Here is a 72,089-nt window from a genome sequence, read left to right as displayed (position 1 = left end):
AGGAGCCTAGAGCTCCAGCACAGCCAGTAGTACAGCCTGTAGCAGTTCCTCCACAAGGCCAGGGTGTTGGACAGGCTATTAGACAGGCAGCAGAGCTTGCGGTGAGACGGTCTACTAGAGACAGACGTCCACCTGACAGATTTCAGCCCTCTATGCATTATGTTTTGGTTACAGATGCAAGAGAGCCTTTCACTTATGATGAGGCTATGCGCAGGGGTGACAGTCACTCCTGGGAGAGGGCTATGCAGTCTGAGATAGACTGCCTACATAAGAATGAGACTTGGGATTTGGTTGCCTTGCCTAAGGGCAAGAAGGCTTTGCCATGCAAGTGGGTGTACAAGCTAAAAAGTACCCCTGGACACCCCAAGCCACCATACAAGGCTAGATTGGTAGCAAAGGGTTTTAAGCAGGAACATGGTGTGGACTTTGATGAGGTCTTCTCTCCTGTGGTTAAGATGACCACCCTGCGCTTAGTCTTGGCTTTGGTTGCACAGCTTGACTTAGATCTATATCAGATGGATGTCAAGACGGCTTTTCTACATGGGGACTTGCATGATGAGATCTATATGGATCAGCCTAAGGGCTTTGCAGAACCTGGCAGGGAGCACCTAGTGTGCAAGTTGAAGAAGAGCTTGTATGGCTTGAAGCAGGCACCTAGGGAATGGTATCATAAGTTTGATGCCTTTATGCAGTCACAGGGCTACAGCAGGAGTGCTATGGATCCGTGTCTTTACACGAAGAAAGCCCGTGATGGCAGTTTGCTTATCTTGGTACTCTATGTTGATGATATGCTGATAGCAGGGAAAGCTCATGATGAGCTAGATGCTCTTAAATCTCAGCTGAAGAAGAGCTTTGAGATGAAGGATTTGGGACAGGCCTCACATATACTTGGGATGCGCATTAAGCACGATAGGCATCAGGGGCTTTTGTATCTCTCACAGCAGGAGTACATTCATAAAGTCCTTGAGCGCTTCCGCATGCAGGACGTAAAGCCTATTGGCTGTCCATTACCTTCTTATGTGAAGATATTACAGGCCGATTGTCCGCAGACAGATGAGCAGAGGGCCAAGATGGCCAAGATCCCTTATGCTTCAGCCGTGGGCAGTTTGATGTATGCCATGATAGCCACTCGTCCAGATATTGCGCATGCAGTTGGTGTTGTGGTACGCTATATGGCTACACCTGGCAACAGACATTGGGATGCCGTGAAGGGTATCATGAGGTACCTGAAGGGCACAGCAGATATGCATATTTGCTATGGCAGCCAGGATACAGGGGTCGTGGGGTACACTGACTTCGATTATGCAGGACATGCAGATAGTAGGAAGTCCACTTCTGGCTATGTATTCATCTATGCTGGAGGGGCTGTCTCTTGGATGTCCAGGGTTCAGAAGTGTACGGCTTTGTCTACCACTGAGGCCGAGTATGTTGCAGCCACTGAGGCTTGCAAGGAGGCCATATGGTTAGGCCGTCTAGTTGCTGACCTTGGGATTGATGCTACACCTACACTGCATTCGGATTCTATGAGTGCCATTCAGTTGGCTAAGAATCCGGTCTTCCATGCGAAGACGAAACACATTGAGGTGAGGTATCACTTCATACGTGGTGTCGTGGAGGACAGGTCTGTTGACCTTGTCAAGATCTCCACTGACGAGAATCCTGCAGATCTGCTCACGAAGAGCCTCACTACTAAGTGCTTTGCCTTCCTCAAGAGGTTGATGGGCGTTGGATGAGATATCGCCTTTCCTCATCCCTTGTACCTATGTACATTTGTACTGTCTTTTCTTTTTTCTTTTCTCTCTCACTAGGGTAGATTCGCCTTTAAGTGGGAGGTTGTTGGGGGTAAAGGCGCCTCCGCCGTGCCGCCCCGTGTATTACTACACTGACAGTACCCGCCATTACACACTGCAGGTGGCGGGCACCCGTCACGTCACTTTATTCTTTATTCTTTTAGTGACAGTTTGAATAAAGGAAGGCCCGGTCACACATTGTGACTGTTGGAGTTCCCATTTCTTGTCTCTCTCTTTCTTGCTCTTGCTCTCCCGCCATAGCTCACGTGCAAGCTTCGATCCTTCTCACCTTTCAAATTTTGATTCCAAAAGTGACCATAAATTGTTCTCAAACTAATTAAAAATTGAGATGAAACTGATCAAAATTTGATCTCAAATATGAGGCAAAAGTTCATGCCAAACAGATCATGAAGTGATCCTAAAATGATGTAAAAGTATAGTCTTAGAGTTGCTGCAACAACCATACTAATTTGCATATATCCCACAATTATTGCACTAAGTAATGACCCCATGCCAAACATACTATCAACATAGTACCTCGGATGCATGCTGAATACATTCAAGATCCACTACATATGAGAGTTGTCCACAACTGGAGGAGTGAAAGTGCTACCTCCCCCTTGAGCATCAGGCAATGCTTTGGACCCCTACTATGATAAATCTAACTGAGTGTGAACTGAAGTCTGCTCTAACTGAAAGGCACCTACGTAAAGCTGCAACAATTGAGGATGGTCTGCCAAGTCATCCTCTTCCATCTATTTTGCATCCATTGGTGAATAATTTTGAAACTTCACCAAATATCTTCTAGAAGCTTTACCTCCAACCTTTCTTTTCTTATGTGCCAATATCTACTCAAGTACCAAAATCTCATCCAGCTCCTCAACCTTAGGTTGAATTTCAGCACACATATCCTTTTGCACATCACCATGAAAAGGCCTCAACAAACTAACATGAGAGGCATTGTGTATCTACTAATGTGGAGGTAATTTCAGCCAATATGCCAATCACTCGTCTTTTCCAACACCTGGAAGAACCCATAGTGTCTCATACTCAACATTGGATACAATCTCTATATTCATTTCATCTTTTTTAGCCTTGCCTTTTCAAAATGTAGTAATACATAATCACCCTCTATAAATTGCAAAGTACATCTATGGCAATCAATTGCCTTCTTTTGTTTTTCTTGATCTTTGAAAAGTGAATATTTTATCTTTGCATAGGCTACATCCAAGTTTTTCACATAATAATCTACCTCAAAGATCTTATCCTTAGTATGCAAGATAGGTGGTACCTTCTTGCCACCCTTAACCAGCTCAAATGGAGCTTTGCCATTGGAACTATGCACTGTATTGTTGTATGCAAACTCAGCTAATGGCAAATACTGGTCCCACTAATTCATGTGGCCCAAAACATAGCACCTCAAAAGATCCAACACTTAGACAATCCCTTCCAAAATAAGTTGGTCATCCTAGGGTATCAATCACTGATGATCGACTCTAGTATACCATGATACTTAAAGGTATGCTGTGAAGACAAGCGTGTCATATGATAAGCCTTTATTTTCTTCCTCATCGTAATGAAATGGAAATTTTTGCTAAACTTGCAAATGATAGTCCATATCCCATCATTCCATGTATGTTGTTAAGCGTTTTTTCGAAAAATGAAAACCCCTAGTGAAACTATAGATAGGATGGAGTTTTGTTAGCTTAATTGTATGTGTGGTTGTTTGTTTTGTTGTTTTGTAGTTAGATTTCCTGTGTTTGTCTAGCTTAGTATTTGTTTTTGTTATTTTGTTTGATTTTATGAGTGTGGAAACTTGATAGTCTTGGTCGAGTTTGGTATTTTTTTGGTCAGGTTGGAGTTAGAGTTAGTTGATGGCTACTATTGAACATTGTGGAACATGTATGTTTTCTTGTTGAGACTCTCACACATCACAGGGATTGTGGATTCACAAGCACTTCACATTGCACTATTTGATACACTGCACTCTGGGGTCATCTCTTGAATTTATCAAATACTTACATGCCATGGGTTGGGTTTATGCACGTTTTGCACCATCATTGAGCACTAGCACGGCATGAGGCATGTTGCAGTTATATATAGTAAATCTTAGTTGCATGCACACTAGAGAGAGCACCCTTTAATGAGCATGCATAGTTTCTTACACACACGAGAGTTGGGATATTCATCACCAAGTTAGGAAATTTTGGATGAGAGGAAAGGTGGTTGGATGAGTTTGAGGGTCGTGAAGGTAGCCGCCAATTGTGAGATGGGTGTTTTCTAAGTCAACATCTTGAGGACCATCATTTTTTTGAGTGATAGTGAGGTTTTGGGTGGGTAGAGTGGAGTACAATGATTTTCTTCTTGAGTATTGAGAGGTGAGGTTAAGGACTTAATTTAATCAAGGAATTGTGTTTGCATCTTGCATGATGCACGAGCACATGTAGATAGGCTATGCACAATTTCTTTAGTGCATCCATTTTATTTATTATGGAGCATTGTTTGTTTGTTTGCATTGCATACATCCAAATTTGCATCTTTTCTCAAATTGTGAATGATTGAGCATGGCGTATATTTTCAACAACATATTTCTTATCGGGACACATAGCATTGTGACAAAGCAATGAAATAATAGAAGTATCCAAAAGGATTAATGAAAGAATGTTTTTGAAAAACTTATGAAGGGGATTTCTATCAACTAGTGACATTGGAAGGTGTCATGGGTGGACATTCAAATTTTAGAAAGAATTTAAGTGAGTTAAAGCAATGGCTTGCTTTTAAAAAAATTGAAGATTGTAGTGTTGAGATTTATCCCAGATTTGCCACATGTGAGGTTCTTATTGGTAAAGATAACAGATTTGGGGAATAGAAACCAATATTATGAGCATTTCAAAGAGTGGTCAAAGAACTTTGTCAAGTGTGGAATTAAGAGGGAGTAATCTTGAGCATCTTGTTGCTATATCCCACTAGCCCCTAAGTTGAAGTACCATGATATGGGAAAATTGTAGTATTTCCAGTTAGAGATTGGCTAGTGAAACATATGAGAAACAAAAAATGGTGAATGGAGGGGTAGTCGCTCAGTATATATCAAATCTTTTTCTCAAAAAAGTGTTCAAGATATTCTAGCTTAAAAATTTTGTCATGGGCTAGCTACAATATATCAGGTTGTCATCTGACATGTGAATATTCAATTTATCTTGGACATTCTACGGGTGTCACAGAAGCTTGTAACATCATAAGTTTCATCACATGTTGTGCTTAAAAGACAAGAGAACTGATGAATCGTGTGGAAAAGCATGCAAAAGAAGCTCATTCAGGCAAGCATGAAACATTAACTTCTTCACCAAGGTGGCCAACATTATCATATCTTATGGATCAAGAAAGCACATACTATTGACAAGTCGAGGCATCATATCGGAAAGATACAAAACACAATATGGAATTCTAGAATCTTCTTGAATATTTTGTATTGAATGTCGCATGTATACTGTGGAAGGATTCATGGGGATGTTGTCAAAGGTCGACTCCAAGATGTATGTGTATGAGACTCAAAGAATTATTCTTCGATGCCAGTGGGGTGATGGGCAGATGCATCTATGTGGCAAGAGGTTATTACATGCTACAAAATGTGTCCCAAATTGTTGCAAAGCATATGAGTTCAAAGTTATGCGAAGACAAGCCAAAGAGACAAATCTAATCATGATGAGGCCGTCATCTTTTCACTCTCAGTCATCAAAAGGAGTAAATGGTGACGAACTTTTCAAAGCCTTAAAGCTTATGAATTATTTTCGTCAAAACATTTAAGCTTTTAAAGCTTGTTTGAAAAGCAAAAGGCCCTTCCCCCTTGGTATACAATTTCTTATCATGTGAGAGGAAGGTCCTATACGCACGGATATGGATTTTTTTGTGTGGAAGATCGTTGAATATTGTGGAAAATTTTGGATGCTGCAAAGTTGATGCTTGATGTACCAAATATTTAAGAGGTATGAAGAAATTCTTGTTTCAAATTCAAGATTTTAATGTTGGAATGTGTTGATGCTCTACTTCGAGCTTAATTTTAGACTCATTTGAGCTACAAGAGGCATTGTGTGTTGTTTGGTTTTGTGTGTGGCTTGTGTGGTGTTTGTGAAACTTAAAATTTTTTCGTGTTTGAGTTGTTCTTCAACAAAGTCGCTTACCCTAACTAGCACTCCTTAACATCTTGTTATCGGGTTATGAGTGAGGCTTGCTCTTGATCACCGCTCGCATAACAACGTGTCCTAGGAATCTAAAAAACAAAATCCATTGCAATGTTATGCTAGGGCCTATTTGGAATAGGCAAGGTTGCAACAAGCCTCACATCTTTTGCCTATCATGCTTTACCTTCTGACATACAATGCATGTCCTAACAAACCGCTCTATCATCATGCCTTAAAGCTAGCCTATAAAAGAAATGCTCCACTATCTTGACTGTGGCATCAATACCTCTGTGTCCTGCATAATACAGAGAAGTATTGACTTTCAGTGATAACTCTAGGCCTCAATTGATTTGTGACACACAACTGTCTATGCATCATTAGACATCCATCTTTAAGTGTAAAGTGCTCATACCTTTGGCCATTGCAAAGTTAATCATAAACATTAGCAAAGTCTAAATCACTAGCATATTGCTCTTTCATGGCATCCAGCTCAATGTGATAAAGCATGTTGACGGCTGCAATTTGTGGCTTATGTGACAGTGCACGAGCCAACATTCTTTTTACTATCAATATGTACAATCTAAAAATGAAACATAGAGAGAAAATTTGCCAATCTCATATGTTTCTCTGACGACTTTGTCTGCGTTAGAAAGTACTTCAAAGTCTTATGATCTATCTGCACTGTAAAATCAAGCCCCCAACAATTAATGTTTCCATGTAGATAGTGCATGAATTACAGCTAAGAGCTCTTTCTCATAGACTTGCAAATTCTTCTTTACACTGTGGAGAATTTAGCTCTCATAAGCCACAACATGTCCATCCTACGTAAGAATAACCCTATTAGTAGATCCTTAAACCCACGGCATGGATAAAAACAATGTTTAACATATAAGGGGATTTCAACATGCCCATCCTACATAAGAATAACCCTATTAGTAGATCCTTAAACCCATGGCATTAATTTAAAAAAACAATGTTTAACATACAAGGGGAGTTCAACAAAAGTACACGTAAATGTGAGGATTTTCGATCATTTGGAGGAAAGAGGAGGTAAGAAGGAGAAGAAAACAATCAAAATGATGAAAAAAAGATGCAAATACAAGGTTACATGTAGCTTGCAACAACCAACTCCATGCAAATACCATTAGCCGATATAATATGCCCCAAAAAGTGGATTTCATGCAAAAAAAATTCACTTTTCTTATCATCGATAACCAACGTACGCTTATGTAGTTCATTGAACACAATGTTCAAGTGTCTTCTATGCTCTACCTTATTCTTTGAATAGACAATCATGTCATCAAAGAAAGTGCCCACAAATCCTCTATGTGGCCTGAAGATGCAATCCATCATTCGATTAAAAGTGGCAGGAGCATTCATAAGCCCAAAAGGTATGACAAGATACTCATATAACCCAAAAGATGTCCTAAAAGTTATCTTAGGCACATTCTCTAGTCTAATGTGTATTTGATGATACCCACTTTTCAAATCTATACGATTGAATATAGTTACCCTCTACAATTAATATATCCATAACTTTATTGATCCGAGGAATTGAAAACCGATTCTTCATTGTGATCTTGTTCAAAGCTCAATAATCAATGTGCATAAACCATGAACCATCTTTTTTCTACACCAAAAGCACCGAAGAACAAAAAGGAGATGAGTAGGATGAATCAACCCTTTTTTTAATAGCTCATTATCCTAACTCATAATCTCCTCCAGTTGGGTTGCATTGACCCTATATGCTTATTAGATGGGCTACTTCTAGGGATAAGATTTATGCCATGATCTTCAAGCCCTTCAGACGATAGCTATCTTGGAAGTTACTAAGAGAAGCAATCAGCATGCATTCTTAGAAACAACATGCGATCCTTCTCTAACTTAGATATGTTCCCAACATTCTCAATGTCATCTTTATTCTTAGTAAAAACCAAGTATGCTGAAAGATGATTTTTCATTACTTTAGAAATGGCAATTGCAGATATAACAAGGACATATTTCCCTTTTAACTTTACATTAAGCGTGCCTTTCCCTTATGATGAATAGTGATTGCTTTTCCATGAGAATCAATCATTGCATGCATACATTGACATTATGGCATTCCAAGCAATACATCACAACCCTCAAGTGGAGTAATGAAGAACTCTTTGTTGTCCACATATCCATGTATATGCTACCAAAGCTTTCCAATGAGTGGTGTGACAAGCTCTACATGGCCTTTACATGCCATTCCAACTTCCTCCATGGGTCCATCTCATCCTCTTTGATTCCTAAATAGGTTGCCATGTCAATAGAGATGAAGTTGGCACATGCACCATTATCAAGAAAACCAATGCATGCTAATTCCTAAAATTGCCCCGTGCTCTACACAACTTAGTAGCATCATCATTGGGTTGATCATCAACAACATTGGGCACCAATCCCATTGATATTTTGGCCTTCTTTCCCTTGGAATCTCCCTGATTTTCTTATTTTCTAGCTTACTACCTATTGGGATAGTCCCTTGCAATGTGACCTTGTTGTTCACAAATGAAACATCTATTTGTAGCCATTAATTTCCTATATTGTGTCAATGTTTTTAAGCCATTTATCTATTTTTTTGGCCTCTTTTTAGGCCGATTTTCAAAAATTTCCCTTTTCTCAACCTTAAACATATTTTTATTTGGCTTCTCCTCACTCTCTAGGAAGCCCGAATCCTTCCCAACAGCACAGTATTTGCTATAGAAATTGTCTTTATGAGCTAAAATATGCTAAACACAGTGAATTTTATGCAAAAATCCTTGATTCCTTTGGGTAGCCCTCACAAACATATTTTTCCACTTGCTCATGAAAGGGTATGGGGCGATAAGAAGTGATAGGCAACAATGCATTCCAAAACTTCTTATTATATTGCTCCAAGTTCTTGCATTCCTTGGCATCCAATTTATTCCAAGCTAACATGATATCCACCTCAAAGGTACTTGTCAACCAATTTGATGCTACCCATGTTGATGATGCTCTACCTTGCATCAAAAGAGTGGATCACCACTACAATGCATTCCCCTTCAAGAAAGTAGCTACCTTTTAAATCTTCGAGGACTTGGTTAAATTTCCCCCTGAATAGGCTACATCAAACTGCTGAATGAAAGTCAAAGCTTTCAGCCTATCTTGTGCACCGCTAAAGGACTCAAACTTCACTACTTTTCCACCCTCATCATTATATTTTGTTGCCCTTTGGGTGTCAAGTTATCATACATTGGCTACTACAAAAAGGGTGCATTTGTTGAATGTACATCAAGACCAAGAGCATTTGCACAAGCAACACTCATTCCTTGAGCCGCCCTATTAATATTCAGGTGTGCATATGCATTACCAAACATGCTACTTCGTGCCCCAAGCATCAAGCCAAGTTTTGCACATTTCCAACCATACCTGAGTACTTTGGGCCTTGCACACTATGCATTGGCTGCTACATACCATAGGGATTTGTGCCATACATTCATGTATGTGGTCCCTATCCAACCATAGCATGAAAAATCGTGTTGCCACCAAAGTATCATGGCTACCCCATCATAGCACGCATGCTCAAGTTGTCCAAAATCCATTGGATTGGCACTTTCATGGTGGCCTTGAATTTGCATTCCTTGCCCCATATGTATCAATTGTTTTGTTTCATTAGCATCTTTGGGAGCTTTAAGTGAAGTCTTTGGCACTACCTTTGGTGCACATTGCTATCTTGAAGGTGTAGAAGATGACTTATTTTACTTGCCCTTCGTGTCCTTCTTCAAAGTATTCAAAAATCGGGTAAACTAAGGATCCTTTGCCAATTCAACAAAAAGATTTGTTTTTGTCCTCATCTAATTCTTGAACTAGTCATCAAATTCCTCTTCACTTTGTTGGTCATCAATCTCATAATGCCTCAAAGGCCCTATATCTTGCCCAACAACAACATTTTTAGCTTGTTTTTTGTGATATGAGACTTGTCCAAGATTAGGCATTGCATGTCCTTCTTTCCTATGTGAGTGTCCATACCGAGAGGCATCATCTCACTACTTGATTCCATCTCACTATATGAAGATATATTGTTGTAATTTCTTAGCTGAGAGCAAAAATCAACTTTAGCACAAAGCTTTGGCTTGCAATTAAGTGTCTCAAGCCCACTAAATCAAGGGATTGAGTGGTGTCTCAATAATGGAACCATGAAACCAACCTTCCTTCTTAGAGAGGGTGGCAATTCCCTGCTCAAGCACTTAATTATAACAATCAACAACACATAAACATAAATTGAAATGCACAATTTACCTTAATAATCTTGGACACTAGATACCCTTTGGCCCCAAAATCGACGCTTCTTCCAGTATTTCTTTAACTTCAATTGCCAATGGATTTATCATAAGCCGAGATTCCATGATCCCCTTGGCTAATCCAAAAGCCCCTTGTTGGTCCAACAATCAACAAACAAGTTGGGCCAAATGCCCCTTGAATTTCATTGAGGACTTGCTCTAAATTGGACAATGGATTGATAGGCATTTGAAATCCTTGACAATTCACAAATTTCAAGCATTGATTTTAGTGTGCATTGCCTTCTTTTGATGGCACGAGTCTTGAGGTGGATGCTAAACCCTGATTTTTGCAAAAGTTTAGGGTTTACATAGCAAATATCCCTCTACTATGCACCAAATGTGGCTAAGATCTACTCAAAGTGGCTGATATCTCCTAAGCATGGGTTGGAAAAGGTGAGAGAAAGCCAAAATGAGAGAGAAATCAGATTTTCTTCATGGAAAAATCCTAAAATTTGCATACTACTTGCTCTAACATGCATTTAATGCAATTCCCTATTGCCACACACCTCCACAATGCTCTCACCTGATCAACAATGCTATTGCCAGCCCATGGAAGGTGTCTCTTTGTTGTCCTTTCATGCTAAGCCCCCAGCTGGTTGTCTTCTGTAGCAAATTGCTATTCTCTAATTAGAATATGGACAAATAGCGTGCTCTCTCTCTCTAGGGGCTGTAATTTGATATGGTTGAGATCTAGCCCCCAAAAATGTTTTCTCAATTTGCATGGATATTTTTGCCAAATGGTAGCCTTCTAATATCCATTTTTCAGTATTATCCTATCCTGTTATTTAATTTATTTTCAATATGAAATAATCCTAAAAATTAATTTCGACCCTTTTGATCTTGCCTAATATTAAATGTGCCCATCCATAATTAAATTAGCTAGGCCATTTGCAACCTAGAGTGGTCTGTAACCTCTATTGACCCTTCGACTAGCATTAATTAATTAATTAATTAATGCTGGTTCCTTGTGTCAACACTAACACTTTTTGGCCAAACAATTGTCCTAGGGTCAAAACTAACACCAACTAACCACCAAAACGATCACAACTTTTGCCTTTGACACCCATTGCATCCTTGGGGTCCTTAGCTTGCTACCATATGAAATAATTGCCATGTGCATCACATGTGCTAAACAACATTGCACATTTGATTAATATCTTAATCAAGTGTTATCGGCAAGATAGAGCATCTCAAAATTTCACATCCCCATGACAATGTGCCTCTCTTCCTTCCTTTGAAGATGCCATGGTAAGATACTGTGGGATTACTGTTGGCTCCATTTGAGGAGATGAATTCATTGGGAGGCTTGATAGGCCCAATATAGGGAGCAAAAATGGTGGGGTTACCATATCTACCATTGTTCTCAAAAACATCCTAGTTGAAGATGGAGGGGAAAAAGTAGAATTCCTTTTATGGGTAGTAACAATCCTATTGGGGGTACAACTTCTTGATAAGGATTGTCATAAGGAGAGGACAATCTAGGTGGAGGAACGAGCCTTGATGCTTTTGGCACATATACATCACCTAAAGTTGATAGCCAAAAAGGAGAGAGTAAAGATTGGCTATGTTGTGTTTCAAACATAATCTCCTCACTTGGCGATGAGGTACTATTGTTGACCATTGGAGATGCAATGGGCGAGGGCTCCTCTAAGACAATTGATTTGTAGAGAATTGAAGAGGAAATGGCATATTTGAGACTGTTAGCTTGCATGTATGAAAATGACAATACTGCAAATGATGTCAACCATGCTTTCCCACTGCAGCCTTTGTATTTCTCCATGCATATCAAAAGCTATACTTATTAGGCATTCATTTGTTACACATGACCTAATTCTATCTACAAAATAATGTAGATAATCTATTTGCAAACCAAACAAATCTAGAAACTAAATTTTCTTTCGTAGTTGAGTCACCCAAATAATGGAAATAGTGCATGCATGTCTAAAAGTATTGCATCAAACATGTATAAAGAAAAAGATTCAAAAGAAAGTCTATAACTGAACAATGCTTACACTGAAAATGAATAATGCCAAAACTACATATCTTTCAAATCTCTACTATGTTGCAAAAAATTCACCAACATAGATAAAACTTTCGAGTAACATGAGGAAGTTGTCCTCATTGTGCATACCTTGTAGCTGATTTATGTCTATAGAGGTATAAGAGTGAAATCTTAACTTTGTAGCAAAATTGAGAGATGCAACTCATACATATGAAACTCTTAAGTTTTAATAGAATGAGTGTAAGCTTAAATGTAATGAGGACATATATGTTGTGCAAATGCTCATCAAAAGGGTCTTTCAATGCAGGTAAACACTTTCTATATATATTTATTTTGAAATTTGTTTATGTGAATGCCAATTTTATTTGCCTTACCTTTTGTTATAATACAAAATGTGATAAGAGCACATATGGATGGATGGGGAGAGATATGTATGGATCAACTTCTAGAAGATTGATAAACTCTCTATTCATGCACATATAAAGTGGCTTTTGCCATACTACAACAATGACAAGGCATGCAATTACCATTTGCATTGGAAATACACCAAAGGTGTTGTGAATATGTGAAAAACATAATAACAAAATGGAAGGCTTGAGTTTTTAAATGTTGAAACTTAGAACAAGCATGAAATTATTGTTTGCACCAATAAACTATTTGTAAAGACTTTGTATAGATTTTTAGTGGCAGGTTGTTGCATAGATAGACTTCACAAACTTTAATTAAGACCTATCAACTATGAATCAATGTTAGAGCAACATAAAAAAGAAGGATGGGAAGACTTGTGGAATGCTTTGAAGTCAGCACATGAAGACCTTGACAACCTTCATTTGATTGTGAGAGATACAAGGGGTTCAAAAAAAAAAAAGAGAGTACTTGTGATGGATGATGTTCGAATTTGCACACATGCAACAATAGGCAAAAAAAAGGAAATGAAGCAGGTATATACATGTCTAATACCCAAATAATCCCCAATATTTTAGATGTGTTTGTATAGGTCTCTAAATGCGCATGCAAAAATTTGCCCAAAGTATTTAGAGCAAAACATTGAATTTTCCAAAAGGTATACATCTTTGCTCACCAAACAAAGTCCAAAAAAATTATATGAGTGGCCAATTATGTAGTGAGCTTGCATGCACAACTCGAGTCCCTTGCAATACCAAAATTCCATTGTCAACATAGGAAGATATTTCTTCAATGATCAGGACACCTTGATCAAATGTGATGCAGGTGATTTGATTAGGATACTTGGATCAAAATCAGGATCGAAGCCCCCACTAAAACTGGGTCTTCTAAAACCCCGATTTGGCTCAAGGGGGTTTCTCAACACTACACCCTACAAACCACAAACCAGACAATAGGTGTCCATAAATCTTTGGGGGAAAACAGCTACATATATCCGGTAGCCACCATGACGGGCATCTTCAATGGCGACCGCGAGGAGGACGGACACATACAACGGATCCTATGGAGCCCCTCGCACATCCAGGAGCGCGTGAAAGAGCTCGGCTTCACCATATCTCGCGAGTTTGCTCTCACGAAGCCTCTTGCCGTCATCGGGGTAAGCACATGCACACTCGTGGGGATGTTCACAGAACAAGAGACTAGCTCACAGAACGTAGGGCAGACTTTGCAAGCGGCCAGCACATGCACAGGTGCGCGTGCGCCACTGTTCTGTATTCTATGATGGCTGCACTGTTGGTGATATAGGCACTTCTCATATGGATGTGTTGTTCTACAGATTTTGATCCTTTTGAATAGACTTTGCCATGAAATCCTTGTGCATTAATGAGCAAAGAAAAGAGCGTGTGACAATTTCAAGGAACCCAAGTAGAATAAAGAAACCATAATGCAAGAGGAGACATCTAGCGTGAGAGAGAGAGAGAGAGAGAGAGAGAGAGAGAGAGAGAGAGAGAGAGAGCCCAAACGGGTGTAATTCAGTTGGTTAACTTGCACACGTGGTGGCTAGATGGTCTCCAGTTCAATTCCTGCATTTGCACAGTCATTATAGGAATAAAAAAGAAGATTTGAACTGGGGTCAGCGGGTTTATAAAACAAGTTGCTTACCACGAGAGAGAGAGAGAGAGAGAGAGAGAGAGAGAGAGAGAGAGAGAGAGAGAGAGCCACTTGTTTTCATGGTTTTAGGTTGCCACTGGTGCATATATGTTCCTGGCTGATCTTGTAAGGGAAATTACTTTGCCAGTTACAGTAGAATTTATCCGAGTTCAATCATATGGCAGTAAGACAGAGTCTTGTGGAGTTGCTGTAATTGTTGATAATATCCAAATTGACATTACTGGCAAGCACGTCCTAGTGGTATGTTGCTTGGTTGCACAAATTCCAGATAATTTTTATCATATTTCAAGCATTGCTGTGGTAAGACACCCATGAAGTGTTTCACATATTCTGCTTTGAGTATTGTGTTACCAATGTTTTAGCTGTCTCATGCACCAAATTTTTTGTCAAACGTGCTATTATAAAGTAACCTCTTTACTGATTTACTTCCCTTTTGGAGCACTTGATTTTAATCAAATGTGCCGATTACAATATTTTCTTTGTGTTTCATCCAAGAAAGGGAATAGATGAAATAAATGGTTTTGTCGAGACTCAAATGATTATAAATAGGAAGGGACCATTTTGTAGCTTAGCATCTACCTTTGTAAGCGTTCCTTTTGGTTAGAATTGATGAATTATCTTTGGTAGACTTGTAAGATCTTTTGACCACACGATTTTAGGAGAATAAAGTTGAGGTTGTACTTTTTGTGGATTAAATCAGTGGGAGCTTCATGATGTTTTGTGCACTACATCACAATAATTGCAAGACAATCGAGGAGAGTTTTATTGGAATTTGCACCATGCAAGAAGGATTCTTGGGAGACTTAGTGATATGGAGTGTTGGCTTGAGGTATCACCTCCTTGACAAATATATCCGGTCTTTATATAAGTGATATGGATGATGGTGGTCTATGTATGTTTTGCTTTTAGAGTAATACAAGGATGGATCCTAACAATACCTAAGGAATTTTTGGGGAACCTACTTCATACTTTTCCCCAGTGTCTATTCCTCCCAAATTAAAGGATCTCGGAGGGTAGTTGGCATTGGGTTGGAGGTATTGCTGGATGAGTATGATTTGGTTGGAACATTTAGGTGGAGTCTTCATCTCTTACATCTATATAGGGTGGTTGATTGCTTTTCACAAAGCTCCAACAATCCAAAGGATGAAGTTAAGTGCTAAAAATCTTCTTCTTGATAATGCAATCTGTAGTGATGAATCACTTTGAGAAATTGTTAAAGTGATTTAACCAAATAGGCAGCCATGTAGTAGATTGACTAACTTTTAAGGTATTGTTGATACTAGAACCACTAATAGTACTTTAGTGGTAGACTTAGGGTTTGCCTTTTTATTATCTTAACCACAAATGAGCTTAACTTATGATATTTGAGCTTCCCAACTATCACTTTTAACTTGTTTCTTGACAAAGATACCATGTGCCAATTGGTGCTTTTTGGCACGTGGCATGTGCCAAATCAATGTAGAGCATATTTGTGCCAAATTGAAGTAGAGCACATTTTGCCAAAATGGTGCCATGGCTAACCAAATTCATTGGTAAATCTCATATTGCTATGGAAATCTCTAGGATATTGAAGGCCATTGGATAACAAATTGTTGTTTAGGTAAAGTAATGATGGTCTCGGTAATTTGAGTACCAAAGAAATAGTTATGGATATGTGTTGCCCCTTTTCAATCACAACAATCTATTGGAGATGTTAGAGTTGAGTCAAATTCATCTAAGATCTTAGTCAAAGCACATGCCAAATTGAAGCAATGTCTATTATATTTGTGGTGTAGGTCAAAAATTACAAGTAACCAAGGCATTTTGGCAACCTTTAGATGTAGATGACGACCCTATGTATAATGCAATCAACATTCCACAATGAAGGTCCCCAAATAGTGCAAAGTATTTTTTTGCATGATTGACAACACTAGTCTAGCCCTTTCTAGATTCGTGTTGTGTACATGCTACTTGCAACAACACCATTAAGATTTTGAGCCAACATTGTTTGTGTTTAGTGACCACTTCAAGGACATAGACCATGTAACTTTTAAGATCCTTAGGACACTTGCGCATAGGCATATCTTTAAACACAAATTTTCACTTGTATGAACCCTACAAATGGACCATAAGACATTGCTAATAGCTCATCTTTCAGCTCACACTTATTATGTGCTAAGTGCCCATCATCTTTCCTCAATGTGCCTAAAGCTATTGCACCGTTTTACATGCACACGTTTCCATTTTGGATTATTCTTGTGGCCTTGTCTCATTTGTCATGAGTAAAGACATTGGATGGAAATGGAGGTGGAATTGGTTTATAGCCAAAGTAGCCCGTCTGCTGGAAATTTCTATACAATTTTTAATAATTGACTTGGGAAAGGTGATGAGATTGCATTAGTGCAAAACATTTTAAATATTACACATTTAGATTCTCCTTTTTGTTTTTTGAAAACAAGAAATATTAGCCACTAAAATTATCGACATCTCTTAATAGGATCAGCAATGGAGGAGAGAGAAACAAGACAGTGACAATAAGTGAGCTGAAGTAAGATAGTAGAGTGTACTTGTTGAATTGAAAAAGAAAGAGTGAAAGTACAATACTAGTTTAGGTCATGGGTTGACCTACTCAGCCTTTCAGCAACTAACTAGAGTTAGGCTAATTTACTCCAGTTCCTAGTGTCACTATTTTAATGTCTAAAGACACTAGGTACATACACTACATTGATAGTTTAATAAGTGTCCACACCACAAAATACATTGGGCACTGTCCAATTCTAATATCCCTTGCATAGCCAATGTCATGAAGTACAAGGATGATCAATCACCAAAGGGAATTAAGTTCAAGGACTTTTGAAAATTCTCAAACTTCTCATGTGGTAATGCTTTGGTGAAAATGTTTGCTACATTTTCATGTGTGGATACATACATCAAGTTCTCTCTTGCATACCATCTCTCTTTGATATAATGGTAATGCACCTTAATGTATTTTGTGCGAGCATGAAACATAAAATTTTGTACCATTGTAATAGCACTTTGATTGTTAGAAATAATCGGTGTCGGCGGACCCTCCAATGGTAAATGTAGATCAATCAACAATCTCCTCAACCATACACATTCCACTGTTGTTGTGAAGGTTGCCTTGTACTTAGACCAACAATATCTTCTAGTAGACTGCCTAGTGTTTGCATCACCAACCCAATTTGAATCACTGTAGGCTTGTAAGTGCAAGTTTCCCCTTGGGAAATAATAATGCATATCATTGAGTACCTTGCAAATATTTGAAGATCCGCTTAATAACTTGCCAATGTATGGTATGTGAACTACGCATGTATCTATTCACTTGAGATATTGTATACTTAATGTTAGGACATGTGTTGCAAAGGTAAATAAGGTAGCCAACAACTAACAATTTGGCTGTAAATTGCAACATTGTGCATCTCTTCACAATCATGCATAGATAGCTTTAAGTGTGGCTCTATAGGAGTGCACATAGGTTTGTAATCTTGTGTATTAAACCTATGTAACAGCTTATCCACATACTGTGACTGTGATATGATGATACCATGCTGATTTTGGGTGAATTGAATCCCCAAAAAATAGTGTAGACAACCCATATCTGACATAGCAAATGCATGTTTTAATTCAGTCTTAAAATCTATAAATTTTCCCTCTATAGGTTCAATGAGCAACATGTCATCCACATGAAATGATAAGCAGTAAGTCCCCCCCTTTATTCTTAATGTTTAGAGAATGGGAGCAATCAGACTATTTTTGAACCCTTTGTTGGCAAAATAAGTATTAATTTTTGAGTACCATGCACAAGGAGTCTATTTAAGACCATAAAGAGCTTTGCATAGCTTGCATATCATGTGCTCTTTTCCCTTTAATCACAAACTTGGAGGTTGTGACACATAAACATCCTCATGCAAATCCCCATTCAAGAATGTTGTTTTAATATCCAATTGATGTGCTTTCCAACCATAATTTGTAGCCATTGTAATCACACATTTCATTGTACTCATACTGGATGTAGGAGCAAAAGTTTCCTTATAATCTATGTCCTTTTGCGTATAGCCTTTTGCTACCAATCGCACTTTGTACTTGTCAATTGTACCATCAGCCTTACACTTGAGTTTAGAAACCCATTTTGTGGCAATGGCCTTCTTGTTAGGTGGTAAATCCATAAGATCCCATGTAGAGTTAGTGGCAATAGAGTCTAACTCCTTGTGCATTGCATGCATCCAATGTACATCTTGTTGAGCTTCATCCAAGGGAGTAGGCTCATTATCATCCAACAGTGAGCTCATCAATACATGCTCATCACAATCGTCTACTTCCGTAACACCAGCCAAATGTGCCCCCCTGCATCATGTGTTGCATGTCTGGCAGCCCTTCTAGTGCATTGAGGTAAAGGAGCATCCATTTTACTCTCTTGGAGAGTTTGTAACAGCCATCTCGGAATTGTTTTGGTTGCATTTACAGCAACCATTTCATGCTGTGTTGCTTCCTCCACTGCATGTGGCAAACATCATCACTACCTTGCTGTTTAGGAGCATATGGTGTAGCAACAACTTGCTCGTCCTGCCATTTACAGCAAGCACAGACTCCAAAGAAAGTGGCAAAAATGAGCAAGAGTGGCAGTAGTTCCACACTCAAAAGTTGCAAGTGCTAGAATGATAGAATGAAAGTACAATAGGTCTTAAATAAGTTAGACCTATTTCTAATGCAACTAGAGTTCATTTAACTCTCAAATTAACTCTAGAACTTATTAATGTAGTTGTGTTCACACTACAAACCAACTAACTAAAACATTGGGCACTGCCCATGAAATTTGCCAATTTTAACACCCTTTGGCCCCCACGTAGTGCCAATGTGGTAGAAGTATAGGAAGATAAATCACCAAAGGGTAACAAGTTCAAGGACTTTTGAAAAACCTCAAAACTTCTTACAAGAAAGTGCTTTGGTAAAAATGTTTGCAACATTCTCGTGTGTAGGGACATACATCAAACTAATCCCTCCTACATAGCATCTCTCTCTGACATAATGGTAATGTATCTCAATGTGTTTCGTGCGAGCATGAAACATAGGATTTCGTGCGGTTGCAAAGCACTCTAATTGTTAGAAAGAATGAGTGTAGGATGTAGATCAGCCAGCAATCTACGTAGCCATACACATTCCGTTGTTGTGGTGAATGCTGCCTTGTACTCAGTCTCACAAGACGAGGTAGCCACTGTAGGTTGTTTCTTACTTAGCCATGATATGCATGAGTAGCCGAGAAAGAAATAATATCCACTAGTAGATTGCCTATTGTTTGCATCGTCAGTCCAATCTAAATCGTTATAAGCATGTAGACGCAAGTCTCTCATGTGGAAAATAATAATGCATGTGATTGAGTACCTTGCAAATATTTGAAGATCCACTTAACAGCTTGCCAACATATGGTCTGTGGACTGTGCATATATTTGCTCACCTGAGATACTGTATACTTGATGTCAGGATGTGTGTTGCAAAGGTAAATAAGATAGCCAACAACTTGGTTGTAAATTGGAACATTGTTTATCTCTTTACCATCATGTATAGATAGTTTTAAACTTGGCTCCATAGGAGTGAACATAGGTTTGTAATCTTGCATATTAAACCTATGTAATAACTTATCCACATACCGTGATTGTGATATGATGATACCATGCGAATTTTGGGTGAATTGAATTCCCAAATAATAGTGTAGATAGCCCATATTTAACATAGCAAATGCATATTTTAATTCAACCTTAAAATCTACAAACTTTCCCTTTGTAGGTCTTGTGAGCAGTATGTCATCTACATAAAGAATGATAATCAGCAAGTCCCCTCCTCTTCATTCTTAATGTATAGAGTAGGAGCAGCCAGACTATTTTTGAATCCTTTGCCGACCAAATAAGCATCAATTTTCGAGTACCATGTACGAGGAGCTTGTTTGAAACCATAAAGAACCTCATGTTACTTGCATACCATGTGGTTTTTCCCTTTAATCACAAACACCACGAGGATGTGAAATTTTATTGCTTTGCTTAGTATTTGATTAAAAGTTAATCAAATGTGCTAATGTAACTTACACATGCAAGTCAATTATTTCACAGTGTGGGACAAAGGACCTCGAGATATTAGTCAATGCCAAATGCAAAAGTTGTAATAAGCTATGTATGATAGATACTAGGTGGTATTCGTTGTCAGATTTTGGCCTAGACCAATTTCTTGGCCACTAATGTCAGCGGTGCCATTAGAGACTAGGCATTAATTAATTAATTAATTAATACCGGTCTAAGAGCTAATAATTGCGCAGGGATGCTTGGAAAACAAATTGGTCTAGCCATTTTAATTATTGGTTGGTGAAATTAATTTTTTGAGCACTAGAATAATTATTAAATTAAATTGTTAGAATTAATATTTTAAAAATTAATTTAATAAGCTGGATAATACTTGAAAATGGAATTAGAAGGTTGCTACTTGGCAAAACTTGCCCATGCAAGTGGAAAAAATGTTTTCAGGGGTTGATGGAAGTCTATTCCAATCATTGTGAGAGAGAAGACTATTAGAGAGTAAGGAGAGGTTGCTGATGTGATTTGTAGCCACCATGGATTAGTCCTATAGTATGTGATAACAATTTGGAGCCCTCTAGGAGTAGGTGACAGCAACCCAAGGTCCTTTTGGTGCAGATGATAGCATACAAGAGGGGGCAACAGTCTTTTTGGTGTTCCGAAGCTATAGGTGACAGCTTTCATGGTTGTTTGAGCAGGGCAACAATAGCTTTTCAGCGTTTCTCGCAACGAAACTTTGAATTTTCTCTCTTTGTAGCATTCTCTCTCATCCCCCAGCCATCTCTCAAGTTATCTTAGTATTTTCTAGCAGTTTGAGCCATAAGAGGAAGAAGTTTCAGTCAATCTCTGTTGTAAATCCTATTTTACAGCAAAAATTAGAGTCTGACAGCCACCTTGGGATGCGTGCTCAAAATTGATGGTCTAGGAATTGAATTCAAGGAGCTGAAATTGAGAAATTTCAAGGAGATTCAAGAGGATAGCTAGCCAATGTCAAATTTGGGACTAAATTTGTCTTTTAAGGAGCTTGGTGAAGGCCAATCTCCGAGCAAACTAAGGGGCAAATTGCTTTGGAGACTTGTTGGTTAGTTTTGACAGCAAGAGATTAGCAGAGGAGATCAGAGGATCTTAGTTGTACTCCATCCATTTGCAACAAAAGTTAAAGAAACATAGTATGGGGTGCTAGTTTTGGGGCTAATAAGTTGTCCAATATCCAAGATTGTTTGGTAAACTGTGCATTTCAGTTTTGTGAATTTGTTAATTGCTGTAATTAAGTGCTTAATTAGGTTATTTACAACCCTATCTGAGAAGGAAGGCATAAACATCCTCATGCAAATCCCCATTTAAGAATGTTGTCTTAATGTCCAACCGATGTACTTTCCAGCCATAATTTGCAGCCATAGCAATTACGCATCTGACTGTACTCATACGGTATGTAAGAGCAAAGGTTTCCTCATAATCTATGCCTTTCTTTTGTGCATAGCCTTTTACTACCAACTGTGCTTTGTACGTGTCAATAGTGTTATCAATCTTGCATTTGAGTTTAAAAAGTCATTTCTTGCCATTGGCCTTTTTACTAGGTAGTAAATCCACAAGATCTCATGTAGAGTTAGTGGAAATGGAGTCTAACTTCTCTTGCATGGCTTCATCCAATGTACAGATTCGTTCAAGGAAGTCGGCTCATCATCACCCAATAGTGAGCTCATAAACACATGCTCATCACAATCATGTACTTCTGTTATATCAGTTAAATGTACCCCTCTTGCATCATGTGTTGCATGCCTAGTAGCTTGTGTAGTATGCTAAGGTAATGGAGCATCCATTTTACTCTTATAGAGAGTTTGCAATAGCCATCTCGGGATTGTTTTTACTGCATTTACAGCACCCCTTTCATGCTGAACTGCTGCATCCACTACATGTGGCAGACGCCCATCAATGCCTTGTTGTTTAGGTTCATATGGAGCAACAACAGCTTGCTGTAATAGGTCTGTCCTGCCATTTACAGTAGGCTCGAACTTTAAAAAGGTGGTAAAAGGCCTTCAAAAACATCACCAATGTCATGTGTGACTGGCATTTAAAATTGGTAATGAGAAAATGCTGCATTTTCAGCAAATATGACATCCCTACTAACAAACACTTTCTTCATGTGTGGGCCATACATGCGATAGCCTTTGCTTTCCAAACTATAGCCAATAAAAATGCATTTTATAGCCTTATCATCAAGCTTCCCACGAAGCTCTTTTGAAACATGCACGCAAGCTATGCAACCAAACACTTCAAAGTAGTAAACTTTGGGTTTCTTGCCATGCCAAGCTTCAAACAGTGTGATTGTCTTCAGAGCCTTTGTGGGTGCACAATTCAATAGATGATTGGCATACTGAAGCCCTTTTAACCAAAATTTATGAGACATCACCTTGCTTTTCAACATACAACAAGTCATTTCCATGAGAGTGCTATTTTTCCTTTCAGTAACTCCATTTTGCTGAGGAGTCATTCTAATAGTGGCTTTATGCACAATGCCATGATCCAACAAATATGTCTCAAATGCACGAGGCATGTACACCCCCTCTCTCTTTGTGCAAAGTGTTTGCACTTTTAAACTAGTTTCAGCCTTGAGCTTTGCTGCAAGATGTTTAAAATGCATGAATACATTAGATTAGCCTTCAGGCCATACACCCACGTATACCTGGAGTAGTTATCAATAAATGTAACAAAGTAAGCATTCCCCTAACTGCATGTGTCCCGATGAAACCACAAACATGAGAGTGAATAAGCTATATTTTTCAGACAGCATGTATTGCGCCATCCTTTTTGAAGGCAAACGTGTGTATCTTGCCCAAAATATATCCCTTGCATGCATGAGGAGGTGGAATCTCCACTAGAGGCAATGCATCTATCATACGACACCTTTGAAGGGTCATTAAACTCCCAAAGCTCATATGTCTATAACGGGCATGCCAAAGCTCTGCATTCTGCATAGTGGGCGTAAGACTAGTGACTGCTAGAGTATCATGAGACTATCGGTCATAAGTGTCTAACAAGAATAAACCCTTGTACAGGGTACCGGATAGCACTGAGTGCATAGTCCATCTCTCTATCTTTGACAATACATTTGTCATCCTCAAAGAAAACATGAAAGCCATGCTTATTGAAAGCTGAAATAGACAACAAGTTTTTTGTAATGCCAAGCACAAATAATACATCTAGAAGCATGAAGTGTGAACCATCTGTAGTAGCAATATTGAGTGTTCCAATGCCACAAACATGATAGCTGTTGCTATTCACACGTGACACGCTTTTTAGCAAGGGTTGAATGCAAAGAAGTAAACAAGTACTTCTTGGGAGTGCTTTGAAGCACCACTGTCAAAATACCATGTTTGCTACATTTCAGCAGCATCAAATGTTGAATCAGCCATAGAAGAATCATAATTGTATGTGAGAAATGCATAATCCTCCTAGACCAAGTTGGGTGAAGCTTCACCATTTGCTGATTTGTCGGCTAATGCCTCTTGGACAGCCAAACCGGAGTCTTTTTTCTTCTCTTTGGCCAATTTCTTTCAGCACTCATCAATATAGTGACCAGGCTTCTTGCAATAATGGCATTTTCCCTTCTTGGTAGCAAGATGTCGGAGAAGACTCGAAGTAGCAAAAGCAATGATGTAGGGAGCAATGGAGGGAAGGAAATGTAGTCATCCCTACAATAAGTTACCAGGATTGGGGAATGGGAACGGAGGGAACGACATACATACATACATACATACATACATACATGTATGTGTGTGTGTGTATGACATACATACATACATACATACATATATACATACATACATACATAGATATGTATGTATGTATGTGTATATATATGTATGTAGAGAGAGAGAGAGAGAGAGAGAGAGAGAGAGAGAGAGAGAGAGAGAGAGAGAGAGAATCAACACTTTTAAGTCTTAGAATTTAGAGAGATATCAACCATAATTTGTGAAATTAGAGACATGATAATCAAGTTTCAACAATAATAAAGATTCAAAACATTATAATCGGCAATGGATTGCCGCATTCATGATTTAACATTGTAATCAACAATGTTGCATAAGTCTAACACGTGTGCATTGCAAAGACACAAAATATGCACTAAACTTTAAAGTCTAAAGATCTGAGTTACAAGAGCTCCAATTTCCAAGTCAATACTCGAAAGTTTCAAGAGGCTAGCCGCTAAGTGCTTTGATTCATGGAAGATAGCTCCACTGTGCTTGAATGCTCATCTTGCTGAACAACATCTTGGCCAATACCATCATCATCACCATCACCATCATCATTATCATTGTCATTTTTTTTCCAACATATAAACTAGGTCATTCGTCTTCATTGTACCAATACGATTTCTCTTCTTTGAGTGAATATGATTGAATGAGCTCCATAGTTGATCTAAATAAGAAGAGCTAATTGTTTGGCTAAGAATACAAATAGCCAAACTTTGTAACTTTGGAGCTTTTGCCTCGTAGTCCTCCCACCATAAAGCAGTCCCAATATTTGTCCTATCCTCTAGTGCATCCTTTGTACTGGACATCCCTAATGTTTGCCGATACACAGAGAGCTGATTTTTAATTTTGCATTGCATTTCACGGCTAGGATAAAGCCTTGCAAGCAATGTGTTCCAAGCCTTGACCATCTCAAGGTCTCTTTCTTGCATCTTTCCTTGAAACTCAGGATCAAGCACATATGTTGTAGCATGCATAGAAGAGTCACTCTCATTCCATCTGTTGCTGCATAACTCCTTGATCTGCTCATACCTGTTTGCATTTGGTTCCAAACTCTCCAACTTCTCAATCATGCGATCCATACCTTCATAGATCTTTCCAATGCATGGATCCATGGCATCTGCAAGCCTCACCATGTGCATAATAGAATTGAGTCAGAATCACCCTAATATAAGCTAGCATAGGCTCCGTACCAATGATGAGATCCCAAAGTCCTTGAGATTTAAGCACTTGTTGCATGAAGTTCGACCAAGTGGTGAAATTCTACCTATTAAAATGAGTCTTATCCATTGCAATAGACCGTTGCAATAGGAGTGGTAGTGCTAGGAGATGGAGAAGGTGTGTAATGGGGTTAGGGTGAATAGGGGGGACAGGTTAGGGGTGTGGAGTACACTTGGGGAAGAAATTTGAGTGTGTCCACCATGCATATGAGAAGTGTGCACAACCGATCCAAATGTGGGCATGGGCAGATTGGGTATGGGCATGGCAATTGCTTGAGAAGCCCATGTGGAGGGATAGGGATACGGGGAGCAAAGGATGGAAATCCTTGTGTAGGAGTGACCCAAGGGATGTGTGACGATAGTTCATAAGTAGAGGATGGATAGACCTATGTCTGAAAGGTTGTGTAGGGAGGAGGTGAGTGTTCGGGGGTAGTGAGGGGGATACCCATCACAACCTTCCTAGAATGGAAGGATGTGGTAAAGTGGGGGTATGTGGAAGATATCGTGTTAAAGGGTGGCATTTCCCTTAATGATGCACCAAGAGGTGGAGTGATTGTAGGGTAGGTAGATGGTGGGATGGAGAAAGAGAAAGTGTTAGGAGCAGAGATGGAAGATACAACCCCTAGTGTGCTTTGAGCAGAAGTGGAATGTACTCCAGGATTTTGGAATGATTGAGTAGATCAAAATGTGGAGAAGATAGTGGTGGAATGGGAGGGAATTGAGAAGTGTAGGTTATGTGCTCAAATGAAATAGATGGTAGAGATATATTTGATGAAGGGTGTTTGCTTCGAGAGCTTCCTCTATTAAAGTTAACATATTGGAAACCATTTGGATCCTGCACACCAAAAGAGTAAACAAAAGAGGGTTTTATGACTTAAAATGGTATTAGGAACTTGACACAAGGCTTGGTTGTGATGAAGGAGATGGATCGCCAGATGTGCCGAATGGTGTGATCCCTTCAAGATTAGGGAGATGGCCAATCAGTCGAGATGGAGTAGTAGCACTTGTTGGAGGAGTGTAAATCGAATTATACATGATGCATAGGTACTCCTCAAACTCTTCATCTGTTAGATGATCAAAATGAGAAGAAGATGGTGGTAAAGGTAAAGGTGTGTCTACCTTCTCCTTGAGACCATAATGCCTTCTCAGAGCCTCCAATGAAGGAGAACCATGATAGGGCATCATAGGATCCCTAGAAGAAGATGCTAAGACATTATGAGTCAGAATCGAGTTGTGTGTGTCTCGCACAAAGACTAGCCTCCACAATCACTGCATGATACTCTTCAAAAGAGTACCGGCTTTGATACCATATGAAGATATGCTAGGGTTTGCATTGAGGAAACAAAGCATGTACGACCAAGACTGAAACTCAAAGACTTAGACAAAGAAAAGCAAAACACAAACCGCAACATGCAAAAATGCAAGACTCCAACACAGAGATAAACATAGAGAGAAGAAACTTTGAAGTGAATGAATGCTGTAAATGAATGTAAGAGTGTTCAAAATGCCCAAGGGCAGAGCAATGCAGTTTCAGAGAGTGACATCCACGGGAGACAGATCCCAAGTGCAGTAACCACCAATCGGAGGTGAGAGAGTGCTGAATAATGAAGGGCAGCAGGTTGGTCACCAAAACACAACAATCAGAGGCTGAAGTCTGGTAAACACAGCAATCAGAGGTGAGAGAGTGTTGAATAATGAAGGGCAGCGGGCTGGTCATCAAAACATTGCAATCGGAGGCTGAAATCCCAAGTGCAGTAACCACTAGTCAGAGGTGAGAAGTTGATATTATAGCTCCATCATGGCTACTAATAGAGTGCTGAATAATGAAGGGCAGCAATGTACCACTAGTGAAGACTGAAAATTAATCACCTGAGGTAGAGAACTATCAGATGACAACAAGAGAGGTGTTTGTTGATGTAGACGATTTGTTGGATAGCAAAAACGCAGGTACTACCAGAGTCACCCGATGGGAGAGATGGCAATAGCCTGTTGTCTGGCACTAGATGCTGAAAACACAGGCTGATTAGGTGCTATGATGACGCAATAGATGGAGACTTCCAAACAACAGGGTGATGGTTGGCTAAAAATAGGCTGCCTAGGATTGGACAGCGATGGGTTGCAGTCGGTGATGGTTGGATAGTAGATGGTAGGTGGCTGATGGCTAAAATCTGCATGGTAGAGTGAGAAACCTGCACAAAAGGATAAGGCTGAATGGTTGGCAGCCTATCTATTTATAGATGTTGAAGGTTGTCCCAAAAAATTGGGGTTTGGGGGGACCATTGAAACTCTCCTGAACTGCGCACCAAATTTGTGTTTTCATTAGTTAAGCGTGTTTTGGGGCTGTTTAATAATGCTAATTAGTTGTAAAGCATGTTTTACCTCAACACTTTGAAAAATGTTTGGAAAAATATTTACCCCCATGTTAGTGCGAAGGGTCCAATGCAAAAGCCTGATTTTCCACCATGGCAGTACAAGTCTTGAAGCAAGAGAAGACTTCAGACTTAGATTTCATCGCATGTACCTGAGTGAATGAGGATTTGTCATCAATGAATGTGACAAAATATAGGAATTCACCAATGGATTTGGTGCGCATAGGACCACAAACATCATTGTGAGGAGATGCAAAATAGATGGCAAATGAACACGAGAATCCTTAGGAAAGGAGAATCGATACATCTTACCAAGTAATCAACTTTCATAAATGTGATTCGAGGGCAAGTGAATTTTTAAAAGATCTCTGACCATATCCTTTGATTGGAGCTTTATCAATACTCTATAGTTAATGTGGCCAAGTCTCTCATGTCATAAATGTGTTTCATGAAAGGGCCCCTTTGTTAGTAAGGCAATGTCAACAAGATGTTCAGCAAGTTGCTGATCATAAGTATCAAGATGATAGAGACCTTTAGTGAGGATGCTTATCAAGACAATGAAAGAAGAAACTTGAAACTCGATCATTATATACCGCACATCGGGGGTCGTAACAAATGACGCGAAACCTTGAAGTTGCAATGGCTTATATGGAAATGAGATTCTTCTTGATGTCAGGCACAAAGAGAACATCATGCAATGTCAGAAGTGCCCAAGACGAAGACAACCTGCACATGTTCAATGCCTTTAACTGCATAGGAGGCATTGTCAGTACATATGACTATACCCCCACTTAGATACATGAGAGAGAGAGAGGAAAATAATGCTCGACAAGAGGTGATGTGCTTAGATGCACTACAGTCGAAATACCAAGTAGAAGCTGCATCAATAATAGAAAAACGAGCATCATGAATGAAAGGATTATACTGATGCTGAATGAAAAAGTATAATTGTTTAACTGAGAATAGTTTGTGGTGTCGTGTGTGAGAGTAAGATCGAATTTTTTTCCCCTTCTTCTTCGATGCAACACGGTTATGACATTTTGTGATCTTGGTCTTTCGGCAATAGTTACATCTCTTAGGTTTTGTTCATTGTACCCTTTGAAGGGTTAGAAGAGGATGGACTAGCATGGAAGACTGTCTTTGATGTAAAAGGGGTGGAAGAAGAAGGTAACAACCACCCAGGTAAGCAATGCGTGCTTCATTGTGTACTTGATATAATGATGTGAGCTTATGCCATGCATTATTGACTGTCTTGCATGATCTGATGTGTGGAATGATACCTCTGTATGAATAAAGCAATTAGGGCATGTGCTTGGGTATCACGGCTATCCCATCGAATTTGGCCTTGAGTGGGAGGCATCGAGGAAGATGATAATGATTCAATAATCATGAGAGCCACCTCATGATGTGAGGATGAGAGGTGGTGCCGGTGTTGAAGAAGCTGGTGCTGTTGACAACATGCCATAAATTCTTATCGTGACAAGGATGTGTTGCATCATGTAAGTCCACATTGGGTAATTGGTGCCATCGAGCTTATCATTGGCTAAGCATGCCCAACATATCAATATTATTGTTGGTCGTGAGTGATGCCATCAATAAAATAATAATTTTTAAGTGAAGAGAGAGATAAAAATGCTCGAATGATTGAAGAAATGCTAGCTGGCTCAATAAAGACGAATAATATGGAAAATAATAATTTTCTCTTGTTATTTTTCTATTGAGAAGTGAGAAAAATATTTTAAAAATAATTATATTGAGAAATAAAATATTGCTCGATCAAGGCGACAATTAGCAATATGTTGAAACGAGAGATTAATGGCTGAAAGTGCTCCAATAATATAAACGAAAGTAGAATTTGATGAAAATTCGTCCAATAAATATGTCAAAATAATAAAAGTTGTCTTCAATTTCGAGAAAAAAAACAAGGCCAATAGCCAACTAATATGATTTTTGAGCACAGTTAGGTCAAAGAGGATGAATCGAGGCAAAAGCCCTAAATTTTGAGTGCCTTGAGGTGGAATTTGACAAAAGCTCCAAATTTGACCCAAAAATTTAAGAGAAATTGGATAAAATTTTTACCGAATTAATGATAAATGTTGTTTTTCAAGTCAAATTGAACCTCAATATTGGTGAAATTTGATAAATTACAAAAAAATCCCAAATTTTTGAAAAAGAAATTGGGGTGAAATTAAACTGAAATGATAAAAAACCTCGAATTCTATTAGGAATTTAAAGAGAAATTTGAAGGATTTATGTGAAAATTTTACTTGAATGATGTTGAATTTTTGTCCCATGATGAATTGAGCCTCGATGTCAATGAAGAATGTGGGACTTTTGAAAAGGCCCAAATTTGGTGGCAAAATTAAAGTCAAACTTGGCCAATGTGGTAAAATGCTCCATATTTCATAAAGACCGCGTCTTAAATTTCTTTGATTTGGTGTTGAAATTCACAAATTTGATGGAAGTCTCAAAAGTTTAAAAATAGAAGGTAAATTGAATGAAATATAAGAAAAGCCTTAATTTTGCCCTTGGGAAGGAAAAGGGGCTTGTGCATGAACTAAGGCTTAAATTGTGTGAAAAAAAGAAATAATAGATGAGAGAAAAAAAATATTATTTTTAACATTATATTTGAAGTTGGGCCTAGGGTCGTAGGTCCATGAATGACATGGCAGCTTGTTAGTTGTTTGTCGGCAAGACAAGGAGGTGGTGAAATAGATGATGGGCGTGAGGTGCCAAATGGTAGCAGATGGCTAGTGGAAGACCGTGATGTCCTTCGCGAATAGGGTGTGGGCAATAGAGATACGGCTCCTGAAACCTACAAAGGCAAGATCAAGGGAGAGTGGTGAGTTGCATGTCTATTTATAGAAAATTTGGGACACCCAAATTAGGGTTTTGCATGTGGGACACGGTAACTCTCTAGAATCGCATTTCATTTTAAAATAAGAGATTTTCTTCAGTAATTAAGCGTGTTTTGGGGCTATTTAAGTCAGACTAACACATTTTTAGCTCAATAACATAGATATGTTACACTCCGTTATGAAACCGACTAAGTTGCCATGATTCTAGCCTTCCATTTTTGTTTGCAGCTATTGCCAGGTCCCAGGAGGTGTTGCCTACAGTTTGGTGCTGTCGTCTATAGTTTATTGCTGTTGCCTATAGTTTGTTGCTATCACCATCAGCTAGCTGCTGTCACCTTGATCTTCTCTCCTCTAAATGTTGTGTTTGCAGTTTCTGGCTATCGCCCTGACATTCTCTTATCTTTGTCTGTTGCGTTTGCACCTAACAGCTGTCGCCAAATTTTCTCTGTTCTCAAGTACATGCGTTTTTAGCCTTTCTTTCTCATGCATTGGCCTTTGCATCGGATCCAGCCTTCCTTGGGTGTGTTTGCTGGTGTTCAATACTCGAAGGCTACCTTTGCTGCGATTTGGGATCCGTTCAGAGTACAAGACTCTATAGCTCATAAAAACCTCTACTTGATGCTTGAGATATGAGAGTTCGAGGTTCAACATTCACTGCATAGTGTGTTTGCTGCATGAGCACTATATATTCATTAGTCATTTAGTTTATTATTCATTGTGTTCATTGTGTCTATGTTACTTTAATCCTAACCCTAACTATGCTTTGAGTTTATCAACCTGTGCTTTGTCATACGATTGGTTTTGTGTTTTTTGTGTTTAGAGCATCTCTTCACATGGTATCAAAGCTAGGTACTCTAAGAAATGTTGGCCTTTGATTGAAAAGCTCACTCGCGAAAGTAAACAACAAATTTGTCAAATGACTTCGAACACATTCATAACACTGCTCCAATCTTCACAGTCAAAGGACATAAAAGATTAGCAGTGGGCCTCTTAACTTGCTATTGCCCAATTTGATAAAAGTGGGGAACCATTGGATTACCATGGAGTCCATAGACCATATTAGATTTTTGTTGTTGAGTATGATCTTATCCTTATGGATAGAACTCAATAGGAAGTTGAAGATAAGCTCGAGTTTTCTCCTTTAGATTCGGTGCACAGAACTCTGATCTTGAAGGATCATCAAAATCTTCACTACGGATTGGCCATCCGCAAGTGGAACTTGGCTCGGATTACACCACTTCCACAGTACTTTTTTTCAATGCTAGGTACGAACTCTACTATTTTAGATTCCACACCAATTGATTTTGTATTTTTTGTAGGATTGGGAGATGCTTATCAAGAAAAGACTCTTCAAAATAAGCTTTGGTTTGTGAGTAATGAGGAAGACAAGTATTGCTTCATGAACTCAAAACTAGGTAAGAAGCTAAAAAAACTTGTAAGTATTCCTACCCTTCATTTTTCTTCAAATGATTTTATTTCTCATGGTCAATATGGAGTACGTGAAGCTTTATCTAATGCATTTAATGGATAAAAGGAAGCTACGCTGTTTCCCACAACATCTATTACAAATCCATTTGGGCTTCCACCCATCTCTCCGTCATCTTTCACTGCACCTTTCTTTCCACTTCATCAAGTGTACTGCATTATCCACCACCACACTCTACATCGGGGGGTTTTGCACATTTAGGCACAACTTTTAGGACCTCTACATACTTGTTTCCTATTGGTGTATCTGTGACGAAGGATCGACCTTCCACACACACTTTCGGGCTATCCCTTCGAGAGTGCATCCCAGACACTCGAGTGTGAATCGTTTGGTATCGCAATTTGCCTCTATGGCATTACCTAGTGGACCATCCGATCATTTTGTAGTGCCCTAGTCGACATTTGGACAAGGCTATCGGGTCCTAGTGTCTCCACCTACAGCTATGGTATCATATGGTTCTATGTTCGTTTCGATATCTTCGCAACAATCGACACTCATTGGACATCGGCAACCTATTTCTGCCTATCCACCTTTACCCCTTTCTACTTCTTGTCTACTACTACCACCGTCTTATTCTCCATCTTATCCCATCTATCCATTTTCATAGACACCTCATGGTTTTAGTACCTCATCCGCCAAGGATACATTTAATGACAAGACTTGTTTCAATGGGTCAAACGACACCACTTGGTCAAATTTGATGAGGCATGTGTTAGACTCTCACAATCTATGGGATTTAGTGCAGGGGTGGGAAGCCCAATCTATTCCCACTTTCATTCCATACAAGCCACTCATTTGTCGAGCTTATGAGCTTATGCAAGCCTTGTTGTTGGAGTTTCACTCTCAGCTTCAGCTTCTCGACTTAGGATCCGAGCGTTGGGCATACTTGATTGACTGCTATGTGGCTCAGGATGGAACCTGTCGCATAAATTTCAATCATGAGCTCCAAAATTTCAAAATCATAGACAAGGATAACTTCAAAGTCAAGTTGGTTGAGTATTGGTGTCTCCTCGTCGAGTTGTCAACCATTGGGGCTCTTAAGTTCTCTGACGACCAGGTTACTCTGTTCCTTAATAAGTTGCCAAGAAAATATTTCTATTTTGTATAGTAGGTGATTTCTCAACCTCAAATGCCCACATTTTATGAGTTGTCAATTGTTGAGTTACGTACAACTGCTCGATGAATTTCATAACATGTTATTGATAGAGTGGGCTGTTGTTGCTTCTTCTCAGAGGAGACAACAGGGCAAGGGCACACAATACTTAAATCAAAATCAAAATCAAAACAGGATTAGTGAATCCCAAGGAACCAATCGATCTTCTCTTAAACTTGGATGATAGAATGTACCTAAAAAGAATAGGTATTGTCAACATTGTCAAAAGGTTGGCCATTATGACAATGAGTGTTGATCTAAGGCAAGAGGCACATAGCCAAAATCCAAGAATTAGACCTTTGCAACCTAGTTGGGTAACCCCAAATAAGGGAAGCAGCTGATTGGTTTATAGAGACCCACATTGTCTCTTTAGAGACATCGAATGCAAGTCTCGTTCATATCTGCGAGTTACCTCTTGATGAGGTAACTATAGAGGCCCACTCGTGACAACTGAGTTTCTTAGTAGCTGATTGGCTTGTAGATAGCGGAGCTACCTATCACATGACTCCTAGAGCAGACATTTTTATTTCCCGAGCCCCTATAGCTGGGAGTGTTTGTGTTTGCGACGAGGTAACTATAGGGCCTACTCATCACAACCAAGCTCCTCGACACCTGTTTGGCTTGTAGATAGTGGAGCTACCAATCACATGACTTCTAGAGTGGACATTTTTATTTCTCCAGCCCTTGTAGTTGGGAGTGTCTGTGTAGGAAACAACTTCTCGGGTCAAGATTCAGGCCTAGGGTCGTGTCAAAATTTTCACTAATCTAGGTCCAGATCTCGCTTCGCTAGATGGTGCCTATCACGTCTCCCAGCTTGGGGCGAACTTGTTGTCTATTCAACAACTTCGCCACCTGGGGTGAGCAGTTTTCTTTATAGCGACCATAGTCAAGGTCCTAGACTCTTAGACTGGTTTAGTTATCACTTGTGGCACGGCACGACCTAATGGCCTTTGCCACATGACTCACTTTCTTATTGAGCTGATTGCCGATGATTCAGAGTTTCATCGCTTTTAAGCTTTGGCCACTACACGGGTGCTTATAGACCATGAGTATCTTTGTTATTTTTGCTTAGGACATCTTGGCTACGACTCTTTTTATGAGCTGTCGTGTCAGAGGATGGTTGAGGGCTTTCCACATCTAAAACTATCTCAAGAGATCTGTAAAGTATCTCAGCTAGGTAAGTAGCATTGTACATCCTTTTCTCAGTAGTCTATCCCATGTGTTGCGGAACTCCTTAGGCTCATTCATGTAGATCTTAATGGTTCCATACCCACAACTGCCTTAAATGGTGCAATGTATTTTTTTTTTGATAGTAGATGATTTCTCCAAATACATGTGGATATACTTCCTTAAGCAAAAGGTCTGATGCTTTCACTTATTTTAGTGCTTGGGCGTCGCTGATTCATAACCAAACTGATCGTCATGCGGATGCTATGAGGAGTGATTCTGGTAGCAAGTTTATCTCCCACAAGTTTTTTGAGTTTCTATAGGCGTAGGGCATTGCATGTAGCTCACCTCTACCAACTCTCTTGCATAGAATGGAGTCGTAGAGTGTGGAAACTGAACTTTCCTGAATATGGTATGCTCTATGCTGTTAGTAGCAAAGCTCCTTGAGAGCGCCTTTGGGCTGAGACTGTTAACACTTTAGTGTATCTCCTTAATCGATGCCCGACTGCAATGGTCCCTAAAAAGACTCCACACGAGGCATTTTTAGGCTCTCGGCATGTTATTTCTCACTTAGGAGTTTTCAGTAATTATGCTTATACGTACACTCTTGATGACAAGAAAGGATAGCCTACCCCTCGAGTTGATCTCTTGATTTTTGTGGGCTATTCTTTCCAAGCAAAAGTCTATCGTTTATTCGATCCTCCAACAAACAAGGTGAATGTTCAGAGGGATGTCGTCTTTGATGAGAGGGCTATAGTGTAGTCCTTTGTAAGTGACTCTTCATCCTCACCGTCGCTCATATCATTTGAGATTATGTCTATTGAGCCGAGTTTACTATCCGCTCTTGACCTTCTTGCAGATACTTTAGCTCCTAGGCCTCCTTTGTGGGAATTGTCATCTTACTGGTACCAGTAGACCATGCGAGATTTGGGGATTCTTCCATCAGATTTTTTGGAGGGTCTTAGAAGGTGTGCTTGGCTCACCCCTCAAGCTTCATATGCGTCATTATTTACAGTTGATTACATTGCAGATTCTGAGCGGGACAGTTAATAGGAGGCTCTCTAGGATCCTTTGTGGCGTAAGGCCATGGAGAAGGAATTGGATAGTATTGATTGAAATGATACGTGGACATTGGTGAATTGTCCTTCTCAATCATTAGGATTTTAGGATCAAGCTGAAGGCTAATGGTACTTTAGACAAATACAAGGCTTACCTTGTAGTGCAAGGTTTTTGGCAAAAGCGTGGTATTGACTATAAAGAAACATTTGCACCTAATGCTTGGTTGATAACATTTCATTTGTTGGTTGCACTCACTGCTTACCATGGTTGACGGATCTATAAGATTGATGTTAAAAGTGCCTTTCTGAATGGTTATTTAGAGGGGGAAGTCCCTTTGTGGAGCAACCGCCTAGCTTTTCTTCTAATGACCAGATTGACAAGGTATTTCGCTTGCGAGAAGCTCTTTATGGGCTGAAGCAAACGTCAAGGTTTTGGTACTACAAGATGGACGAGTTTTTATGGACTCATGGACACCATTCTACCCCCTATGATCCAAATCTCTATGTGTGCACCACTAGCGTGGGGTCAACTATATTTTGCTATATGTACATGATATACTACTCCCTAGGTCAGATTCTGCGGCTCTAGCATAAATTAAGGCACAACTTTTTCTACCTTCGAGATGACGGGCTTAAGATTGTTGTCTTATTTCTCGGGGATGGAGATTGTTAGATTTGAGAAAAATATATTTCTGTCACAAGAGAAGTACGCTTTACAATTGGTGGAAGGACATTGCATTGATTGGATATGGCTAGTGGCCATGCCTCTTGATCCCACTATCCATTTGCACAAGGATTTCTTGGGTCAGTCTTTTGATGCTCATACCTATCGTTTTGTTATACAAAAATTACTCAGGTTGATTTATATTGAGATCTTGTATTCTCAGTTAGTTTGCTTAGTTAGTATTTTAATGCACCTAGAATGTCTCATTCGATTGCTTGTCTTTATGTGTTAAGATATTTAAAGTGTATCTATAATTTTTAACTAACTTATGGTCATGGTTTATACTAGTAGGGATACATTGATTTTGATTGGGCAGGAGATTTTGACACCTAGCATTCTCATGACAGCTATATCTACACCTTGAGCATGACACCTATCTCTTGGGCCAGCCATAAGTAGGAGATGGTGATGGCTTCCATAGCCAAGGCAAAGCATCGGGCTCCCTTCGATGGTACTATGGAGGATATCTATTTGAAGAACTTGCAAGCTGCATTATAGTTTTCTTGTGAGTTGCCTATTGTTGTCTAATGTGACAACCATAGTGCCATTGCCCTTGCGAGTAATCTTATCATCACTCTTTGGATACAATATGTGGTGGTTCACTGCCATTTCACCAGAGAGTAGGTTGAGCTAGATACCATTCACCTAGAGTTTGTGTTGTTAACCGACAACTTTATAGATATTTTAACGAAGGCTGTAGTCCTATAGTATCTATTACCATGGATCGGCTTGGGTACACTCTCCTCTACTTCTTCAAATTGATGGGGAGAGGGTGCTTCTCTTTTACTTCTCTTCCAATTTTAGAGGGGGCGGTTTTTTTCTCTTGATGGTGACAGTGATGATACTTATAGCTTTTCACTTTCAAATATTTATTTCTTATGTACAGCTCTTCACTTTCAAATATTTATTTCTTATGTATTATCTATTATGAACATTTGTAATTTCATCTGCATTGTTAGGATGACATGATTGTAAATGATTGCTTGGGTAAGTAAACAATTTTAATGCGAGGACATTGTCCAAGTGGTATCTTTGCATCGTATTTTGCATGAGCATGAATATTTGCATCCTCCGTTGCATTACTCCATGCATCGACATTCTATTCATGTAAACATGCATTTTGTGTACATTTATCTCTTTTTGGTCACCCTTGGAGTGGTCAACTTTGGTATTGGGATAAAGGCTCGGTTTAAACCCTGTATATAGTACACACACATTGTACACGTGAATGCACCCTTACGTGGCCTAAGTATAAATACATTTTATTCTTTGTGTACCAACACATTGTTGGTACACTCTTATCGAATTGTACTTGACTCTGCTCTCTAACTCTCTCTCTTCAGTCGTCACGCTCTCACACTCACTCCTCAAACTTTTGTTACTTTGCAGCTGAGCTTTATAACAACTGGTATTAGAGCGAGGTTTTGCACGTTCCTTGATGCGCAGCTGACTGACAACTGATAGAAGACACAGCTTACAGTCGCAGGTGAATAGCTCAGGCAACAAACACGTAGCCTGTGGGGCAAGTTTCAACGGGGACCATCGTCTGGCTTTGAGGCAGACAGGCCTGATGACCAGTGGGACTGTTCGCGACGGGTCCAGCAACAAGCACATGGGGGATTAAGCAGTAGTCGCTAGCAGCAACAGGCAATGGCACATGGGGGGGACTAGACAGCAGTCGACGCGATGTCGGACTGTGATGGCTAGGTTGTTGACTGATAGGCCACGTGACCCACCTGACGGGTCAACGGACCCCACGTCAGGTCATGTCAAGTTAAAAAAAAAATAAAAAATTTCCCTTAAATCCTTTCAGCCATCACTTACTCTTGGTGGGAGTTCACGCGCTGGAGGCACAGATCATAGATGTGTGCAAATTTGACCCGAAAAATTGGGGCTTCTCCTAGATTTGACATTGCTGATGCCCGTTAGTGATTGTGAAGTCAGAAATTGCAGACATTGCGTGTGGTGACCTCAATTAATTTGGGGATTTTGCCAAATTAGTCAGAATTTTGCTCCTTTGAGCAGAATTTCTTGACATTGGATCCGAGAAATTTGGGGCTTTTCATGTACTGACAAAATTTTGCTCAGCTGGGTCAGATTGGCTGATATTTATGCAATTTTGGACTTGAAATTTTGGGGATTTGTGCAGAATTTGGTAAATTTCTGCAATTTTTGCCGGTGTGGTGGCTGTTTCTTGTACTAACATCAAAGATTTATTTCTGGTTGCGAAAGAACAGCACTGTATTTTTTGGTTTAACTTGTGCTTCTGCAATTTAGTGCATTTACTCTTGTGTTCATGATAAAATCGCTGCAACTTCTTCCAGTTCAGACATCAAGAGTTTGATGGGAATCAAACGGTTTGATGGTCATGGCTTTGACCATTGGAAAGACCACATGCAAGGCATTTTGTTCCTAAAGGATTGTGAGGATGCTTTGCAAGAAGATAAACCCGCACTAAGGTTTGATGCAGATTGGGCCAGAGTAAATAAAAAGGCTGTGGCTTACATAAAGATGGGTGTCATTGATGACATCTTGACAGACATTAAGGGCTCAGATACAGGTTATGCAATATGGGAAAAGCTGAAAACTACCTATGACATCACCACACGTGTTAATCAAGTGCATTTAATGCGCAAGTTGGTGAATATGTGACTGTGAATCAAAGCCTATAGCTGAGCACTTGAGTGCATTTATAGGGATTCTAAATCAGCTCAAAGATGCAAATTTGGACTTTGATGATAAGTTGAGGGCGAGATCTTTTTGATCATGACACTGCCTGACTCTTGGGAGACCTTGGTGGTTTCACTCAACAGTAATCCCAATCTCTCATATGATGGGGTGAGGGGTTCTATCTTGAATGAAGAAATTAGACGTATGTCTAGTGGAGAAGGCAGCAACTCAGCTTATAATGTAAGAGGCAGGACTGAAAAGAAAAATGCAAATGTTGTTGAGCCGAGGTGGCGCGAGGATCGAGACACACAGTGCTTTATAACAACAGAGAGATAGAGAGAGAGAGTGAGCTCGACTTGTGGGTACAATAACGAGTGCGTATCTCTTTAGATTTTTAGATATATATATATATATATATATATATATATATATATATATATATATATATATATATATATATATATATAGATATATATATGAAATTACAAGTGTGCTAAGGGTGTGTTCATACCCAAGCATATATAAAAGACACGAGGGCTCTTTATTCCCAACAACCTCCCACCTAAAGGCAATGTGTGTCAAGAGGAGAAAAGAATCAGCTATGTCTAGGTATGTACAAAGCTGAAATACATATATCTATCCAGCTCCCATCATCTGTCGGCAACGAGCAAATCACTTTGCTGGAAGACCCTTCGTGAGAAGGTTTGCAGGATTATCATCTGTATGTACTTTCACAAGTTCAATGCTCTTGCTGTAAGGTTATCTCTAATGAAGCGGTACTTCACTTGTATGTGCTTCGTCTTTGTATGAAAGATGGGATTCTATGCTAGCATGATAGCACTTTGACTATCACAATGGAGAACATGTAACTTTATAATGCCAAGCTCTGCCACTAGACGTGAAAACCATAAAGTCTCCTTACATGTCTCAGTGGCAGCCACATACATTGCCTCTGTAGTAGACAATGCAATACACTTTTGTAGCTTGGAGATCCAAGAGACTGCTCCTCCTGTGAAGGTAAACACATACCTAGAAGTGGACTTTTTGCAATCCATATGACTAGCGTAGTCTGTATTCGTAAAGCTAACAACAGATGCCTTCTGCTTTCCAAAGCAGATGCGCAACTCCTTTGTGCCTTTGAGGTATCTCATAATACCTTTCGCTGCTTTCCAATGCTTTTTACCAGGGTTTTGCCATGTATCTGCTAACCACTCCCACTGCAAAGGCAATGTTAGGACGTGTAGCAACCATAGCATATATCAAATTGCCAACGGTTGAAGCATATGGTATCTCGGCCATTTTAGCCATCTCATCATCAGATGTAGGGCTGCCCTTTGCACTGAGTTTCATATATGGAGACAATGGAACTCCAATTGTTTTCCCCCCCTCCATATTGAAACGTTGCAGAACCTTGGAGATATACTCTTGCTAAGATAGATAGAGTAATTCTTTTGACCTATCTCTGAGTATTCGCATGCCAAGAATGCTATTTGCATCACCAAGATCCTTTATGTCAAAGCTGCCATGAAGGCTTTGCTTCAGTGAGTCCAAGGCGTGAGTATCCCTGCTAGCAATCAGCATGTCATCAACATACAGAACCAAGATAATCAGGTTGCCATCTGTTGCCTTCTTGGTGTACAAGCGGTGATCCACTTGACTTCTATGAAAACCTTGAGACTGCATAAATGTATTAAACTTGTGATACCATTCTCTTGGTGCTTGTCTCAGCCCATACAAACTCCTTTTGAGTTTACATACCATATTCTCTTTCCCTTTTTCCACAAACCCTTCAGGCTGCTGTATATTTGTGTTTTCATATAGATCACTATGTAAGAACGCACTCTTTACATCCATTTGTATGAGCTTCATATCTTTAGCTGCAACCAAGCCCAAAATGGTTCTCAATGTAGTCATCTTGACTATAGGAGAGAAGATCTCATCAAAGTCAACTCCATGTTCCTGCTTGTACCCTATCGCAACCAATCTTGCTTTGTACTTTGGCGAGAAACTAGAAGTGACCTTCATCTTGTAAACCCATTTACATGGAAGGATTTTTTGCCCTTTAGGCAACTGTACCAAGTCCCAAGTGCCATTTTCTCAAGAGATTCCATTTCTGACAACATGACTTTATACCATTTCTTGTTGTCCTGTCTGTCCATTGCTTCCTTGAAGCAAGACGGTTCACCATAGTTTGTCAACATGACATATATCGGCCACATTGTTTGCACCAGGAACAAATCTATCAGGTTGTTTAGTAGCCCTAGACGATCTCCTAACCCAATGATCATTGTTTGCTGGCTGTTGAACATTTTCAGCTTGCTGTATTGGCATTTCAGCCTGCAATTCCGCATTAACAGCTTGCTGTCCTAGCTGTTCTTGCACATGTAGTGGCTCATTATCATAGGCAATAGCTGGCTGATCATTTCTAGCATTATTTTCTGCATTTACAGGTTCATTTACATCAGGTGTTTGTTGTTGTACAGCGGGCACATTTTATTGTCCAAAGGGTATTTCTTCCGGAATACAATCCTACGGACCTTCTCAATCTTTTCGGGCTGTTTATGTATGCGATCTTCCCAGAAGATAACATCATTGCTCCGTACTACTTTCCTTTTCTTGGGATCCCATAATCTATACCCCATTTCACCCTTGGTACCATATCTTAGGAAAATACATTTACAGGACTTTTGCTCAAGTTTGGTGCGTTTTCTTTACAAATGTGCACAAAGGCTTCGCAGCCAAACACTTTCAAGTGTGCATTCAAAGGTGGCATGTCCAACCACGCTTATTGGGGAACTCCCCTTTCGGCCCGCCCCCCCTAAAAGACCTGTTTGGTGACCGATTAATCAAGTGTACGATTGTCATAACAGCCTCTGTCCAAAAACCATGGGGTAATGCAGCATGAGACAACATAGTACAGACCTTATCCTGTATGGTCCGATTCATACGCTCTGCAACGCCATTTTGGGGTGGATTATGAGGGGCGGTGAGCTTCCTCTTTATCCCTTTGCTGTCACAAAATGCTTGAAAGGCCTTGGACACATATTTCTCACCATTGTCAGAGTGAAGATACTTAAGTGTCTTATCAGTTTGATTTTCAACCAATGCCAAAAAAATTTTAAACTTGTCAAGCACTTCATCCTTGCTACGAATAGGATAAACCCATACCTTCCGTGTAGCATCATTGACAACGGTGACAAACTATGTATTTTTCCCTAAAGATAATCTTGGCATTTGATATACATTCGAATGTACTAACTCTAGAGAAGAAGATTTCAGCGAAATAGACTTTTTATGAGACGTTTGTGCATGTTTACCATAAACACAATGATTACAATGCTCAAAATTAGCATAACGAAAACTAGGCAAGTAACCCAAATGAGAAAGCACTTTCATTCCAGTTTGACTCATCTGTTCCAACCGGCCATGCCACGAAGAAACACTTGGTCGCTCGGTCACGGCAACAACATGATCACTCATACTAGATACATGGAGAGGATACAAGGTATCACTTTTACAACCTCTAGCAATCACTCTAGATCCCTTACAGATCTTTCATTTTCCATCTCCAAATGTGGTATATAAGCCGCCGTCATCTAGCTGTCCTACGCTAATCAAGCTCTTCTCGAGTTGAGGTACATGCTGTACATGTTGAAGTGTGAAGCCAATACTTGCAATGTTACATGCATAGTTGTCCCCAAGATGGACAACACCATGTCGATCCCTTGTATAGTCAGAGAACCACTCACGATGAGGGGTGACATGAAAGGAAGCACCTGAATCGAGAATCCAAGTATGCATGTCATCATCTATATGTGCAAGTAAAGCACGTGTACTAAAGTGTGAAGAGACCAAGAGTATGTTATTTCCACTATCACTGTCATGAGTGACTACATTCACCTCTTCAATTTTGACACTGCTCTTCTTAGGTTGACTCTCTTTTTTTTTCCCTTGCTATCATTTGTCTTCTTGCCCTTTCCTTTTTCTTTCTTCCATTTGTAGCAGTCACGTTTAAAGTGACCCTTCTTGCCACAATGATGGCAATCAACATCCTTGCCACAATGATGGCAATCAACATCCTTGCCACATGATTTATTGCGTCCCTTGCTATCAGATTTGCCTTTCTGCTGTGATTTGCCCCTAGTATGTAAAGCACTGGAAGATTTACTGGATACATTGTTGTGCCGATTCATTTCTTCCATGAGTAGAGCACTCTCTACATCAATATACAAAAGGATCGCATTAGAATTGCTCATAGCAGCCCTGAATGTATCCCAACTCTCTGGTAGAGTGCCAAACAAGAACGTAGCCTTAAATTCTTCATCAATCAAGAACTTCAGGGAAACCAATTGGTTGAAAATGGAGTTAAACTCACTCAAGTGAGTAGACATTGCTATACTCTCTTTCATACGCAAATCCATAAGCTTTTTCAGCCAATACACTTTGCTTGTGGCACTCTTCTGTGCATAGAGTTCTTCCAGTTGAGTCCAAATAGCATATGCAGAATCCAAACCTTCAATGTTAAACAACAAGGCATAAAAAATCGATAGCTCGATAGTTGAGCGTGCAAGCTCATTTAACTCATCCCAATCCTCCTATTCCATGTCTGCGGGCTTTGCCCCTTTGGTCTTAATCGGCTTTGCCTGCTTCTTTTGTAACAGGATATTGTAGCACTATTTTTGCCAGACTGCAAAGTTATGGGCTTCTTCAAGCTTCTTAATGTGCATGAGATTACTGTTGTCACTATTGGTAGCCATGATTTTCAGGCCAAATGTGACCAAAAAATTCAGCAAATGCAAGCCCAAACTGTCACACAAGTGACCAGGGTACAAACAGGTACCAACCAGCAATAAATGACAATGTAGAAGCAGAAATTTCAGATTTGTAAGTAAATTTTCAGAAGCACCAAACCATGTGCTACAGCACTCCACAACTGATTACGGCTGTTCCAAGGGCAAATACATGGCATATAAATTTTTCCCAAACAGCAAAAGCCCCAAATTGTACGGGGTCCAATGTGCATCAATGTCAAGAAATTGGGTAAATTTCAGCCCAATTTTTGCATGTACATGAAAAGCCCCAAATGTCGGAGGCAAAATGTCACAAATTCCTTCAATTTCTGAGACAAATGGTCTTGCTTTGCATCACAATTCTCAATTGCGGGAAAAGCCCCAAAATTTCAGGCGAAGATTGCACAAATTTGGAAACTGTGCCTATGCACGTGAACGCCCGGCAAGGGGAGAAAGAAAAAATCTCAGAAATTTTACAAAAAATGACTAAAAAATGCCTAGAAATTGACGAATCTACTTGTGTTGACCAGCCGCTTGCTGTCATGACCTGTCGCCTTGCAGAAAACTGCCGCCTGATACCACGGAACCTATCGCCAGCTAGTCGCTTTCAGTCATGACCAGTCGCTGACCTGAAAAACATGTCGTCTGGATCACAACAACCTGTTACTTGCCTGCCAGGTCAAAAAACGACTTGTCGACTGTGTAGATTTAGGGTTTCTGGACTGTCGACTGAGAGTGCAATACACACACGCGCTTGAAATTAGTGGCGACTTGATAAATTCGTGCAAGCGAAACATTAGAGATGTCTCGCACGGACTCCGAGGAGCACGAACACCTTAGCCGAAGCTGTGATACTAGTTTGTTGAGCTTAGAGGTGATGTGAGGATTGAGACATGCATTGCTTGATAACAACAAAAAGACACAGAGAGAGTGCAGAGTAGAGAGAGAGTGAGCTCGACTTGCGGGTACAATAATGTAGTGTTCATTTTTAGGATATATATATATATATATATATATATATATATATATATATATATATATATATATATGAAAGTACAAGTGTGCCAAGGGTGTGTTCACACCTGAGCACATATAAAAGGCACGAGGGCCCTTTATTCTGAGCAAATGCAAGATAGAGAAACATGAGCAAGAGCAAAGGAAAGAAAAAGAGTGACATTACTTGCTATCACTGTGGTCGGAAGGACCACAAGAAACTTGATTACAGGTATTACAAGAAGGAACAAGAGAGAAAGAAGAATGCAGGAGATAAAAAGAAGAAGGAAGATAAGATAGATGCATCTGAGGCAACCAAAGGAAAAGAAAAGGCCAATGTGGCCCCTAGTGTGGTCATAGAGGGGCTTTCAGATGCAGAGACTGATGTATTATGTGCAATTGATTATGATGCCCTTACATGTCAGATGCAGAATATGCAGATTACCAAGCCTGATGTGATTGATGCACTCTTGTCAGTTGTTTGATGATGGTGTCACTCAAACTTGGATTGTAGACTCTAGTGCCTCTTTCCATGTAACTTTGTATCTTGGAAATAACCATGCTTGCAACATTGATGGGATTGGCATTGTACACTTGTCTTTAGACAATGGTTAAGAGCTTGTGTTGAAAGATGTCAGATATGTGTCAAAGTGTAGCGATGTGGAAGCGTAGACAAAGACTGAGAGAGAGTGAACACAGAGAGAAGAGAGAGAGAGAGAGAGAGAGAAAAGGAGACAGTGTAATCGCAGAAAATCTGCGGTGTAATATGCTGTATAAGAGTGCAGAAATACACAAGGGGACAGAGGAAATATTTGCGTATGTCTTTGACTTGATGACCTTGATCTCCGTCAGCCTGAGCACAGTCTGTCTCAGCCAACAGATCTCAAGATCAGAATTTGAATAATGAATGTTGGAGTGAGCCACGAAACCGGCTATAAATAGTCGAAAAAATAGGAAATAATTGGAGTAGGTTGGCCGATTGTACCAGTAAATCTGGCCGACTGTACTAGTGCCCTGCCGTACTGCTGACGTGGAGCCTGTTGTTCACCAACCTACTGATTGTCCAGGAAATGACTGTCTAACACCCCCTCTCAGATCTTGGACAGGGCAAAAGACTGAGGGATCTGGAATGCTGCCGAAGAAGAGCCTGGGGAAGCCCCTTTGTAAACAAATGTGCAAGATTATCCTCCTCTTGCAGTACTCACATCAATGGTCCCATCCAAAGCTTCTCCCGAATGAAGTGATACTGGATCTCAATGTGCTTCGTCCGGGCATGGAATACTGGATTCTGTACCAAGGCAATGCAACTCTTATTGTCGCACCGCAGAAGAGTAGGACGAGTTTGGGGGCAGCCAAGCTCCTCCAACAATCTCCGAAGCCACATAACCTCACATGTGGTGGAAGACGCAGCCCGATACTCCGCCTCAGTAGAAGAAAGGGCTACAGTGGGTTGCTTCTTGCTACTCCAAGAGATAATACATGTACCCAAGATAAAACAATAGCATGTAGTAGATCGGCGGTGGTCCACATCGCCAGCCCAATCCGAGTCACTCCAACTTGCAAGAACCAGATTTGTAGCATTGGTACCTGCGGGATAAGAAATCCCTAAGTCAGAGGTTACCCTCAAATACCGAAGAATCCTCAGGGGAGCCTGCCAATGCACCTGTTTGGGTTCCGTTATGAACCCTGCCAAAAGACCCACAACAAAACAAAGATTAACACGAGTGTTGAGAAGCCAAATCAAGGATCCAATCAACTGATGGTAGTGTGAAGCATCCATCACGGGAGAATTTGAGTGTGAAGTGGCTTTCCAATTGGGATCCATAGGAGTAGTAATGGGTCGACAAGTCTCCATCTCGAAAGTCACCAAGAGCTTTTGAATGTACCTTTGCTGAGAGATGGAAATTCCCCTCTGAGACCGATAAATCTCGTCACCCAAGAAGAAATGAAGAAGCCCCAAATCCGTCATCTCAAATGCTTGACGTAAAGCTGTTTTGGTCTCTCGGACCTTCTGGGCATGATTTCCTGTCAAAATCAAATCATCAACACACAACACAAACAACACACGACCAACCATGGAAGTGTGCACATAACGTTGCGGATCGGCCTTGGAGCGCCGATATCCCAACTTTGACTGAAGAAACGAGTCAATCTTCTCGTTCCATGCACGCGGAGCCTGCTTGAGGCCATACAAGGCCTTCTTTAACCTGTAAACTTTCCCATCCGAGGATCCAAAGCCAAGAGGCTACTCAAGATAGATCTCCTCCTGCAAGTCACCATTCAGAAATGCCGACTTCACATCCAATTGATAAACAAGCCATCTCCTATGGCCAATCAAGGCAAGAACGGCTCGAATAGTCGCCATACGAGCAGTGGGGGCAAAAGTATCATGGAAATCAATGCTTGGGCGCTGAGCAAAACCTTTAGCAACAAGGCGAGCCTTGTGCTTGTCCAAAGAATCATCACTAAGGTACTTGGTGTTGAAGACCCACTTGACACTAATCACCTTCTTGTGAGAGGGACGAGGCACAAGAGACCAAGTGCCATTCCTCTCAATAGTCTCCAACTCGGCTTCCATGGCCTTCCGCCAATGATCAGATTGCAAAGCCTTCTTCACTGAAGTGGGCTCTCGATCTTGCATAACATGGATCAGCAAACAATAGTTGGAGCAAACAAACTTCGAAGAATGTGCCTGGTTTCTCCTTGACTGTCGCGGTCCATTCTGCAGTTCCCACTTCTCAGGGACTCCCTTGATCCTTGAATCTCGGAGGGTGTCACGGGCCCAACGAGGAGGACGAACCTCTCCCCGTCGCTCTCCATCTGTTGAAGATTCAGGAACATCCATCGACGGAAGCTCCTCGGGGGTGGCCGGAGGAAGAGAAGACTTTGAATCCGAAGAAAAATCTCCATCAAGAGGCTCTGGCTTCAAAGAAACTGTCTCGGGAGCCCAGCTTTCCCTTGGATATCCAAGGACGGGGTGCTCCTCACCCCCCTCTATGGCCGGTACTTCCACGAACCGCACATCTCGGCTCATGTAGACATCCTGCTTAACGGGATCAAACAAACGATAACCTTGGGATTGGAAGCTATAGCCAACAAAAACCTGTCTTCGGGAAGCCGCCTCGAACTTATCACGCTGCGTCTTCGGAATGTGCACATAAGCGTCACACCCAAAGATCCTGAAATAAGAGACATCAGGCTTAGTCCCGAAGTAAGCCTCAAAAGGTGTCATCCTGTCAATGGCCGAAGTGGGAGATTGATTAAGGATGTAAACTGCGGTAGCCACTGTCTCGGCCCACAGAAACTGAGGTGTCTGTCGGTGCTTTATCATGGTGCATGCTATCTCGATTACACTTTGGTTCTTCCGCTCCAAAATGCCATTCTCTTGGGGAGTGTTGGTGTTAGAAAACTCTTGGTGAATGCCCCTGTCTGCACAAAAAAGAGCAAACTCAGTAGACATAAATTCACCTCCCTTGTTTGAACGCAAGGTCTTCAATCGCCGGGCAGAATGGTTCTCCTTAAAGAGAAGCCAATCCTTGAAATGAGAGAAAGTCTCGGACTTCAAAGTCAAGAAATAGACCCAAGTCATCCTGCTGTAGTCATCTATGATCAACATGAAGTACAAGCTCCCCTTCAGGGACTCGGTCCTCATCGGGCCAGAAAGATCCGTAGATACAAGCTCCATGAGTGAAGTAGACCGCCTAGAAGCTTTGGTGGAAATCGCATCCTCGATGCAGTTTCCCACGAATGCGGGAGACACATGGTTGATAGCTCACCACTATGTCCGGCAAACCTTGGACAAACGACCCTCGTGATGCCTTTCGAAGGTACTCGTAGTTTAGGTGGCCAAACCGAGCATGCCATAGCTCGGACTGTGTCTGAGAAGTAAAAAGAAGAGAAGTAAGAGCTGAAGAAGACTTCAATTTGTAGACTCCATTCTCCTCATATCTTGCAGAGAGAACCTTCCTCAATCCACGATCAAGGACTCAAACAGTATCACTATCAAACTCCACCAAGAGGCCAAGAGCACAAATCTTATGAACTGAAAGTAAATGATACCCCAAAACATGGCACACGCAACAGCTCAGAGGTGTGGATACCACCACGTCCATCTGGAATAAACTGCATCTCACCCCGTGCAGCAATAGACACAGAAGAGCTGTCTCCAATGAGGATTTTTCCACGCGAAGGTCGCAAATGGGCAACACCAACGGAAGAAGGAGTCATGTGCCGTGAGGCACCGCTATCCACAATTCACTCTCGAGCTTGGGGAGCTGTCATCGCAGCATTAGAAGTTGTCGGTGTAGAGTTCTCAATGATTGCTAAGTGTAGAAAAGCAGTTGATGAGGGTGTAACCATTGCTCCAGAGTCCTTCGTGTCCTTCTTCTTGGTATCCTTCTTGTCTTTGTCGGGGCAATCTTTCTTCCAGTGATCGGTCTTGCCACAAATATGGCAAATTGATTCCTTCTCCTTGTCCTTCTTGGATTTGTTGTGCTTCTTCTTCTTCTTTCGGTCCTTTCCCTTCTTCTGAGAGGCTTGACCAACCAATGCCTCCGATTTGGAAGCATTCTGTCCCTTCAATTGTTCCTGCTGGTCAAGACCATAGGAACCAACTCTTCCCACTGAAGAGTCGACTCGTGCCGTGAAGCAATAAGAGTGGAATAAAAAGTACCAAATCGTGGCGGTAACTGGGATAGTAAGGTGATCACTATGTCTTCGGAAGAAGTAGGCTTCCTTGCATTTTGAACCTGCATCTGAAGCTGTCGAAGCTTGTTGATGTGTTCCCGAAGCGAAGAAGACTTATTCACGGACAAAGTCCGCATTTGCACCTCCAAAGAAACCCTATTCATTAGGGTCATCCGATTGTACATCTGGTCGAGCTCCAGCCATATCTCACGAGCCACCGTTAAGTGCTTGATGTGAGCTATCACGGCCGTGGTGCAAGACAGAAACAGAAAAGATCGAATCCTGGCATTCAGTTTGTCCCAATGAGATTGGGCCTTGGTCAACTCCGCACGAGCATTGGAAGAGAGTTTAGACTCATCCCTCACCGAGAACCTGTTAATCTCCTCCATCACCAGTTCCACCAAATCATAAGACTCTAAAATGGCCAACATCATCACCCGCCAGATGCGGTAATTGTCACCACCAAGCTTTTGATCCGTTGGAAGAGCCGGTAGGACAACAGGCACCTTCCTGTCCATTATTGCCTGGAACTCCAAATCAGTCTCTGAAGACATGTTAACCTGCAATACCTGCACAAACGCAAAAGCAGCCCCCCCTGACTGTGAAAACGCAGCCTTTTATGACTGATTCCTCCGCTGCCCAAACCTTCTTCACCCGCCGGAGGCGATAAAAAGGTAAAACTGCAATGGAAGGCCTCAAACGGAGCCTTCCTCACCTTCGAACAGCAATAACCTGCAGCAGATTCATTGATTAGACTCCTTTCCTGTACGCCCACGCTCGCTTCAGCCTTGATCTGATGTGCAGCCCTCCCACTCGCCCTCGAAACCTGGAAACGCAGCCTTGTGTCATGATGAAATCTCCTCTTCAGATAGGTTCAGCCCTTAGTCAGTCCATCTTCACCGCTCTAATACCATGTCAAAGTGTAGCGATGCGGAAGCGTAGGACAAAGACTGAGAGAGAGTGAACACACAGAGAGAGAGAGAGAGAGAGAGAGAGAGAGAGAGAGAGAGAGAGAGAGAGAGAGAAGGAGACAGTGTAAATGCAGAAAATCTGCGGTGTAATATGCTGTATAAGAGTGTAGAAATACACAGGGGGTAGAGGAAATATCTGCATATGTCTCCAACTTGATGACCTCAATCTCCATCAGCCTGAGTACAGTTTGTCTCAGCCAACAGATCTCAAGATCAGAATCTGAATAATGAATGCTGGAGTGAGCCACGAAACTGGCTATAAATAGCCGAAGAAATAGGAAATAATTGGAGCAGGTCGGCTGCATTAAATGCAGCAGACCATTAAATCTGGCGGACTTTACCAGCAAATCTGGCCGACTGTACTTGTGCCCTGCTGTACTGCTGACGTGGACTGCCGTACTGCTGACGTGGAGCCTGCTGTCCACCAACTTGCTGATTGTCCAAGAAATGACTGTCTAACAATATGTGCCTGGCATTATAAAGAGTTTACTATTTGTTGGTTAGCTTGACTTGCATGGCTACACCACATTGTTTGGTGGTGGTTTGTAGAAAGTGAAAAAGGGTTCCATGCTGATTTCAAAAGGAACCAAGAGGGCACTTTGTATTGTTTGCATTGTAAAGCCTTGAATGGTTGGAGTTGTGGTATAAGAGATTAGGCCATATGAGCAAAAAAGGATTTGATGTCCTTACCTCTCAGAAGAGGGTTGATGGAAAAGGCTCTAAAGTTAACTTTTGTAATGAGTGTAAGTTTGGAAAGCAAATAAAAAATTCCTTTTACTTTGGTGTCTCTCGTAAGTCCAATGTCTTGGACTTAGTGCATTTTGATGTATGTATTATGCCCATGAAATCTTTGGGTGGTGTTGCATATTTTGTCTCCTTTATTGATGACTCTTCCAAGAAGATTTGGGTATACTTACGGAAAAAGAAAAGTGAAGTGTTTGCTGTTTTTAAAACTTTTCATGCATTTGTGACCACTTAGGCAGGTAGAAAGTTGAAATGCTTGAGAATTGATAATGGAGGTGAGTTCATATCAACTGAATTCAAGTCCTTTTGTGACTTGCATGGTATTAAGAGGAAGCTTACAACCCCTTATAGCCCTTCTTCAAATGGGGTGGCTGAAAGATGTAATAGGACTTTATGTGAAAGAGTGCGGTGCATGCTGTCTATTGCTAATCTCACTCATGAATTTTGGGGAGAGGCACTCAAAACCGCAGTTCAGATTTGCAACCGCTCTCCAAAAAGGTCTTTAAATAATGGCATCCCTGAGAAGGTTTGGTTTGGAAAATTGGCCTTATATGACCATTTACGCATACTTGGCTGTGATGCTTTTGTGCATGTTAGGGATGAGCCGAGGAACAAACTTGACCCAAAATCCACCAAAGGCATTTTCATGGGCTATGGTAATGAGGGTAAATTTGGCTATAGAGTGTGGTTACCTCAGTCCAAGAAAATTATTCGCAGCCGTAATGTTGTGTTTAATGAGGCAAAATTGCTGAAAGGTACTTTAGTCTATAATTAAGATATGAAAAAGGTGAAGTTTCAGAGTTTGCAACCACCTACTACTTTAGAAAATGAGCCTCATGGTGCTGTACCATAGGCTGAAATTGATGATCAGCTGGTTATTTTTGAGCCAGATGATGATGGACAGCAAATAGGAGCACAAGGAGGTTACGGATAGCAAGATAGGCTTGCTGATTATGAAAATGCAGGTGCTGGAAATGAAAATGAAGGTGCTGTACAGCATGAACAGCATGCTGAAAATGGCTTACAGCAGCCAATAAATGCTGAAAATAATATATCTCTAGATGTAGGCTCAATTCCTGAAAATGTTGATCATTGGGTACATAGGTCTACACGCATAAGAAGGCAACCACATAGGTTTGACCCCTCCTTGCATTATGTGATGCTTACAGATGTGGGTGAGCCTCTTACATACAAAGAGGCCAAGTCATGTGAGTTCAAGAGTAAGTGGGAGCTAGCTATGCATGAAGAGATTAAATCTCTATGTGTAAGCATGAACAACATGTTGAAAATGGCTTACAACAGCCAATAAATGCTGAAAATAATATACCTCTAGATGTAGGCTCAATTCCTGAAAATGTTGATCATTGGGTACACAGGTCTACACGCTTAAGAAGGCAACCACATAGGTTTGACCCCTCCTTGCATTATGTGATGCTTACAGATGTGGGTGAGCCTCTTACATACAAAGAGGCCAAGTCATGTGAGTTCAGGAGTAAGTGGGAGCTAGCTATGCATGAAGAGATTAAATCTCTTTATGCAAATGATACTTGGGATCTTGTGTCTGTGCCCAAGGGAAGGAAGCCACTTCCAAACAAATGAGTGTACAAGGTAAAGACAGTTGATGGGAAACCCAAGTACAAGGCAAGGTTAGTTGCCAAAGGGTATGCACAAAAGGAAGGGATTGACTTCCAAGAGGTCTTTTCACCTGTTGTGAAAATGACCACTCTACATGTGCTTTTTGCTCTCACTGCTGTTTTAGACTTAGAGCTGTATCAAATGGATGTAAAAACAACTTTCTTGCATGGTGACATTGATGAGGAAATCTACATGAAATAGCCTGAGGGCTTTGTAGTTTCTGGAAAAGAGCAGATGGTGTGTAAGCTAAAATGCAGCCTATATGGGCTGAAGCAAGTACCATGGTAGTGGTACAAAAAGTTTGACACTTTTATACTATCTCATGAATTTACACGCAGCCATGCAGATTGTTGCTTGTACATGAAAAAGGATACAGATGGTAGTCCCATTATACTTGTTTTGTATGTGGATGATATGTTGCTAGTTGGAAAAAGAAAGACTAGCTTGGATGCTCTCAAAACTCAACTGAAATGAGTCTTCTCCATGAAAGATTTGGGGAATGCAAAGGACATTTTGGGCATGAGGTTTTGTAGAGATGGAATGCAGAAATCACTGTTTTTATCTCAAGAAAAGTACATTGAAAAGGTACTAGATAGATTTAACATGTTGAAGCTAAGCCTTTTGGGGTACCCTTACCTCCTTACCTTAAGCTTAGCAAAGCCAATAGCCCAAAAGATGGCGTAGAAGCAAATGCTATGAAAGGAGTCCCTTATGCATCAGCTTGTGGCTCTTTTATGTATGCTATGGTTGCTACTCGTCTAGACATTGCTCATGCAGTGGGAGTTGTTAGTAGGTTTATGTCAAATCCTGGCAAAACACATTGGGAAGCTGTCAAGTGTATTCTTCAATATATAAAGGAAACACAAAGAAAGTGTTTTTGCTATGGGCAGGGTGCACTTAGTTTGTAGGGTTATTGTGATGCAGACATGGCAGGTGACTTGGACACTCATAGGTCCACCAACGGGTATGTTTTTACAGTTGTTGGTGGGGCTGTGTCTTGGTGCTCTAGGTTACAGAACATCATTGCACTCAGTACCACTGAAGCTGAATACGCATCAGCTACTGAAGCTTCTAAGGAAGCTATATGGTTGAGTAGACTTACAGAGGATCTCGGCATGTCTATGGGTACTGCAATTTTGGGATGTGATAGCCAAAGTGCTGTGTATTTGGCTAAGAATGCCATGTATCATTCACATACAAAGCATATAGATGTGCGATATCACTTCATCGGATAGATTTTGGAAGATGGTCAACTCACATTGACCAAGATCAAAACACAAGACAACCCTTTAGATGTTCTCACTAAAAGTCTAAGCAAAGCTCAGCACGAGCATTGTATACGACTAGTGGGAGTTGGTTAGTTAGAGGTTCACATTGGACCTTTAAGTGGAAGGTTGTTGGGATAAAGGCTCGCTTTAACCCTTGTGTATAGTACATGCACATTGTACACGTGAATACACCATCACGTGTCCTAAGTATAAATACATTTTATTGTTTATGTACCAATACGTTGTTGGTACACTCTTATCGAATCAAACTTGATTCTACTCTCTAACTCTCTCTTCAGCCGTCATGCTCTCACGCTCACTCCTCGAAATTCTGTTACTCTACAGTTGAGCTTTACAACATTTGGATCCACTATACTCCTGGCATTGCAGATGGCAGTCTCCAAAGACACTTCTTTATTTTTGTTTGCATGCTAGCTTTGCTTGTCTTCCTTGCTTTCCCATTTTGCCTTTTCTACCACATATTCTTCATATGATTAGTAAACATACACGTTTAGGAATCCCTATGTACTTACCCTCGTAGTATGTGGGCTTGTTTTGATTGTTGTATGAATGTAGTGGGGCTATTGATCCTTATTTTTCCATACTTTGAGACATAGAGACTCAATGGGACGAAAACTAATTTAAAACCATCACTTAATGCTAAATTAGTTGAATAAATTCCCTGGGCAGTTGACGAGCACCCTTCTTCTGATGCCCTAGCCTCTATGGGATGATCATTTGGGCTCCCTTTATAAGATAACCATCGTCTCTACAGTCTTGGTAGGTTATTGGGTACTTGCCATGTACCCTTTGCCTAATGTCCCGGTTGCTTTGGGGTGGATTGCCTTCGGGTAAAAGAAAATGTTTATCAAGGGTTTATTTCTCATGGCTCAGTTTTGGGGCCGAGAGGGGTAGTAGTAGGCCCTTGAGCAATTGACGGGCATCGTGGGTCCAATGCCCTGGTCTCTGTGGGGTAATCACTTGGGCTCCCTTGGTAAGATAACCATCGCCTTTGTAGTCTTGGTAGATTATTGAGCAATTGCCATGCACCCTTGCTTGATGCCCTGGTTGCTTTGGGGTGGGATGCCTTGGGGTAAAATAAAATATATATCAAGGGTTTATTTCTTATGGCTCAATTTTGGGCCTGAGAGGAGATGTTGAGCTAAATGCATTAGCCTGACTTAAATAACCCTAAAACACACTTAATTATTGAAGAAAATCTCTTATTTTAAAATGAAATGCGATCCTAGAGAGTTAATGTGTTCCACATGCAAAACTCTAATTTGAGTGTCAAAATTTCTATAAATTGATGTGTAGCTCAAGACTCTCCCTTAATCTTGTTTTTGTAGATTTTAGGAGCCGTAGCTCTGTTGCCCATACCTTGTTTGCGGGGGACATCATGGTCTTTCACTAGCCACTCGCCGCTGTTATTTGGCACTTGATTCCGGCCTTTCATTTTTGTTTGCAGCTGTCGCTAGGTCCCAGGAGATGTCGCCTACAGTTTGTTGCTGTCACCATGAGCTGGCAGCTGTCGCCCTGATCTTCTCTCTCCTCTAAATGTTGTGTTTGCAATTTCTGGTTACCACCTTGACATTCTCTCGCCTATGTCTGCTGCATTTGCACCTAATAGCTATCGCCATTTTTTCTCTCCTTAGGTACTTGCGTTTTTGGACCTTCTCTCTCGTGCATTATTGTTTGCATCAGATCCAGCCTTCCTTGGTTGTGTTTACTAGTGTTCAACACTCGAAGGCTGCCATTGCTGCAATTTGAGATCTGTTAGGAATACGACACATTCTACAACTTATAACCTTTGCCTCAATCCCAGAGATATGAGAGTTTGAGGTTCAATATTTATTGCATAGTGTGTTTGCTACATGAGCATTGTATATTCATTATAATTCATAGCGTGCTTGCTGCATAGTGTATTCATTGTCTCTATGCTATCCTAACCCTAACCCTAACTGTGTTTTGAGTTTATCACTTTGAGCTTTGTTGTACGATTGGCTTTATTCTTTTTGCGTTTAGAGGATTTCTTTACAGATGTGGTTGAGGAGAGATGATGGTGCATGCCAGGATGTTACGACAAGGGCGATGCAGCACACATTGGCATGTTGGCGACCAGCCTCGTAGACACACAAAAAATCCGTGGTGGCGACAAGTCTATTATTAGGTCGACACGTTATGGTGGCCACAACTGAGTGTAGAGCTAGTAATTGAAGGTGATAGACTTGTAATTTGCAGGCGGTGACAACACTTGCAAATATGCAACTAACGAGGATGTGGTTGCGAATTGCAGTCATGAGGCTTTGAATAGTGCTGGAAGTGGGAGTAGTAAATTGATGTACCCAATCAAGGCAGATTGAAGAATTCTCTTGAAAGGGTAGAATGACAACAACAATGGTGGCACAACTCCTGGATATCCATTCTTTGGAGGATACAATCATCATAGATGATATATAATTTGTGCCTATGAGAGGTGTTGGCACCGTGCCACTTTTACCTGATTGTCCATCATCATATAGTTTCATAGTGAAAGTTCTTTATGTTTCAATTTGAGCTTTTATCTCCTGTTAGTTTATGGCCTTGATCGCCTTGGGAAGGATCATTGAGGCCATCTTTATTGAGGTACTAGTATAGGAGATATATTTTGGCCATGTCTTTAGGATCATGGGCTTTGTCGTCTCTACTGACCTTGTTTTGTACATGGTTATCCTCGGCATCTCTTAAGCTTCCATCTATCGTGTTGCTTCCTATCCATCCCCCTCTATGTTCTTTGGTAAATCCCTTGGATCTTGTCATGAGGACATGAAATTTTGAGATGCTTTAATCTTGCCTATAACATTTGATAAAGTTATTAATTAAATGTGCAAGGTTGTTTAGCGCATGTGATGCACATGGCAGTTATTTCATGGTAATAGGCCAAGGACCTCGAGACAGGGCAAGGACCTCGAGGGTGGAGTGGATGTCAAAGGCAAAAGTTGTGACAAGTTATGCTAGGTGCACTTTGGGGGTCGGTGTTAGTTTTGACCCTAGGACAGTTGTTTGGCCAATAAGTGTTAGTGGTGACACTAGGGATTGCTAGTTTAAGGGTCAACAAAGGTTGGGGACTACTCCAAGTTGCAAATGGCCTAGCCAATTTAAGTATGGATGGGCATATTTAATTTTGGGAAGGGTCTAAATAGTCGAAATTAATTTTCAAGATGATTTAATTCTAAAAATTAATTAAATGATTGGATGATGCTGAAAAATAGGTTTAGAAGGCTGCCACTTGGCAAAAATGCCCATGCAACTTGAGAAAACGTTTTTGGGGGTTAGGTCTTAGCCATTTAGTTAGTTTACAGCTTGGGAGAGAGAGTGAGGGAGTTGTTGGTCCATTTTCTGATCAAAGAATAACAATTGTTGCAGAAGACAGCCATCGAGGGGTCTGAGCAAGCAAGAGACAACAAGGAGATACCTTCTAGGGGCTGGCAACAGCATTGTTGATCAGGTGACAACGTTTTGGAGGTGCCTGGCAAAAGGTGACTTTATGAAATGTAGGATGGAGCAGGCAGCAGGCAGATTTTAGGGTTTTCTCGCAAAGAAAATCAGATTTCTCTCTCATCTTGGCTTTCTCTCACCTTTTCAAGTAATTTCTCTAAAGATCTCAACATTTCTCAGCCATTCTTAGGAGATCTCAACCAAATTTAGAGGATAACAGGAGGATTTCTGTTGTAAACCCTAAATGTTTGTAGAAATTAGGGCTTGGAAACCACCTTACAACTCTGTTGTAAACACTAAATTTTTGTAAAAATTAGGGTTTGACAACCACCTTGGGACTCGTGCCAAGAGGAATAGGCATTGTACATTGAAATCAACACCTAAAACTCGTGGAATTTACAGGGGTTTCAGATGCCTAGTCATCCAATGTAAATTTGGGTAGCATTTGGCGAGTTGTTGGTTCCATTTGTGCAATTCTTGGGTGTAAATCAAGGGGCCATTGGCGCAACTTGCTTGTTGATTGTATGTACAGCAAGGGGCTTATGGATCAGCAAAGGAGATTGTGGAATCTCAACTTGTACACTGTCCATTAGCAATTAAAGATAAAGAAATACTGAAAGGGGCGCTAGCTTTGGGGCCAACTGGGTGTCTGTTGTCCAAGATTGTTAAGGTAATGTGTGCATTTTAGTTTATGCTCGATTATTAATTGCTGTAATTAAGTGCTTGATCAAGTTTTAGTATTTACCAACCTAACTGAGAAGGAATGCTGGTTTCAGGATCCCCTATCCCTTATGGAGAGGAATATTGACATCAGTGATCTGATTGTGGATTCATTGGCCCTTCTATCAATTTTGTAGGGGGATTCTTGGGATCGTGAGGAGATCTTTTAGGAATGTATCTGTCATGTAGTGGCTTCTTTCCCTCTTTGAGCTACCCTTCCTTGCTACTAGCATTCCCATCTTGTGCTTTTTGGATCGATGATTTCTTTCATTTGTAGTAGTGCTTTACGACTCCTTCAATAGCTCCTCGTTGTCACCTTTTGGCCAGATTAGGGACAGCTCATCCATTCCCGATTGGATATGCTTGGTGTGACTCTTTCGAGGCCTCTTTACACCCGTCAGCATCTTGTTGCCACCCCTTGGAATGGGTTCTTATCGAGAGAGGAGGTCATGGTACTTTACCGGACATGTTCATAGATGACTTCATCGGCATGCACATGGTCTGATCTTTTATTAGATTTTTCTGCTTCTCTCTCTTTTGGCCACAGCCAGAATTTGTGGGGGATCGTTAGCATACATGATTTATATTGTCTTCTTCTATGTACATCCCTTGCTTGTGAACCTTAGTATGAGTTAGACAAGGACTTTGACCTTGTCATCATCTTAGTCCATTAGTTGAACTTGCATGCCAGTCTTTTCCATTTTAGGCACATTAGCTGGAGATTAGAGCATTTTCTCCATTTTATCCACTAGTCTGTTCACGTTGCATATTGATTATATGGAGTGCATTTGCCCCTTATGCCGTGCAGCAGTTGGGCATCCTCATTTGCAGCATGTAGCCGGCTAGTGCAGCTGGTTGGACATCCTGTTGGTTAGTCAGCCTGTGGCAGCTGTTTCTTGATCATTGCCTATTTAAGGTTGCCACAATCCATGCCTCCCACAGATCATCATTTCGGATATCATCATTCTCACTCATCCTCAGTCAGATTTTTTGCCATTGGTCCAGCACTCACTGCTGCACCTCAGCACCATGCAGGGGCTTTCATGTGCAGCCTTGTATCAGTGTTTCTAGATTAGTGTTTCTTTTGTGCTTTTGTGTTTTATCTCTGTCCTTTCTCCTCTGTCTGTGCTCCTCTTCCATTATGCACTCAGAAATGTTGGGACTCTAGGCTTTGGGTTAGCTCGGCATGCATGCTAGTTGGTGCGAGCTGGTAGTGTGCATACTGGTGCTTGTGGCTTACAAGACTGACTTGCTGCCAACCTTATGTGGTTCGAAGTTGAGCCAGGATGGCTCCTTAGTTGGGAGTGAGTAAGATGCCAGTCTTATGTTTTGAGCTTTGCATTTGTTTGCTGTTCTTTTAGGGCTTTGCATGCTGATCTAGGTGTGGGCATAATATTATTATGGATTGACTTGAATGCCTTTGTTAACCATATGATGATGCCAGCAGGCTGGAATGCCGATTCTTAATCTCTTGGATGTAGACCTAGGGTTCACAGGTTTGAGTATCAGAGAAGTGTAAGGACCTTCAGCAGGAAATGGCAACTGAGGTGAGAAATGATTGTAGCTTAGTCTTTTTTGAAACACCCAGTGTAAAATTTCTCATGCAGTGTTTTAAGGATTTATGTGATCCCATGCATGGGCTGGACCTTGACCAAATAATTATTTGCAAATTAACTATTAGCAAAAAATGTTTAGTGTACATCAACCACACCTACAAAACACTATAAACATTGATATTTGAGGAACAGTATTGTATGTGGCATTAACTTGAGTACAGATCAGATTCTTTTCAAGAATCACGCTTTGTGTTTTATAATAATGGAACTCTATAGTTGATAACAGTTCTTCCAGCTGGTATCTCTGATTGGTACTATGTGGAGTGCATGATGGTGGGCCCTGTCCTTTGACAGAAGGATAGTCAAACTTTACTGTAAAACAGAACCATCAATCTTGACCACTGCTTACAAAAGCATGTTGTGTTCTTGCTTTCTGCTAAATATTTTGGATTCTTTCTATGTTGTTCTTAATTTCTGTTTTAGTAGTAACAGTGCTGAATGGAGAAGTTTCTGCTGATAGTTTGATTCAAATATTTTTGCTTTCTGCTCTATTCCTTTCATTCTGTGATTAACTGATAATTCATTAGATAAAGTGCTCAAATAGGTTAATTGTGATGGTAATTTGGCTCAAATATTTTGAGAAAACTTGATATAGCAGATAGCCTATTTGTACATTACTGACTTTTGTAATATCAGGTAGAGGATATCATTGATACTGGCACCACACTTTCACGCTTGGTAACATACTTGAGTGAAAAAGGGGCAGAATCGGTTTCAGTCTGTGCACTTCTTGACAAAGTTTCTCGCAGAAAAATTCCACTACAGCTTCCAAGTGGTGGTAGATTTTATCGTGGGTTTGAGGTATGCTTGTATTTTTAAACATTTAAAGGTACTTGCTTCTCTTTGGAGTAAACTAGGCAAAGGCAAAGAGGTATGAGAAAAAGAGTTACACAACTTTTAGAGGCTAGCAAGTTCTTAAAGCTTTTTTAGGCTGTTGTTTGAAAGCTGTGATTTTATCTAAGCAGCTGTCAATCAGTTACTCTAAAGCCATCCATACTGCCAGTAAATGTAATTCTGCACACTGCAAGTTTACTGCTCATGTGAACCCTTGTTTGAACAATGATATAACTTTAGCTATCACATGACTCTGTCTGGTAACTCACTTCTGTCCACCTAAATTTAGTTTGAAGCACAGTAGCACAAGTGGTTAGAATGTTTACCTTTCCATGGAGTAATGACTTAGGTCCCGACTGCTTTGTCTGAATAAATATAGCTCACAAATTGTCACATGTGGTGTACCACTGCCTACAAATTGTCTCGTAATTTGTGGTGGAATTTTGAAGAGTTGCCAATTAGTAGGTGATTTGAGTGTTGGGAATGGAGGAAGAGAGAGAGAGTGAACACAAGACAATGAGCAAGAGTGGGCAGCAGTTCCACACTCCAAAGATGCAAGATGAGGGAGATGGGGTGCCAGCTGTCGCCTACACTCTAGAGGTGCAAACGCAACAGAGGGAAGGTGTGGCAGTAGTCGTTGGGAATGGACAGCCAGGTGTGTGTGGAGTGATGGCTGAAATCTGCACTCAAGGGTGAGAAACCTCCACAGACAGGAATGGGCTGAATGGGGGCAGCTTGTCTATTTATAGATGTTGAAGGGTGCCCCAAAGAATTAGGGTTTTTGGGGGGAACCATTGAAACTCTCTCGAACCGCTTCCCTTTTTAGGGTTTTCATTAATTAAGTGTGTTTTGGGGCTGTTTAAGAATGCTAATCAGCTGGAAAGCGCGTTTTAAATCAACACACCTCCCCTAGTATGAAGTCTACCTTACATTATGGGTAAGGATATACATGTGTTTAGGTACACCGATGCAAATTGGGCTGGTAGCAAGGGTGATAGAAGATCTACCAATTGATTCATGTTCGCTCTTCGTAGTGCAATAGTTATTTGGAGCAATAAAAAGCAACCAAGGGTTGCTTTATCAAGTATAGAGGTAAAGTCTTTGATTCTAAACGACTTTGTTACGAAAAAAGTGTATCCAAAGTTTCATTGCTTGAAATCTCTCTATTTGTTTGAGGAATAGTGTGGGATAGTATGAGGACTATATATGACAATTGTCGAGGTAAATGCTTCAGAAAATTTGGTTCAAATGTTAGCTTTTGTTTTTAGGGTTTAGTAGGTTGAAATGCTTTTTGCATCTTTGAACACTCTTTAGTTGGTTAAGAGGCCAAAATTGAAGGTGACAAGGTCATTGTGCACTTGTGGAGCAGTTATGCTATGAGGAATCACTAAAAATATAGCATGAAGCATATAAATGTAAGATTGTAGCTCATTTGTGAGAGATAATGCATGGTAAAATTAGGGAAATGAAACATAGAACCTAATGTAATGCATATAGAAGGAGTCATAGCAATTGCCCTATGGTATTAGGTGTGAATTAAATGCGGATTCACTTTGGCAATAGTATAGGTCTGAATTTATACAGTTTGACAATGAATTGGGTGTGCCATGGTTAGGGCAAGAAGTGTGAATGATGCATGAATAAGATTCAGTTTCATATAGGAGATCAAATGAGATTTGCATGTCCTTTACATTGTTTGCAATGCTCAACAATATGGGATCAAGTTTGCACCTCCAATATCACTTTGGAGGTCAATTGTACTGAGGACAACATATTGTTAGCCTGCTCTATTTCAGTGTCAGTCTATCATCTCCTGGTTGTGAGCTCCTGTCAGAGTTTGGCAGGAGACAGTAGAGCTCTGTCAGTTTAGGTGTTGCTGATTTTTTGTTGTTCTTTCCCTTCACAGGTGACAGTCAGCCTTTAGTGGATGTTTTTGGTGCAGTCAGCTAGTTTTGGCCAGGTCGGCCAGATTTGGGCCAGTCGGCCAGTTTTGTGGCTGGGGGGCTATATATAGCAGTCCCTCCCCATCAGCCATATATACTGTTTTCGCAGATTCAGCACACACTCCCTCCTCTCCCACTCCGGCATTGGTTCTGCCTTTGTTTCCAGCCTGATCTGGTGCCCTCACTAACGCTTCGGGCTGCGTGCAGGGATTGATCAGTCCATTTCAGTGTATTTAGCATTCATTTCAGTCAGTGCAGATTTTCTTCCTTCATTCTTTTCTTTCTCTCTCTCTCCTTTGTGTTTGTGTTTCTTCTTCCGTTGCGCACTCTCACATGGTATCATTGCCTAACTGAGAGCACGGAGGATCTTCCTCGATAGAGAGATACCATCCCCTTCTTCTGCTGCCGGTTTCTCTCCAACAGCCAAGGCGGCTCATACTGGCAGTTCCCACCCTTGCGTTTGCTGCAGGCGGCAGTTTCTGAGGCTGCCACATCATCAACACTCCTCCCCTGGGTGTGTTTTCTGCAAGGCGGCCATCCCTATAGCTGGGCGACACTCCTCCAGGCTGCGTTTTGCTGTTCTGGAGGTCGTTCCACCTTTTGTGGGCCCTTTTCTTGCAGGCAACAGCCTCCTAGGCTGCGTTTTGGTGCTCGGAGGCTTTTGTCTAGGTGATCTTTATCAGACATCATTGCGTTTTGCAGTTCCAGGTGTTTATAGGCCTCCACAGCCTGCGTTTTGGTGGTTGGTGACCCTTCAGGTGGTCATCCTTCGGCATCGACAAAGTTTTCTTTGGTGTGTTTAGTGTTTGCAGATTTGGAAGATTTCTTACCAGTTTTGAAAGCTGGGTCTCTCCAAGCATCGCGTGTTCCTACTGCCAGTAGGAAGGCCTCACATGCCTCCTACTCCTCCCCAACCATGCCTTGATAGTTTCTGTCTCTACCCGATTGGTCTTGTAAGGCCTTCAGATTGTTGAAGTCTCCTCCAATGGTCCAGGAGTCCATTTCTGGGAGTCGTGCTACGATCTCCACCCAAAACCTGTTGCGTGCTCTAACCTCAGTAGGGGCATAGACATTGAGGACTCCAAGGCACGAGTCCCCAATATCTAATCTGATCCATAGAATCCTCCTTGCCATGATTGTCTCGTGGTCTCGTACATAGGTGGTGAGGCTCGGGCCAAGAGAGGTTTATACGTCTCCACTCCAGCCATGGGCGCCGATGGCGGTACTCCTAGTATGTGAACTGCTCCAGAGTACCTTCCCTACCCATTGGGATTGGGCAGGAGTGAGCTTGTGCTCTTGTATAAGTAACATGTCGATCCATCCGGCGAGGGCAAGCTGCAGCTCTTGCCGAACAATCAACTTCCTAGAACCGCGTGCCTAGAACCGCGTGCTCCACTATAGTGAAGGCTGTTCACATTCCAGGATGCAAGATGTAAACTCATGGGGATACCTGTGACTGACCGAACAGACATTTGTTCGGTGTGGGAGCTGTTGATGAGGAAGAGGAGCTATGAGGCATACGGATATGCTTCACTACCGGCTTGGACGATGAGCTCCATTCCCACATGGTAGCCCTCGGGCGAACCATGGGGGTGATGGATGCGCCTAGTGGTACCACCAAGGTATCTATCAGCTAAGCTGAGAGGTGAGACTATGTGCACCTGTAGAAAGGGGCCGCCTGTGCTAGGGGCTACTCGGTCATACCATCGGGGCTCTCCACTGCGGAGGGGCTCGAAAGATAATGCTCAGATGTGGGACCTCACCGCCAGCCCACCAGTTATTGTCCATCATGCAGTATGGCCACTGCTGGGAGAAGAGTGCCAATCCACCTTCTTCCATCCATTGGGAGATGTGATTTGCTACATGGCTTTTCACCTCCTCCTCTATGTGGGTCGATGTCCAATCTCCTGTGTGAGATGTTTGAAGGAAAAAAGCGTAGTTTGGTCCATCTGGTGGTGCCAGTAGATGGACCTTGCCGCTCCTTGACTTGCGTACCATGAAGATTCCCACCTCCAAGGGTAGTGGGAACCCTCCATCCTTTGCAACTCTCAGGTAAGACCACGGCCCACTGCGAAAGAACTCATGTGGTAGCAATTGCGCCCGTCTCGGGAAAGTGTGATGAGTGGTATGGATGGAGGAGCTGGTGGTTGTGTGGGGAGGGGGGGGGGACTAGATTGTCGGTGGGTGGAGGATGTCGGTGTATAAGGGTCCTTACCTCTTGTGGGGAGGGGGGGGATGGGTGGGGGGGGGGGGGGTTGCTTGTGTTGGGTGGGGATCAGGGGTACTAGTCGGCGGGGGTAGTGGTGGAAAGGGGGAGGATCGAGGGGTGGTGGGATGGTCGGAGGCACATGGTAGGTGTGGGGGAGGGCCGGTAGCCTTGGAGGGTGGGCGCTGTGGACTAGGGTCGGGAGGGTGGGAGCCGTTTGCGGCCACTTTATGCCTGTCGGTGAAGCTGCCTTGGCTCCAAAGCGCGTACCGTCTGCTACTAGATGCCCAAAATCATGGCAACGTAGGCACTGCTTGGGCTGCCCTGTCACAATAACCTGCTGTCTAAAGGAGAGTGCGCTTGTCTCAATTTCTAAAAACTGTGGTATGTTCTTTGTCTCTTTCACTGCCACCCGTACCTTTGGGACTCCTGCGGCTGTCACTGCATCCGCAAAAGAGGCGGGAAGGACAGTGCCGAGAAGCCCTCCAAAGTCTTCCACAAGCTGACGATACTCTATCGCCAGTCCGAGGAAGAGTAGGGTGACTGGGTGTCTAAGGAAACTATTGTGGAGCGTGAATGCCTCCATTGTAAAACCACTATACCAAGGGACCATGTGAATGACCCCCTTCGTGGAGGCATAGTGTGAATTGGCCACTAACTCCTGGGCTGCGTCTGCCGAGGTGAGTCGTACCACCATGAAGATCCCTTGCTCCATGAGAATCGCCTCCATGATCTGCGCCGTGTTGATGTGCAGCGTGAAGTGAAGCTTAGTCCCGAAGTTGAGCCTTGGAGGGGGTGTGTCCTATGACCTGACCAAAGATCGCTGTTTCTTTTAGCTCCAGCTCTGTGGCACGAACTGCTAAGAGCTGTTCCTCAGAGAGGACTACACGCAAGGTGTCTGACTAGGGGGCACTCGCAGAATGCACCGACGTCTGACCAGAGGTTTCCATTGCACGTCGCTTCTAAGAACCTACCAAACACACTGTTGTATTGTCGGAGGAGGGGGTGTTGTTGCTGCAAGTGGAGAAAGCAACGAGGGGGTTTGATGGTGAGGATGGGGGGGGGGGGGGGTTTCCTATTTTGCCGGCGGTGGAGGCACCGGGCAGCACGAGTGATTGCATCAGACTGGAGCCGTACGGTTGGGGGGCTTGGCGCCATAGAGTGAAGGTCAACGTGTGCTTGGGGGTCAGAGTGGCGTCGCTGAATGTGGAGGGGCTGGAATGTCTGCTTGGGGAGGCGGGGGAGAAGAAACCCAGGGCGGGGAGGGAAGGGGGCAGCGCGGATGGATGTAGGGAAGCGGGGGTCACCCTGCAAATAGGCTATAGCCGGAGGGGGGGGGGGTACAGGAGACGGTGTTGACGAGTCAGGCAGTAGGTGGGCGGCAAGTAGGCAGGCAGGCAGGCGGTGGGCCATAGGGGGTGGGGGGTGGGTAGCATGTAGGCAAGGGTGTAGGTAGGCGGCGGGGGGCCATTGGGGGGGGGGGGGGTAGCGTATAGGCGAGGACGAGGGGGGCGTAGGCCTAGCGTGGTGGCAGTGAGGATGGGGGAGAGCGATGTGCCGAGACGGAGGGGGAACAACGCGATGGTGGCAGCGTCAAGCGAGAGGGACTGCGGGGGGGGTGGGGGGTGGGGGTGCGACGTCAATCAATAGGGGAGGGGGTTTTCGATGGTTGCGATGGAGGGGGCGTGGGCAGCGGGGTGTCGGACGGGCTCTAGGATTAATTGCTGTAATTAAGTGCTTCACTAGATTATTTACCACCCTCTTCGAGAAGGAAGGCTTGTTTCATGCTTCAATGGCTAGGAGACCATCAATTCCCTTGAATTGGTGGGCATGAGGTACCTAATTGAAGGTTAGAAGCTTTTCTCTAGTGTTGAAATCGTATTTAACTGAGCATTATAGCAAGAATGTCTTTAGATAGTGAGATGGGATCAAGCAAGGATAATGCCACTTGATTTGAAAATTCACAAGTGTTGGGGAAAATGCAATCGCTGATCTTGGACAAGGGGGGTGCAGCATGGACAGCAAGTTAATAATGTTGGCTTAGACCAAAATTTGGGTCCTTCTAGGCCTTTAGAAGCTAATGACTAGCGAGAGCAAGATGAATTTGATGGCTAGTTTAAAGATCAGCTGAGGACAAAAGTTGAAATGTTTATGCAATTGGCAAATGATGCTCAATTCATGTACTTTTTGAACCTATGAAAGGAGGATAGCAAAGGCAAAAAGAGGAAATCATCTTCAAGAGAGTTTTAGGATAGCAAAATGCATCGAAGGAAGAGCTAGTACAACAACATGATCCTCAATTCATGTACTTTTTGAACCTATGAAAGGAGGATAGCAAAGGCAAAAAGAGGAAATCATCTTCAAGAGAGTTTTAGGATAGCAAAATGCTCCGAAGGAAGAGCCAGTACAACAACATGATGTTGCAAATATGGGTAGTGAGCATAAGCAAATGATGGTGGTGGGGCAAGTGATGCATATGCAAGGCCAACTTGGTAGTGCCAATCCAATGCTTTTTGGACAACACGGCATGCATACAATTATTGGGCAACCAGGTTGGTGGTGACACTAGTTTCCATGCTATGGTAGGTCAGGGACCACATTCGGAGATGTATGGCACAACTCCTTATGGTATATAGCAACCGATGCATGGTATGCAAGGCCCAATGTATCTGACTATGGCTAGTAATATACATAACCCCATGTATAGCAATGTTGGCGTGATGTTGGGGCACCAAATGACAAGTTTAGCGATGCATATGTGCAACCCATTGTGTTTGGGACTCATGGTATTAATGCTGGTCATGCAAATGCTTCGTATAGTGTTGGTCATGCGGGCAATTCAGCTAGTAATGCTTGCATGAGGAAAATGCAGCTAGTAATTCATGCAATGTATGGGAAGATGTATCTTGGTATGGTTGGTAATATGGAAATTCCCCTGCATAGTCACATGGTAATATGGAAATTTCCATGCATGGGAAACTTCCCAAGCACATCTCAGAGTTCTCTTCTTTTATTGTGTTCTTCTTTTCTCTTTGTCTTGTGTTCAGCAGCCTATTTCAGCAAATGTATACGCCTTCAATTGCCGCATCCACTTTTGACATAGTCAACATTGGGCATTGCATCTTGTGTTCAGGTGCACAAGCAATCAGAGAGTTTCCTAATTTTTCTCATCACCTTCCCCTATGGTTGAAGGGTAGCACTTTTGAATTAGGGTTAGACTTGAGCTATTTTCTCTTATAGTGAGATGTACCCAAAAGCTTTCTCAACGGTCTTGCCATCACTACACCAGCCAATTTGCGAGTTGAGCCCATGGGGGGAATACCTATGTCTACTATGTTTTTGCAATCGGGATGTAAAAAAATGTAGTTTTGAAAGGTTCCCTTTCCAAAGTGCTTGGATGCTTGGCAGAGCTGTAGGGAAAGCTGGCAATAGAGGTGGCTACAACTAATAAGAAGATTGAAAAGATTGCAGGTCAAGTCAAGGAAATGACAACCAAAGTGCAAGAGGAGGTATAATATTAAATCAAAACAAGGAGGCAAATAAGCAAAGTACGATATACACTATCTTTTCATTAGTTAATGAAGTTGTATTGCAAAAGAAGTTGCATTCCGTGCATGTTTAGGAGACCTTGATGGATTGGCATGAAGAAACACAAGAGGAACTAGATGATGAAAACCACTAAGGATGTTCAGAGTCATGCAGCCCAGAGACCAAACTAAGGCCCTCATGGGAAGGAAAAGGGTTCGATTGGATGGCAACATGGAAAATTACCATGCAAGGAAATAATCAAGCAATGTTGGAGTTGGAAACATGCAAGATAAAGTTGCAGTATTCCAGCAATCAAAATGTTTCAAAGGAAACCAAAATGTGGTTCAGAGATGAACTTACACCAGTAACATAAGCATGACCAAGTGAAATTGCCAATAAGAGGGCTAATTGGCAGTTTCATGGAGGAGTTTAGAAAGCTGAAGTACTGAGTTACTTTAGGGTCACAGTTTGTTTAGTAACTTAAATAGTTTTAACAGTTGGTTTTCTAACGTTTCGTTTTGGTGCATATGCACCCTGAAGTGGACTGTAACCAAAATCTTGATGCATGTCTCTTTGTCCTATATGCCTTTAGCTGCCTAAGACATTCCTACAACTTTCTTTATTTCTTTCTCCCTGTTTTTTACCTCTCTCTTTTGTCTCTTTGATTATTACATTTTCTTCAGTTTGATGTTGTGCTTGTAAGCTTTTCAGATTTCTTTGTATGAATAGCATTGTTGTAGAAAAGGGTTCGATTGGATGGCAACATGGAAAGCAACATGGAAAATTACCATGCAAGGAAATAATCAAGCAATGTTGGAGTTGGAAACATGCAAGATAAAGTTGTAGTATTCCAGCAATCAAAATGTTTCAAAGGAAACCAAAATGTGGTTCAGAGATGAACTTACACCAGTAACATAAGCATGACCAAGTGAAATTGCCAATAAGAGGGCTAATTGGCAGTTTCATGGAGGAGTTTAGAAAGCTGAAGTACTGAGTTACTTTAGGGTCACAGTTTGTTTAGTAACTTAAATAGTTTTAACAGTTGGTTTTCTAACGTTTTGTTTTGGTGCATATGCACCCTGAAGTAGACTGTAACCAAAATCTTGATGCATGTCTCTTTGTCCTATATGCCTTTAGCTGCCTAAGACATTCCTACAACTTTCTTTATTTCTTTCTCCCTGTTTTTTACCTCTCTCTTTTGTCTCTTTGATTATTACATTTTCTTCAGTTTGATGTTGTGCTTGTAAGCTTTTCAGATTTCTTTGTATGAATAGCATTGTTGTATCATTGCTCTCTTCCAATATCTAAAAACAGTTTTAATGAACTTTCGTTGCTTTAAATATGTGGATGATTCTAATTGCATCTTTAAGCTTTATTTTTACTTCTCAGTCTGTGGCATGTTCACTTGACTTGATTGCGAAGTATCAGACGTTGAAGCTTGAGGCTAGTCTAAGATGTGGTAGATCACTTCATATTGTTGTTTTCTCACGTGTGAAGGTAGGAACTAGTACTGAGTTCTAATTTATGCAGTGTCCTGATGATTTTGTTGTGGGTTATGGAATGGATTTTGCTGAGCGCTATCGTTCTCTGCCCTACATTGGTGTCTTAAAGCCCTCAAAATACAGGTATGAAAATGCAAACATCATTAGATACATCTCTGCTTTGTTATTTCATGTAGTTTCTTAGTATACCTTGCTCTGCAGTTTGGAATCAGATGCATAAATATGTGAACAGTTCTGGAATCTGAGGTGAGCCCATGCCTACTACATCAACACTCCATGTTGGACATGCGCATTTGTGCATATGTTATTAAGAAAGTTTTAAGGCATATCTACTGATCAGTGTATTTAACAAACGATTATGGTCCTGGCACTGATAATGATGGCCAGGAATCAGGAGTACTTAAGCATTATATGGAAAGCTTCATAGTCATATGGGTCTGATTGCTTCAACAAATAAGATCTTTGTTAGTAGGTGGAACAGTAGCATGCTGAGTATCATTTTTGAGGGTATTTAGTTGCTTGAGCCCTGTCAAGTACCAATACCAACAGTTATTGATCAGTCCTCATGTGAATGAGCTTGTTCTTGTGCTTGAACAGGCTTTGTAATTAGCTGCTTTCGTCGATGACATATACAGAAACCACATTATTGATTGAAATATGAGAACAGGATGTTTTGCCAGAAAACAGAGATATGTGATGTCGTATTGGAAGCATTGAAAGTATTCTGGCTGCTTGTCGATTGGCCATAAGAAACCATAAGGCAGTCTTATGAAAACATGCTTGTTCATGGTTCTAGAAAAAACCATGCTGCGTTTTACTCATCCACAACTGGTAAGTACCGAGCTTGCTTGCAAAGTAGGCTCAGGATTTATCCACAGAAATTGAAGTATTGTCTTGACTTTAAAGCAGACCTGCAATTGAAATTGCGCTATGCATCATGGACTGGGTTAGCATTGCCTTTTTAAGGTCAAGGCTGTCGTAAGGGTTATGATGGTTCAGAGGTTTTAAGAATGAGATCAAGATAACATTATAGGATTTACAAGTAACATAGTGCTATATTCATCCTGCACCTAATTTGCAAGTGTCAGCATTGATTTCTTTTTCTTGTGATCCACAATATCTGCAACAAAACGCTACAATTCACATTAAGGAAAATGGAAGGCTTCTGTCCACTACAATATGCACTCTGTATGTAGCGTATCTTAGATGCATGGGTACATGTATCTTTCTAATACAATCAAGCTGGCCTATTATACTAGCTGAAGGCAGCTGGCCTGTATTTTATACTAGCTGAAGGCATCAAGCCGAAGTAAACCACACTATTAGGAACATAGCATGACATTGTGTAGCCCCTCAAATAGTAGATGTGGCTTCGTTGTAGTGACATGTAACATTTTAAGGTGTGGCCCCTATAGTAATTGATTTGGAATTATTGAAGGAATATGCAAAACACTTGAAGCAAAGAGTACTATTTTACTAAATAGCTGCAAGGGCAATTGTGAAAGAATGACGAGCTCATCCAAATATGGTACCATCATATAGTGGTGAATGCACTAACTTGGTATACATTGGAAATTACCTTGAAAAGCCGGCTTTGACTTTAGTTGAAGGTATCGAATACGTTATATTTGGGTGATTCATTGTTGTGGATAATCTTTGCAAGGATTTAACCTAACACATGTATACAATAGCAACATTTTATAGCTGTATGATATTGATGTAGGGGATGCACATATAAGTTGCTTATATAGAGGGGGTGATGTAACCTTAAGAGTGGCATACACTTGGAGATGTGTAGGTAAAATGCGCTCTTCTTCCATTGGGGCTCAAGAACAAATATTTTAAGAGAGGCCTCGAATGCAAGTAATATTGAACTTTCCTTCATAGATCGCTAGGAAAAATGGGCTCTTCATGGACCTGTCGGAAAAATGGGATCTTCTTACATTAGGCCCCAACAACAATCGCTAGGAAAAATGAGCTCTTCATGGACATGTAGGAAAAATGGGTTCTTCTTATATTAGGCCCCAACAACAAATATTATTGGAGAGGCCTCTAATGCAAGTGATATTGATATTCCCTTAATCGACCACAAATATTATTACATTAGGCTCCAAAAGAAAATATTATTAGAGGCCTTGAATGCAAGTGATATCAATGCTCCCTTCATTGGCTGCCTCATGGCACTATGCTATGCGAGTATCTTATGGTGGGCAAACAACTCACATTGTTGACATGTTAGTTCTTGTTTTCATTGTAATGGGGCTTTTGCTAGTGTCTCCATCCATTTGT

The 72,089-nt window shown here is 41.2% G+C and overlaps 1 protein-coding gene across 3 annotated transcripts; it reads left to right on the top strand.

Moving 5' to 3' along the window:
* Window positions 1–13,550: 13,550 nt before the first annotated feature.
* On the top strand, window positions 13,551–70,724 carry LOC148030089 (uncharacterized). 3 transcript variants are annotated; one of them, XM_087686361.1, is made up of 6 exons: window positions 13,568–13,856; window positions 14,441–14,611; window positions 60,424–60,588; window positions 69,829–69,923; window positions 70,002–70,046; window positions 70,188–70,706. In XM_087686361.1, exons 1-5 carry the CDS (start codon window positions 13,707–13,709, stop codon window positions 70,018–70,020), a joined length of 600 nt encoding a protein of 199 aa, XP_087542487.1. In that variant the 5' UTR covers window positions 13,568–13,706; the 3' UTR covers window positions 70,021–70,046; window positions 70,188–70,706. The 3 variants fall into 3 exon arrangements, with proteins under 3 accessions (XP_087542488.1, XP_087542487.1, XP_087542486.1); XM_087686360.1 differs by having other exon boundaries at window positions 13,571–13,856; window positions 70,002–70,699; XM_087686362.1 differs by lacking the exon at window positions 14,441–14,611 and having other exon boundaries at window positions 13,551–13,856; window positions 70,002–70,724.
* The last annotated feature ends 1,365 nt before the right edge of the window (window positions 70,725–72,089 follow it).

The sequence above is a fragment of the Lygodium microphyllum genome, chromosome 10 (genome assembly GCF_053477565.2).
Source record: "Lygodium microphyllum isolate KBCC chromosome 10, Lygodium_microphyllum_v1.1.10, whole genome shotgun sequence".
In the NCBI taxonomy this organism is placed as follows: domain Eukaryota; kingdom Viridiplantae; phylum Streptophyta; class Polypodiopsida; order Schizaeales; family Lygodiaceae; genus Lygodium; species Lygodium microphyllum.
This window is presented reverse-complemented; position numbering and strand designations above follow the sequence as displayed.

Excerpts from the sequence above, each read along its gene's own strand:
- LOC148030089 (XM_087686361.1), top strand. The coding sequence starts at position 13,707 with ATGACGGGCATCTTCAATGGCGACCGCGAGGAGGACGGACACATACAA. Across the intron at positions 13,857-14,440 it reads AGCCTCTTGCCGTCATCGGG|GTTGCCACTGGTGCATATAT; the intron begins GTAAGCACATGC and ends TCATGGTTTTAG. Across the intron at positions 60,589-69,828 it reads GATTTTATCGTGGGTTTGAG|TGTCCTGATGATTTTGTTGT; the intron begins GTATGCTTGTAT and ends TAATTTATGCAG.